Source organism: Nomascus leucogenys, chromosome 10, assembly GCF_006542625.1.
Source record: "Nomascus leucogenys isolate Asia chromosome 10, Asia_NLE_v1, whole genome shotgun sequence".
Taxonomy (NCBI): domain Eukaryota; kingdom Metazoa; phylum Chordata; class Mammalia; order Primates; family Hylobatidae; genus Nomascus; species Nomascus leucogenys.
This window is the reverse complement of record NC_044390.1, coordinates 20861534-20933622: the sequence shown is the minus strand read 5'-3', so window position 1 is coordinate 20933622 and position 72089 is coordinate 20861534.

The following is a 72089-nucleotide window of genomic DNA, read 5'->3' as shown; positions in this document are numbered from 1 at the left end:
TTCAGTTTTGGGGTGCTTTTTATATAGCATTGTCATGGTACTAGCTAACTAATACAAATTTAACTTTAGGAATGAATCAAAGGATGAGATATTTACATTATAATTTTTATAACATACACTTAAGTTGTTTTTCAAGATGACTTTGTCAATTTATTCTCCTCTTAGCATGACTGAGAAAATCAGGTATCTCACATTCTTACATGCTGACAGTGTCATATTTTTATTTTCCTACCAATCGACTGATTAGTTAGCTCCTGTTCAAATTGAGTATTCAGATTTCTAGTGATTTTCAGCACCTTCTATGAATTCAGTTCTCATATTTCCACATTTTAAAATAATTTGCCTTTTTGTTAACATGGAGTTTTGCTGTAATTATTAATTTTTACATAATCAAATTGCTATTACTTTATTGAGCAATGCAAATTCTATATGCTTTTCTGAGAATGCAGATTTTGTCATCAAGTGGTAAAACAATTGCTTTATGCAGAAGTATATAACTTTAATATAGGCAAGTTTATAGTTTATTATTTTAGATTTTGGGTCTTTTAAGAAAATTTTCGTGTACCATAATATCTAAAAGTATTTTTATAATTTCTTTCAAGCTATTTTTTTTTGTAATTTTGCCTTAGAAATGCACATATTTACTATGGGTTGAATTTCATCCCTCCAAAAATATGTTGGGATTCTAATGCCTGTTCTCTCAGAATTTGACTTAATTTGAAAAGTGTTATAAATGAAATCAGTTAAGTTAAAATGAGGTCATTCTGTAGTAGGGTAAGGTCTTAGTCCAATATCACTAGTATCCTTTATAAAAAAAAAGGGGGGGGGGGGTTGAATTTGAAAACAGAGACAGAGATGGACAGAGAGAATGCCATGTATGATACAGCTGGGATTCCAGGACAGCTAAGGATTAATAGTCACCCAGTGGACCCAGAAGACAAAGCATGGGGCCACAGAGGATGAGTCTAAGGGCTTGAAATCTGACAGAATTTGCTCTGTTGGTGTTTGAACTTGTTCAGGGACTGTAACCTCTTTATTTCTTCCAATTTCTTCCTTTTGGAATGTGGATATTTATTATATGCTTGTCTCACCATTTAACGTGGAAGTGAGAGGTGACAGCATGCTGGCAGTCCTCACAGCCCTGGCTCGCTCTCGGCGCCTCCTCTGCCTGGGCTCCCACTTTGGCCACACTTGAGGAGCCCTTCAGCCCACCACAGCACTGTGGGAGCCCGTTTCTGGGCTGGCCAAGGCCGGAGCCGGCTCCCTCAGCTCGCGGGGAGGTGTGGAGGGAGAGGCGCCAGTGGGAACCCAGGCTGCTCGTGGTGCTTGCGGGCCAGCACGAGTTCCGGGTGGGTGTGGGCTCCGCGGGGCAGGGCCCGGGGCAATGAGGGGCTTAGCACCTGGGCCAGAGGCCGCGGAGGGTGTGCTGGCTCCCCCAGCAGTGCCGGCCCACCAGCGTTGTGCTCGATTTCTCGCCAGGCCTTAGCTGCCTTCCCACGGGGCAGGGCTCGGGACCTGCAGCCTGCCATGCCTGAGCCTCCCCCGCTCTGCCTCCATGGGCTCCTGTGCACCCCGACCCTCCCCGACAAGCACCGCCCGCAGCTCCACGGCGCCCAGTCCCATTGACCACCCAAGGGCTGAGGAGTGTGGGCACAGGGCGAGGGAGTGGCAGGCAGCTCCACTTGCAGCCCCAGTGTGAGATCCACTGGGTGAAGCAAGCTGGGCTCCTGAGTCTAGTGGGAACTTGGAGAACCTTTATGTCTAGCTAAGGGATTGTAAATACACCAATTGGCACTCTGTATCTAGCTCAAGGATTGTAAACGCACCAATCAGCACCCTGTCAAAACAGACCACTTGGCTCTACCAATCAGCAGGATGTGGGTGGGGCCAGACAAGACAATAAAAGCAGGCTGCCCGAGCCAGCAGTGGCAACCCGCTCGGGTCCCCTTCCACTCTGTGGAAGCTTTGTTCTTTCGCTCTTTGCAATAAATCTTGCTGCTGCTCACTCTTTGGGTCCACACTGCCTTTGTGATCTGTAACACTCACCTCGAAGGTCTGCAGCTTCACTCCTGAAGCCAAGCCAGCGAGACCACGAACCCACGGGGAGGAACAAACAACTCCAGACAGGCTGCCTTAAGAGCTGTAACACTCACCGCGAAGGTCTGCAACTTCAATCCTGAGCCAGCGAGACCACGAACCCACCAGAAGGAAGAAACTCCGAACACATCTGAACCTCAGAAGGAACAGACTCTGGACACGCCGCCTTTAAGAACTGTGACACTCACTGTGAGGGTCCGCGGCTTCATTCTTGAAGTCAGTGAGACCAACAACCCACCAATTCCGGACACAGAGGGTGATAACTTGTCTGGTGTTGCAGGCTTACAGGTAAAGAGAGATTTTTGCTCCAGGGTGAATCATACTTCAAGTCTCACCCACACTGGTTTAAATGATTTAGATGATGATACTTTGAACTGATGATATTTAGATAAGACTTTAGACTTAGAATTAATGCAGGATCCTGGAGATACTGGGATTGATGGATATATTTTGCACAGGGGAAGGACACAAATTTTGGAGAGTCTGGAGGTAGACTTACTATTGGTGGGTGAGTCTGCAACTATCCGGAGAACTCCAGAGGGACATCTCTGCAGGAATCTCAGTCCTTTGTCTTGGACCTCAGCTTCACTTCACTTAAGTATAGTGTATCTGGATGGCAACCTCTGGTACTTTAATAGCTATGGGAGTAGATAATAGAACAGTGAAGGGGACCTTCCAGACCTTCCAGTTAGTTGAGATTTCAGGGTTCCATCCTTCCAACCTTTCATGAGAACTAGTGAGCCTGGAGGGTATAAAGTCTGAGCCTTTTCCTCTTTCGATTTTGGGTTTATTTGTAACCAGTATTCCCAGAGGCCTGTTGGAAGCCTACCATAGAACAGACATACTGGGTGACTTTGGTAGTTTCTTCATCTACCAATAAGTCAGAATATAGGAATGGTCTATCATATAGGGCCTACTAGGGGCTTAATTGTAAAGGAGCCTTAGGGGCAACATGGATTCAAAGGAGGGCTAGAGGTCAGAGGTCCGTCCATGACTTGCTGTTTCCTGACACAGTTTATTGAGGATGTGTTTGAGGGCTTGGTTATTTCCTTCCACCTTTCCTGAAGATTGTGGTCTCCAGGCAGACTAAAGGTATCATTTCATGCCAAGGGCATTACCAAAATGTTGAGTCATTTGGGGAATTAAGGATGGGCCATTGTCATTTTGCGATGACCTAGGAAGCCCAAATTGGGAGTGAGTTCCTTGAGGAGGAATTTAGCTACTTAACTGTGCCTTCTCAGTCTTTGTGCAACAGGTCTCTACCCATCATGTGAAATTATCTACATGGTTTAAGAGGTGATTATATCTATGGCATGTGGGGATCTGAGTGAAATCCATCCTCCCATCTCCAGGGTATTTACCTCTTCTTTGGATTGGACTTATTAATGGAGGAGGCTTCCCTCTCTGGGGATTATTTATGGCACACAAGGAGCAAGTCTGACAAGCCTTTTCAATAGCCTTGTTCAGTCCCCTCCTGCTAAACACCCACTTACAAATTTGCCCTAGACTGCCCTTTCCAAAGTAACAGGAGTCACGCAGACTCTGGATGACCTTCCACTGGGAGGCCTTTGGCAGATGGAAAAGTGCCCCCAGGCTATACCATCCATTGGTTTCTTTTTGATATCCCTGTTGGGTAGTCCAAATCTGTTCCTTCCTGGGTGTACTGGAGTGGGGGTAGTTCAGTGGGGAGAGAAGGGAACAAGGCTCCCAGGAATGTAACCTTTGGAACAGTTGCTTCTTTAGTTTTCTGGTCAGCCAAACTATTTTCTTGTGCGGTTTCATCATGGCCCTCTGGTGTCCCTTGCAGTGCACTACTGCCACCTCCTGGGGCAAATGAACAGCCTCTAGCAGCTCTAAGATTTGAGGCCTGTACTTAATAGGAATATTCCCTTTCCTTCCAGATAGCTGCCTGGGTGGGAAGGATCAAAGAAGCATGTTTGGAGTCTGCGTAAATGGTTATTCTTTTTCATTCCCCTAGTTTTAGGGCTCTGGTTAGCACAATGAGTTAAGCTCTAGTTAACTGAGGTCCCTGGGGATAAAGCTCTAGCTTTGGTCACTTGGTAAAGGCACACCAAAGCATTATCCTGCATATCTAGTTCCATTCCAGACAAAACTACTTCCATCTGAAAATCATATTTTGATTGGATTACCCAGGGGTTGGTCCTTTAAGTCAGCCTTGCTGGCATAAATTTGGCTAAGTACTTCACAGCATGAATGTGCCAGGTTATTGTCTCTTGGTAGGGGCAAGAGGGTGGCTGGGTTGAAGGTCAAGCACCACTCAACTGTTATCTGTAGGTTTTTTAATAACAAAACCGGGTACTTCAACAATCTGTTGTCAGTGAGCCACTGTGGCCCTTTTTTGTCCAGTAGGGGGCCAACTTGGTGGAACATTAGGAGCTGAGTTGACTGCCCCATGGTGATTTCGAAGGCTTCCTCAAGTAGGAGGACTGCTGCAGCCACTTCCTTGAGACTGTGTGACCGCCCCTATACAACTGGGTCTAGGTACGTTGAAAAATTACCTTCTGGACATTTGATTGGCCCAGTGGTTTGAGTTAGACCTCCTAGGGCCACACCTTGCCTTTCAGTGATAAAAAGTTCAAACGGTTTGCTTAGTATGGGTAGCCCAAAGGTTAGGGCTTGTGAGATGGCAGTTTTTAGCTGCTTAAAGGTTTGCTCTTGATCCTTCTCCCAGAGAAGTGGGTCCCTATCCATCCCTTTTGTTAGAGCCTGATATAAGGACTTAATTCCACCATAAACCAGTATCCAGTCTGTAATATCCCATGATTCCCAGAAAAGCCTGCAGTTGCTTTTGGGTGCTCCAGGTAGGTGTCTTAAGAATAACCTGTATCCATTCTTGGGAGAGCTTACGTTCTCCAGGGGTCATAATTATTCCCAGGTATTCGACCCCCTGTCTTACTAGCTGTGCCTTGGCCTCAGACACTTTGTATCCCTGGTCTGCAAGAAAATCCCTGTTTGGACTAAATGTTGGATTCCTAACTCTCTTGTCAGGAAGCAGATTAACGGTCATCCATGTACTGTAGGAGATGTGCCCCCTCCCCCCACAAGAGTTAGGTCCTGCAAATCTTTAGCCAAGACTTGCCCAAACAAATGGAACTATCTCTCAAACCTCATGGAAGCACTGTCCAAGTAAGATTCCAGGTAAGATGTTGACACCTACATTTTTCATTATCCCATTCAAATACAAAGAGAAATTGAGACAGTGACAGCAGGTCTAGGGGGACACAAAAGAAGGCATCCTTGAGGTCTAGGACTGAAAACCACTGAGCATCTGGAGGTAATTTCTCTAGAATTACATATGGGTTGGAGACCATAGGATGTACTGGGACTACTGCCTCATTTATTATTTATAAGTCCTGAACTAGTCTGTATTCACCATTGGTCTTTTTAATGGTAAGACTGGAATGGTTACAGGGTGAGCTGTATCACCACAGTCCATGTTTTTCTTTACCAAAGTCTTTCTTTGGCCTCTGGTAGAAGAGGAAACTGCTTTCTGCAAGGACAGCTAGAAGGGCTCTTGAGCTGAATTACTACTGGAATTGATGTTATAGCCCTTCCTTGGTAGTCTTGTGTCCCAAACTTCTGGGTTATTGGGAAGGTCTGTGGGCAGTTCATCCCTGTGTGTGGTCTCTTTGAGGCATAAGACTGCATTTGGAAAAGTAGGAGTTGGCCATGCAAAAAAAGTAATTGACCTTCTAGTCTGAACAATATATCTCTGCCTGAAAGAGATGTAGGGCATTCTGGCATCACTAAAAATGAATGAGAAAAGAGTTTCCCCCAACAGGCAGCACAAAGAAGTAAACCTCCAGGTTATGAATACCCCATTTATCCCCATTACCTGGCAGGACTCGGGATAATTGCCAGGAAAAGAGGTAAGCATCGAGTAGGCAGCACGCGATCCAAAAGGAAGGTTATTGTCCTACCTGCCACGTCCAAAGAAGGCCTTGGCTCCATCCCTTCAATAATGATGTTTGATCTGGGAGCCAGCTGGACCAGAGGGCCCCTTCAACTCAAGGCCATCAGGGGTTGGGATTCTCCCCCAAGGGCCCTTCAGCCCTCAGGGCAGTCTTGTCTCCAGTGGTCAAGCTTGTGGCAGAGGGGGCAAGCCATAGAGTGTTTGTTCCCATTTACTCCACTGGGGCAGTTTGCCTTCCAGTGGCCTGGCTTCCCACACCAATGGCAGTTACCCGGGAGAGTATTCCCAGGGCAACCTCCTGGGGCAAGTGAACTTGTGAGGCAGCCAATAGTTGAAGCTGCCACCTTTCCTTTTGCCTCTTTTTTTCCTGAGCCTTTCCCTCTTCCTTCCAGCCCCAGTTGTAAAAGACTGAGGAAGCTATTTTGAGGATGTCAGGCATAACGATGTTGGGGCCTAGTGATAGTTTTTGGAATTTCTTCTGAATATCTAGGGCTGCTTGCATTAGCAAGTAGTTCTTTAGGACAAGTTGCCCTTCTGGTGTTCCTGGGTTTAGGTTTCATGAGGGCATCTTGTAGCCTCTCTATGAATATTGTGGGGTTTTCAAGAGGACCTTGATTTATTAAGGACAATTTATTATAGTTCACTGGATTTTTTCTGCTAGCTCTGTCTCTCAATTAAACAAATGAACACATGGATTCTTGCCCAAATACCCGCCCTGGGTATTGCAATCCCTGTTGGGGTCAACCTGGGAACTGTGGTGGCCCCTACAGAGTAGCCACAAGGGTTAATCGTTTGCATTGCATTTGCAAATTGCTGGGCTGCCTCCATAATGGAGTCACATTCTCCCTTGGAAAGTGGCCCAGTATAACTGTGAGGTTCTTCCAAGTGAGTTCAAATGTTAGGCCCAGTTTATGGAACCCTTCAATGTGTTTGTCAGAGTCATCCATACACTTTCCTAGTTTGCTATAATCTGTCTCAGGTCTTGCATAGTGAATGGAGCCTGAACCCCAGTGGGCCAACTGGGGCTGCTAACCTCCTGAAGGGAACATAAGCCAAAGGGGAGGTGTTCTGAGAATAGCTCTGGTTAGGGAGGGAAAGACTCCAGGACTGAAAGACTTGGATGTAACGAGTTAGAAGGGGCCGTGGGGTTTAAGCTAGGTTCTGCCTTTTGCTCTTCTGGGGTTTGAGCTCTGGGAAAGCCTGATGAAGGGTCTCTTAGACTGACTAGAGGAGGTTGCTGAGTTTGGCTGATACTATAGCTGAATCAATTTTACAAGCCCAACAAAGGTCAGGGTTGTTTCCTAGGGCCACGAAAGCCTGCACACTGGGGATTTCTGTCCATTTCCTCTGCTAGCAGCAAAACAATTCCAATTGATACATCATATTAAAATTTATGCTTCCTTTTGCAGCCAAGATTTCTGGCCCCAGAGCTTGTATCGACCCCATGCTGTGTTACAGAAAAATATGAACCTTTTCTTCCTTAGAGTTTGAGGGTCAAACTTTTTCCAGTTCTTGACGATATATCTGAAAGGCATATCCTGTGGTATGGAGATGCAATTACCCATCCATAAAGAGAGAACAGAGGAGAGAAAGGGAAAAAAGCACCCCCTTTTATTTCCCTATTATCCTATTATCTTTATTATTTCCCTATTTCCCTATTATCCTTGAATAGGGCATTTGTCTTTCATCCCTGGGATTTCAGAATGAACCAGTCTCACCGGGTACCCTTAATCTTGGTCCCACCTTGTTTTAAGGAGGCACAATTATCCACTTGAGAACAGAGGGGATATGGGAATGAACAAGGGCCCTCTAATCATCCCTAGGGTTCCAGAATGAACGGGTATCACTGGGTACCCTGAACCTTACCTTTATCTCTGTTCTAATGGTCATCTGTACAGTGCCTGTAGCCTCACACCAGCCTTCATCTCTGTCCTATGGATAATTTGGTTTCCTGTGTTTTTGGCCTCAGGCAGGCCTATACGCTTGACTCTAGGACCTTGCATTGACCCTTGTCCAGAGAATCCTAGCAATGAAATAATTTCCCATCCTCTTGTGTTCCCATTCCTCAGGTCCTTTCAGGCAGATGAGGACCCTGTTTCCAGCCAAGAGCTGTAACGAGGCTGGGCTCCCTTTTACTCTGCATAGCCTTGCCTTGGCAATCTTTGTGGATGTTGAGAATGAGTTGGAGAAGGTCAGAAGAAAATAGGAAAATGTTACCCTTGATAGGCAATGTGCAAAAGAAGTGTTTAAAATAAGCAGGGCAATCCCTCTGTAATAGGCAGATAAGGAAGGAAGCATTGGGGATACTCATGGAAAGCTCTTGTGCTTTCACAGAAACACCAGCTTCTGGTCCCTAGAGAGAGTGCTTGTCAGCATTCTTGAAGTAAAGGAGAAAACTCTGAAGAACCAGAGAGTTTGGAATAAGAGGTCTCATCAGGCACAGAAAAAAAAATGTTTATTCCCTCCCAAAAAAAAAACTAGCCCCAGTATTGAGGTAGGGAATGTCCTTAGTGGACCACAAATAGAGGTTCTGTGAAAGTTGATAAACCTCCTTAAGAACCAGCAGAAAACTAAGTCCTGGAACATGATGGGGATAAAGAGTGAATAGTAAGTAACCAGGAGTTGACAAAACCAGGGCTCCCACCAGTGCTCGTTTTGACAGTGAGCCAAGAGGCAGGAGATGGGCTGGAGATCATCTGGACTGGGGGAGTAAAATCAAGTGCAGATCTCCGGGGACACCAGTAAAGGTTTCCGCCTCTTGGTTGCCAGGCAGACACAAGGGCTGCCAGCACACAAATGACAAACAGAGAGTGTATGTTTCAAGCAAGAAAAGAACTTGCAAGCACACAGTGAGAGCAGATAGGAGGATGATTTGCCCTTGAGGCCAATATTCCTGCCAATGTGCAAGGCCATTTCAGAGTACAGAGAAAAGAGCAGGTGCAGGTTTAGGGAAAGAGCAGATTTTAGTTGAAGGAGAATCAGGGAAGTTCCCCAGAAATTTCATAGTGCAGGCTTAGCTCCACCACCCTTGCACACTCCCTGTTTGGAGGGGCATAGTAGCTCAGGACCCTAAAGTCCTTCCACCTCTGTGAGTCACCCGTCAGGATGACCAGAGAAACCAGAGGGAACAGAATCACTGTGGCCAAGGGGAGTGCTTCTGGGGAACAGTTTGTAGGTAGGAGAAAGGCAAAGGGAAGTGAAAAAGGAAAAGAAAGAAATAGGCAGGAAGAAGAAAAAGGGGAAAGGAAGGGAAAGTAAAAGGTAGGAGACAAAAAAGAAAAAAAGAAAGGGGGAGAAACCACATACAAAGGTTTGAATGTCTCTAGTGGAAGAAGGTGAGGCATTGCAGGGCCTTACCACTAGATGATGGATCTGAGTCATGGCACCGAAGTACATTACCAGCTGGTGAGCTGTCCGAAGAAACTCCAGAGTGGCAACTCTGCAGCAAACTTGGTCGTTTGACTTCTCAAAGGAGAGAATTCAAATGAGAGACACAGGCAAGGTTTAAAGGAGAGAGAATTTCTTTTAAGCAAAGTGAGAATTTATTAGAGAAAGTAGGATACTCTGGGAAGAGGGCCAAGTGGATGACTTGAAAAATCGACTTCTCTGTTCTCTTTTTTGTTTAGACTCTAGAGATTTTATATCCCATAATGTTTCCCAGGCTCTCTGTCTCCTCCCTTTCTTCTTCCCCTGGGTGGGCTGTTGCTTAACTGTTGCATGTAAGGTGGCCTGACAGCACTTTGCAGGGGCCACATGTGCAGTGTGTTTACTGAGGCCCTGTACATGCTTATTAGTGGCAATTCACCTTTACTGGTCAAGTACCCCCGGAGGAAGGTCATATACTGGTCAAATTCTGCCATCTTCTACCCTTTTACTGGGCATGCTTGAAACCTTATCAGGAATTATGGCTTACTAACTCCAGGTTTTCTGTCTGTTGCAAGACTCCTCTCATTCCCAGTACCAATCATGGCCAGTTATTATCTCAGAGGGATAGTTTTATGCCCATCTGTCCTTCACTCAATGAGATACCAAGGAAAAAAGAGAAAGGAGTCCCTCCCTGGGGTACCTCCCTTTTTCCTGCCCATTATTTCAGAGGGACAATTTATAATTGCCTGACTGTGACTTGATAAATGCCCAACATTCCCAGGCACTGTCTTTCCTGCCCTGCTCATGTGTAGCTAGCTGCTCTAACAGACTGTTAGAGGTTGAATTGTGTATTCAAAAATATGTGTTGAAGTTCTAATCCCCACTCCTTAAGAATCTGATCTAATTTAGAAATAAGTCTCTTGTAGGTCTAATTAGTTAAGTTAAAATCAGGTCATACTAGAGTAGTGTAGAGCCTTAATCCCATATTACTGGTGTCCTTTTAAGAGGAAGGAAATTTGGTCACAGAGACAGAGACCAATATAAGTATAATGCCATATGATGAAAGAGGCATAGATTGCTGTGAGGTGCCTTTCAGCCAAGGGGTGCCAAGGATTAATGGTTATTAGAAGCCACAAACAGGAAGGTAGGATTCTACCCAGAGTCTCCAAAGGAGTATGAGCCTGCCGACATCTTGAATTTGGACTTCTAGCCTCCAGAACTGTGAAAGAATAAATTTCTGTTTTTTACCACCCAATTTGTGACACTTTGTTGGAGTAGCCCTAGAAGACTAATAATATTTAAAATATCAGACCATACTTTTAGTTATGGTGTGAAGTACAAATCTAAGTTTATTACTCTTATGTGGCTATTTTCCCAGCAATATTATTTAATAGTACATTTTTCACACATGCATACACATAAATTCTTCTAACTCTGAAATTGAGTCCTACAAATGTTACATATCATTTTATTTTGTCTACTTTTAATAATAATTTTATAGTAAGTGTAATTTTATAATGTGTCTTAATATTCTATCCCTCTTCTTTCTCCTATTTCAAATTTTCTATTTTGGGCTTTTTGCTTCTCTATATGAATATTTGGCTTAATTTATCAAATTATGTATTATGCTGATAATTATAGAATCTATAAAATTGAAAACATTAAAGAATTTGATTTAATTGTGAATTATATTGAAGAAATAAACATCTTTGCTATATTAAGTCTTACCATTTACAAATCAGATACATCTCCATTTTATATTTATTTCTTATTTTGTCTATTATTCATTAGAGTTTAATGTTTCTTCATTGAATATTTTGTATCTTTTGAAATGTTTATTCTCAATTACTTTACAGTTTCTCTTGCTACCATAAGTTGTATATCCTTAAATTATCGTTTTGAACTCTTAATTGCCATTGGAGAAGTAGTACATTTGAAGTAATATGTATAGGTATGTACTATGTGAACTTTCTTGTTAGTATGGTAGCGCTTTTCAGATTATTTTCAATTTCTTTGTAGAAAATGTTATGTTAATATAATAGTCTTCTTGAAGTCCTTTCCGATTATTATACTATGAATATATGGTAAATCATATGGGTCTAGTTCTTTGTCTTAATTTTATTTTCTGCATAGATTTGCAATTACTAATTTAATTTATCTTAGAGTCATATATCTATAACTACTTTCAAATTATGATTCAGATTTTATCATTATATGTGTCCAAGGAAAGTTTTCATTTTATACAAATTATCAAATGTGAGAATTATCTACTGTATCAAACATCATATCCCATTTTCTTACTATACCCTTTCCTAATAGACCTTCATATGTGTATATATATATATATATATATATATATATATATTATATATATGAGAGTGTATTAGACACATACAAGTCAAGCATGTTTACTTTTCTTGGTGAATATTCCTTTTATCGTTATTATAGGGATCTTTATTAATCCTATTATTTTCTGTTTACTTCAAGTATATGCGATTATTCTCATTTTCCAGCTATCTTTTGGTGACTAAGGGTCTGGGAAAACTTTTTATTTCTTTAATGGTCATATAATAATATTTCATTTATACCTTTTATACTGTGTATAGCTGGATATTGTTTAACATTCAATTTCGGAGTTTGTGTCCACTGCAAGTCTATAACTTTATACATACTGTGAAGAGATTTAGGTTCTATTATCCTCTGTTGCCTCTAATTGAATTTTAAAATTTCTCTCCTTTCTTCTTATTTTTTTTCTGTTGATAAAACTTACAAATTACATCTTGGGTTTTTGGTGGTTATTTAAAACCTTTAAAATGAATAATTGACGACCAACATACGAAGTTATTTATTATTTCTATTATCTGAAGCCATAAAAATAACTCAAATATCTTAAACAAAATAATCTCCCTCACATATCTTTCATATTATCTTTTAGGACAACAACTTTTAAAATAACAACAACAAATTAGCAATTATTATTATTGTTTTATGAACAATGTCTTCTTGGACTTCCATATATGTATATTGAGTTATTTACTCACTTTGCTTTATTATTTCTCTACATCTTTTTCTGTATTTAATATTTTGTTTTCTTATGTACGTTATTCTCAATTCATTCAGCATGGATGTGAATGTGCCCATCTGTCTTCTTATAAAAGATTTAGTTTCAACCTGAACCCAAGGAAAGAGAATGACAAATTTTCTGTGGTCTTTCCAAAAGTATAGATGCATTTTATTAGTCTATTTTTATTAAAATTGCAGCCCAATGAGGACCCATGTTTTCTAGTCATTTCTCCATTCTAATTCTTACTTTAAGGAAATATAAGATCCCATATTATTTCTTCACAGGATATTGGATTTGATCACCACAGTCCATTAAATCACCTGGACTCATACTCAGGTTTCCATCTAACTTTATGCAAGAGTCCAAGTGCCAGTTTTTATGCTTCCTCCAGTTTTTAATTTAATCTATTCTTATTATGACAACGCACTCACTTTTTATTTAAAACTAAAGTTGGTAATAAATAGTCAAATTTGTATGTAAGCAAGAAAATATCTATAATTATTCTCAAATGTAGCCTTGTCTCCTTTACATTGCTCTATTTTTCTTTTTATCCATGTCACTTATCATATGCAAACATACTAGACCATTAAGTCAGTTGTCTTATAAGACCATTTTCTTCATTTGGTATCCAATTTCATATTAAAAGGTGAGCTCCATGAGTATAGCGAACTTATCTGAATTGTTCATGATGCAACAAAAACCTTTGGATGCTGTTCAAATGTTGTTCAAGAAAAACAAATACTTTAATAAATGGATTTCAAGTAGTTGCTCAAGCATATAATAAGCCTTGGAAATACTTTTGAGGTTGTTGGTTTAGTTAAAACAAAATAAAATATGAATCATATTAATAACTTCAAATTGCTTAGTTATTATTTTAGGTTATATGTGTAAGTAGGTTTTTAAGATAAGCTTTTTAGTTTACAATGTTTTTAGATTTACAGTAAAAAAATGAAAAAGAGTTCCCATATCCTCCACACTCTGTTTCTTCTATTATGAATATCTGACATTCACAGTCAACATTCATCACAATTAATGACTCAATACTGACACATTACTATTTAATAAAGTCCATACTCTATTCAGATTTCGTTAGTTTTTCCCAAATGCCCTTTGTTTTCTCTAGGAAACCACATCGTATTTTAGGCTTCATGTCTCTTTAGACTTCTCTTGGCTATCACAGTTTCTCACATTCTGTGTTTTTGGTGGCCTTGATAGTTTTGAGTGTTGGGAAATTATTTTGGAAGATGTACTGTAACTCAAATTTGTCTGTTGTTTTTCTCATTAGACTAGATTTATGGGTTTTTAGGTGAAATAACTCAGAAACAAAGTGTTACTTTCATTATAACATATCAAGTGTTTATTCTATCTAGATGCTTTGTGACTGTGGATGTTTACTTTGATCACCTGGATGAAGTAGTGTTTGGGACATCTCTTCACTTTAGAGTAACTCTTTTCCCCCTTTCCATACTGTACTCCTGGAAAGAAAGTCAAAATGTGCAACCCACACTTAAGGAGTGGGGCAACATGTGTGAATTATTTATTTTTTAATTTAAATTTTATTTTTATTTTTTTCAGAGACGGCATTTTGTTCTGTCACTCAGATGGTGTTAAGTGTGGTCATCATAGCTCACTGCAGCCTTGAGCTCCTGAACTCCTGCCAAGTACACCACCATGCCACGGTATTTTTTTTCTATTATTTTTAGAGACAGAGTCCCACTACATTGCCCAGGCTGTTCGTGTACTCGTGGCCTCCAGCAATCCTACAGCCTCTAGGGATCCTCCTACCTCAAGCAATCCTCCTGCCTTAGCCTTCCTAGTAGCCATTAAAGTATTTCTAATTCTTCTGCAAAGGCATTTGATTGTTCTTCCTCACTCATTTGTTTATCTAACCCTTTATTTATATTGGTATGGTCTCAGGGGTGTTTATGGTTTGCATTATAATCCAATACTACTAAATTTGTTTCACTGCTCGTATCGAATCAGCTTTGGCCATTAGGAGTTCCTTTAATTGGCCATGTCCTTATAACACAATATCAGTGTGGAGTGTTTGTTTATTTATTTAGCACTTCCTTACTTTCTGTCTCTAAGTAGTGATCCAGGATCGTCTTGTATATGTCCTTCCCCAGTCCTAGAATCAGCCATTTCCCCAGGAAGCACTGGTTTCAGTATTTGTAGAATGGTATTAGAAATCAAGTGTTAGGTACCAGTTCTGCTCACACATACAGTTGTCAACAACAAGCAATGCTCCATATCCTGGAAGAATTAAGGTAAATTGCTAAAATATATATATTTTTTTCTTACAAATATTTTAAATATATGTTAATATTCAAATATTTAAGTTTGTGTTAAATATTTAAATTTGTATTTAATAGTGTATATGTAAATATATAATAATATATTATTAGTAATTTGTATGTATGTATACATATGTACACACACATACAAAAACACGCATAGATTGCTGAATTCCCAACCTATATTTGAATTGACACACTGATTAATGATAATACTTTAAAAATTGACAATAAAATGTAGTAATTTGGTATGTATGAGATATAGATTTGAGGGGAAAGGAGCAAATTTACATTGTCAAATAATTGAGGAAGAGGTAGTGAGTAGTACTCATAAGGAGAATAAATGTGAGAATTTTCCCACAATGAGTACTTAGCTAAAAAGAAAAAAATATGTTTATCTTCCTAGCTTTATACTTAGACTTATATTGAAACTATCTTCTGGGCAAGAGTCCCCACAATAGTCTTGATAATCTTTGAATGCATTAACTGTCCTCTATACTTACAAGTTTTAATTTCATCTACAATATTATATGACAAAAATGGACATATATTTCAAGTTTGTTGAATGGTTAAATAGTAAACCATAATATTAATGATCTTTGCCAGCATATACATAGTTTCCTACAAGTTAGATTGTTCATAAAATATTTTAACTGTGACAATCATACTTTCTCAATTAGACAAGAATAACTGAAGTTCATTGCAAGTTTCTGATTATATTTGAACTATGACAAAAATAATAAGTTTTCTATTAGCGTATATTATCTGATTGGGATAATACATATAATTTTTAAAATATGGTTAGATTAGTAAATACAGACCATATATACAGAGATAAATAAATTAATTAGAACCTTTTTCTGGCTGGGCACGGTGGCTCACGCCTGTAATCCCAGAATTTTGGGAGGCTGAGGTCGGTAGATCATCTGAGGTCATGGGTTCGAGACCATCCTGGCCAACATGGTGAAACCCGTCTCTACTAAAAATACAGAAATTACCCAGGCATGGTGGTGCATGCCTGTAATCCCAGCTACTGGGGGGCGGATGCAGAGACTTGCTTGAACCCAGGAGGCAGAGGTTGCAATGAGCCGAGATCTTCCACTGCACTCCAGCCTGGATGACAGAGTAAGACTCTGTCTGAAAAAAACAAACAAAAAACCGTTTTCTAATTTATAGTTGGTCAGCAAGTACTTCCAAAAACAAAAGCTATATAAATATTGAGGAATATTTTCCATTTGAAATATTATTATCTATCTGAAGCAAAACTTCTAAACATTGGAAATGAAAACTGTTATTTTTCTTTTCTATTTTCCTTTGAGGAATAAACATGTAGCTCTACAAAGGCTTGAAATATGATCTTATTAAGCTCTTCTTGCTTTATCATAATATATATTAAAATGGTAACCAATTAATGAGCAAACTATTATATATACAATAGTTATATATACTGTTTATTATATATAATAATTTATTACTGTTGTTTGTCTTTTTAAAATACAAAAGATTAAGTTGGAGATTTATACTTCTTGTAATGAGTGATTACCTTTTATCAGATTTAAAATTTTATGAAAAATTGTAAATGCTGAACAATTTTTAAAAGAAACCTGTTGAATACATTTGTTTTTAAAAATAGCAAGCAGAAACTGGTGAGATTTCAATCTTAGAAAGAAAGTAAATGTACAGAGTGATGTTCATATTTGTACAACTTTTCACATGAGGCTACTCTCTAGTATGCACTGACCCAAGCAAACAAACTCAGAGAAATCTGTTTCTTCTGATTTCTGAAATTAGAAGTCAGAGTACTGTGGCTACCGGAACTGCTAGAATTTGAGGGGAGGTGCTTGCCAAAAATCCCCCAAAAGGAGTTCCCAAAAATATGCTTCTAAACTCAACCCAATATTTTGCTGGCACCTGAATAAAAATAAATAAGTAAATAAAATAAAAACTGGATAAACTAAAGAACCAATGAGAGAGGCTTCTCATCAGCTAATCATAACCGGAGATAGCATTTGCCACTTGAAAATATCTAAATTAACTCTGCTAAAATAAAACAAACTACTCTTAAAAAGAGTCCTGAGTCTGTCACCCATGAATGTCTAGTATACAATACAAAATTAATGTATATGAAAGAAATATGAAAGTTTGACCCATAGTAAAGAACAAACGAAAATAGTCAAGAAATAACTACCCTAAATGTTGGAATTAGCAATCTGGGACTTCAAAGAATGTATTATAAATATAATTTTTAAAATTTAAAGAAAAAAAGGACCACAATTATTGACCAGATCGGCACTCTTAATAGGAAAATGTAAGTAGATATTATAGAATTTGAAAGTACAACATCAGAAATTAATGTGTCAAGAGATAGAATTAAGAACAGATTTCTTATGGCAAATAAAGCATACATGAACTTGAATATAGATTATTTAAATTATTCTAAATGAAAAACAGGGAGAAATAAAGCATGAAAATTATTAACAGCACTGTAGTGAGTTTTACTGCCATATTAAATGACCATATACATGTATAATCTGAGTCAAAGATAAAGAGAAAAGAGACAAATTAATGGGGCACAAAATACTTAATGAAAAATAATGTATGTTGCACACCTTTACAAAAACATGGACTTGCAGATAACTAAATTCTGCAAACTATAAGTGTAATAAATATAAGCAAACTACAATTAAGAACAACATTGTCAAATATATTAAAACTAAAAGTAAAGAGGCAATCTTGGAAGCAAGTCATGGAAAAAAATAACACATTAAGTAAAAGCGAAAATTTATATAAATTATATTTGATATTTAATTTAAAAATAGAGGTCAACAGACAAGAAAATGCATTAAAGTGATACTTATTCTGTATTCTACAAATAATTTATTAAACAAATAGAAACAAAGACATTTTCATATAAAGAAAAATTGAGAAAAATGTATCAATAGTATACCTGCACTCTTAGAAATGATGTTATTAAATGAAACAAAAGTGACACCAAATATAAGAAAAGATATGAAAGAAAGAAATGTCAATTAAATGAAAAGTTGTGAATATATGGTTAAAATTTTTAGATGTGTTTTTTCTTTCTTAAAAAAATGTGTGGTATGATACATATTAAAACATTGTCAGCTGAGATATTTAATGTGTGTGATATGGTTTGGCTTTGTCTCCCCATACAAATCTCATCTCAAATTCTAATCGCCACATGTAAAGGGAGGGATCTGTAATCACCATGTATACATAGAGTGAGGTGATTGGATCACAGAGTTGGTTTCCCCCATTCTGTTCTTATGATAGTGAGTGAGTTCTCACAAGATCTGAAGGTTTTATGTGTTTCACAGTTCCTCCTTCACATGCTCCTACTGTCTCCTGCCACCTTGTGAAGAAGGTGCCTACTTCCCCTTCTGCCATGATTGTAAGTTTCCTGAGGCCTCCCCAGCCATGCAAAACTGTGAGTCAATTAAACTTCCCTTGTTTATAAATTACCCAATCTTGGGTAATATCTTTATAACAGTGTGAGAATAGACTAAATATAGCGTGTAATTATAATATATGTTACAAAAATAATACAAAATATCATGGCGGAAAATAGAATTATACTATTTATATGAAGTTATCAGAAAAATCTGTACAGAGACTTTGATATGCTGAGGATGCCCATGCAATCCATAGATCAAATCCTAAAACAAAAGAGAAAAAGTTTAAAATTCAATAGAGGACTTTAATTGTTATACAAAACATGTTGATTAAACATAACACAAAGAGAGAAAAAAAGACAGAAAAGAGGGATAGGAATAGAAATATGGAGTGACTAATTAGTACCTTAAGTATAAAATTTATAAAAAGTAATTACAAGATATAAAGTAGGATATTTCATAATGATAAACAGTCAATTAGAAAGACATAATAACCATAAATGTTTATGCACTTGAATACAGAGCTTTAAAATAGGTGCAGTAAAAGTTGACAGAACTCAAAGGAGAAATAGACAAATGCATAAGTACAAATGGAGATGTCAATAGCCATCTTACAGTAATTGTTGGAACAAAGAAATATTTATAATGTAGAATATTAATAAATACTATCAATAACCTTGACCTATTTGACAGTCATTAAACCCTATAGGCAACAATTTCAAAATATACTTTATTTTCATTTGTACTTGAGTGATAGACTGGATTTATAAAATATTTACAAATACATTTTAAAGGATTTATATTTCACCAAATATATATCTTGACCACATTGGAATACAACTTGAAATATATATATATATATATATATATATATATATATATATATATCTTTGGAGAGGAAGACAAAAGTACAGAAAAATTAGAATTATGTCAAACAAGTATATGAAAATTTCTAATTAAAAGTGGTAGGAAGCAGCTAAAGCAAGGTTTAGATGAATATTTCTAACTTTCAATGTTCATATTGCAAGAAAAAATATTAAAATTAATTATCTAAATTTCCACTTCAAAGAGCTAATTATATATGAAGAAACTAAATCCAAATTAAGAAGAAAATAATTTGAAAAATATCAACTTCCATTTGTATAACAGCTTTATTGAGATATAATTTACATACCATACCAGGGAGTTGGGGGCAGTATCCTCTGATCTTACTGACTTACCTCACTCAGTGTGGAACGTCTACCCTAAGAGAGGACTAAGGAAAAGTTAATCAGGCCCCAGTATCCTCTACATGCTATATCTGGAGTCTCCATCCTATTGATTGGGGTTAGATGGCAGAAGCAGCCTCCAAAATCTCAGTCTAAAGTTATTATAAATATAAATATGGAAAATCCTACCATTTGTTTAGTTTTTTTATTTCTTTCATCAAAATTTTATATTTTTTTCACATATAGATCCTGTACGTATTTTGTCAGATTTATACCTAAATAGTTTTTCTTTTAAATAAATTTTATTGTGGTTATTCAAGGTTTACATAATGAGGTTCTGGGATACAAATAATAGTAAGATGGTTACTATTTTATAGTGAAGCAAATTAACATATCCTTCCTCTCACATAGTTACTTTCTTGTGTGACAAGAGCAAGTAAAAGGTACTTATTTAACACAAATTCCTAATACAATACAATTTTAGTAGCCATAGTCTTCATTTTATACGTTATATCTCTATACTTGTTCATCCTACATATTTGTTACTTTAATCCTAATTATTTATTTTATTTTTGAAGCTATGTTAAATTATGTTATTTGCATTCTTTTTAAATTTCAAGTTCCAACTGTTTATTGTTGATGTATTGAAAAAGCAATTAACTTTTGCATATTAACTTTGTATTCTACAACCTTACTATACTCACTTATTTCATATGATTTTGTCAATTCTTTGAGATTTGCTGCATAGACAATTATGCTATGTGCTACTAAAGACAGTTTCATGTTTTCCTTTCCCATCAGTCTACCTTTTATTTTAATTTCTTGTCTTATTGTACTTGCTAAGACTTCCGATACAACATTAAATAGGTTCAATGAGAAAGAACGTCTTTGCCTTGTTCTCAATCATAAAGGGAAAGTGTCTAATGTCTCATTAGTAAGTACGAAGTTACGTCTCAAGTTTTTCAGTAGGTGTTTCTTTTCAAGTTGAGAAAGTTTATGTGTTAAGTTTGCTGAGAGTTTTATCATGTATGGGTGCTGACTATTGCTGAATTTTTTCTGAATCATTATGATATATGATTTTTATTTTTTAGCCTCTTTATGTATTATATTAAACAGATTCATATTTGGATATTGAATAAATAATCCTTTCTTACCTAAGCAAGGCCTGAATATATAACTTTTGTTAAAATATTGTTAGATTTGATTTGCTAATATTTTGTTGAGGACTTTTGCATCTATGTTCATGAGAGATATCAGAATTTCTTTCTCGCAATGACTTTATTTTGTTTAAGGGTAATTCTGACCTCATTGAATAAGTTAACAATAATCATTGCTTCTATTTTCTGAAATAATTTGTGGAGAATTGGTAGTATTTCTTCATTAAATGCTTGATAGAATTTAAAAACCATCTGGGCCTGGTGTTTCCTTTTTATGAAGATGATTAATAATTGATTCAATTTACTTTATATATATATAGGCCCACTCATAGTATCTATTTTTCCTTGAATGAGTTTGGTACTACGTGTCTTTCAAAGAGTTTGTCAGTTTAGTCTGTTAGCAAATTTGTAGGTATAGACTTGTTTATATTGAGTATCTTCTTAATATCCATATATTTAGTAGTGATTTCCTGCCCCTCTTTCATTGTTTAACATGTTGGAAATTTGCATCTTTTCTCTTTTTTTCTTTGTTACCCTGTTTAGAGATTTGTAAATTTTATTGATCTTTCTAAAGAACCAGCTTTTATTTTTATTTTCTATATTGTTTTTCTGCTTTCGCTTTCACAGATATTTATTCAAATATTTATTAGGTTTTTGGTTCTGCTTGCTTTCGACTTACATTGCTCTTCTTCCAAAATATATTTCTAAATGTTCTTAACTTGAAATAACACTATATGAATTTACACATAGTGTAAATACTTTATGAGAAATTATTTCCTGTCCTTCCCATCTCTTACGATATTCCTGCCATTCATATCCCTTATCCATAGCCTATGATATCCTAATACATTGTTCTGTGTTTACTTTAATATTGCACAGTTACATTACTACCATTTATTTAAACAGTTATTCCTTTATACTAATTAAGATTAAGAAAAATAAATGATTTTATTTTACTTCCATTTATTACATATCTTTTCTTTTTGTTGTCTTGAACTTCTGTCTGGTGTTGTCTTCTGCCTAAGAACTTCTTTTAACAGTTTCTGCAAGGAAGGCCTCACAGTGATGAATTCCTGTGGTTTATGTCTTTCACAGAATGTCTATTTCTCTCTTATTTTTGAAGGATAATTTGTCCTCATATAGAATTTTAGGTTACTGGCTGTTATTGTTCTTTGAATACTTAAATTTCTTCCTCTATTGTCTTGATGTCCGTGTTCTTTAATATGATGGCCATTGTGCATTGTGGTTATTTTTCTTGCACTTGTACAGGTAAGGTGCTTATGCTTCTACTACTGCTTTTATGTTTTTTTCTCTTTATCTTAGGTTTTCTACATTTTAAATATGATATACCTATGTGTACTTTTTTGGTCTTGTTGTTGTTTTTTTTTAATTTATGTAATACTTATCCAGCATGATGTTTTCTGAGCTTTTTATAACTCTGGTTTGGTGTCTGCAGTTAATCTGTAAACTTCTCAGACATTAATATTTCAAGTGCTTCTACTTTCTTCTGTCTCTCTTTCTGGTATTCCAATTATGTATATTTTGAAACTTTGAAATTATCCCACATTTAGAACATTCTGTTATCTTTTATTAAATTTCTTTTCTCTTTGCATTTTATTTGGAAAGTTGCTGTTGACCTAATTTCAGTATCACTGGCTCTTTGTTCCGTTGTGTCCTATTTATTCTTGGGCATAACACAAAGATTCTTCATTCCTCTTTCAGTATTTTTGATTTCTAGATTTCCCTTCCAAATTGTTTTGAGAATTATTTTTCTTCTTATAATACATACCTGTTTTACATTGCCTATTTTTCGTTTATAGCCCTTCACATATTAGTCATAGTTATTTTAAATTTCCCATCTTACAATTCTAGCGTTTGTCTCATGTATGAGTCTGGTTGTGATGTTTGCTTTGTGTATTCACACAGTGTTTTTTCTTGCCTTTGACATGCATTGCCATGTTTTTTTGAACACCTGATATGATGTAATTGATAATGGGAACTGAGAGAAAAAGCCTCTAGTGTGAGGTTTTGTGTTCATTTGGCTAGGAGTTGGGCTAAGTTTAATGCTTGCTATAGCTATAAGTTCCAGAATCATCAAATGCCTGTGGTTTCCTTTTTTATATCCTCTCTTTAGTTTGGACTTCCCTATCTACTTTTCCTCAGACGGAATCTGCATCTTACAGCACTATCAGGTATAATCGACTGTTTTATTGTAGCTCTGTTGGTGTAGTGTAAGGTGTAGAAAAGAAGCATTCTACAATCTCATGATTACATCTTAAACATTTTGTAGGCCTGTATCTCTAGACTGTGATCTTCACAGCAGCTTCTTCATTGATATAGCTTCTTTTCTCCTTATGTGGGACAAAAAGCCTGAGGGTTAAGGGAGATTGTTGTTAGAGAGGGAGGAATACCCTTTCCTAATGGGATAAAATTCTAGTAAATTCTCTTCACCTAGGAAGTAGTCCTTTGTTTGGAATAATGCTCTGGATGTATTTTACAACAAATACTGTTACTCTCTGTTCGCTAGAGTTAAGAGGAGATCTTCCTGAGATGCAGAAGACCATGGTGGGGTCCTGGGAACTAAGATCCACAAAAGCTTGTTCCCTTCTAAGACTGCAGACCCCAAGAGTTTCTCACTCTTGAGCTTGGCCACACACATCTTTGATAATTAACCAAAATCAACATTGATATTCTATGCAGGGTTCAAGAAAAGTTGGTGTTCAGTTTGTTCAATTTTTTCTTGTAAAATGAGAGTATTTCTCCTTTCTTCACTTTGTGTGAGAACTGAAATCAGATACACACTAATGTTATTTTATGAAAAAAAATAACCAATTTCAAATAATATACACTGATTTAACATGCACTTCTTTATCTAGCCCTACTCCATCTTTGATCAACCTATTACACACTCAAGTGCATTAGTCTATTCTTGCATTGCTGTAAAGAAAGACCTGAGACTGGGTAACTTATACAGAAAAGAGGTTTAATAGGTTCATGGTTTTGCAGGCAACACAGGAAGCATGATGCTGGCATCTGCTCAGCTTTTTGGGAGGCCTCAGAAAACTTACAATTATGGCAAAAGGCAAAACAAGTGTGAGGTGTCTCACATGGCAGGGGTAGGAGCCAGAGAGAGAATAGAGGAGGAGCTACATACTTTTAAATGACCAGATCTCACGAGAACTCACTCACTGATGTGAAGACAGTACCAAGGGGTCAGGGGTATGCTGCTAAGCCATTAATGAAAACTCCAGCCCCGTGATCCAATCACCTCCCACTAGGCCCCTCCTCCAACATTGGGAATTGCAAGTTGACATGAAATTTGGGCAGGGACACACCTCCAAACCATATCATCAAGTATCTTGTGAGTTTGATGTGCTGTTTTATTTTGTTTTAGTTAAATAACTGGGTGAATTTTATGTTTTTGTCAATGTATCTCTGAAGAGATGACACATAGGGCACACACACTATAGGAGCTATAGGATGATATTCTGTGGAATTAGAAGCCCAGAATAGAAATGACACAAGTCTACTCCCATCCCCCAGCACTGCAGAAATTCTACAGAATACTCAGATCTCTGAATTAATATAATGGAAGTTTGAGCTGATTTTATCTAGGTCTCAAGAGATAGCTAGTTAATTCAGTTGACATAAGACATAAGGTATTATTCATTTATTCTGGTTCTGCTACTCCAAAAGATATTATGAATTTTTACAAGAATAAATTGAACCTACAGCTCTGGAGATTTAAAGAAAATAATTTGTTATTGTCAGATATCAAAGATTTTATAATTTTGAGAAGGAGAACCTTGGAAACAAATATGAACCAATCAGCAATATAATTTTGAGTTTTAAAGTTAGTTTCTTTTCAAATAAACTTTTTATGAAAGTAACATATTTATCTGGAAAGGTACTCAAATTTTAAGTATATAGATTGACAGATTTTAACAGCGAATATACCTTTGTAATTAGCATTGATGAATTTTCACCAGTTATGCACCTATGTGTAAATAAAAACTAGGTCATAAAACATACTGTTACTAACACCACAGAAACCCCCTTCACATCATCTCTCACCCACAGCAACATAAATTTCTAGAAAAGCAGTCATAGGGTATATTATAGGATGCCAGTGGAAAGGTTTAATTTACCTTTAAGAGCAACCACTGGAGAAACCACTGTAATTGTTATTTATGTTTGGAAATGTAGAACAAATCACTTTTTTAGAGTGAACTTTTCTTGGTTGCAGTATGCAGGGATATGCTGTAGTAAAAACAAACAAAACTCATCAATCTTAGTGGCTCAAAAAATGAAACTTTTGGTTTTCATACAAAGTATACTACAAGCCTGGTGACTCTCCAAGTAAACTATTTTCCATGTTGTTACTCAGTGGTCCAGACTATGCCAATCCTATTACTCCATCTCAGTAAATGCTGAAGTGGTTGTTCTGGCTAGGGAAGAGACCACTTCAGACTATCACATTGGTTCCATTTCTTCCCATGACACATTGGCCATAACCAGTCATATGGCCCTTCTTAAGTAAAGGAAAGTGAAACTGTGATGTACCTGTGTGTCCACAAGGAAAGAAAAGCTAAGAGTGAGTAGAAGCTTCTTCCTTGAGATATTTGAGTTTTTATCTCCAATATGCCACATTATTATTTTTAGCAACAAAAATATTTTTCCATGCTTATAGTAGTCAGAGTTGAGATGAATATATTTGCTTTTGAGAATTAATTTGTTTTTCTAAATCTTCACTTAGGCTGCTTTACGTAGCACCTTATTAGTTCTCATTGCATCTTTGTTTCTCGGTTATCTGTCAAGGAATGGCTTGCAGATAAACTGGACGTGTAGATTTAGACTTCATCATGACCTTAAGGAGTATATATGAAAAGTAACTGTACTAAACTGTTTGACTTACTTTAAATAGCTTAGATGCTGGATGGTTGTGCTCTAGTTTGGGGGAGAAGAGAGCAAAGGGAACCAGCACATTTGAAGACATAGGTGTTATGATTTGCCATAAACACAAAGAATAAACTTTTTGTAAATCTCCTTGTTAAAAAGTCAGTCTTCTGACAGAGGATAACGTTCATCTTGGATTGGAGAAAATATCTTCTTACGAAGCTAGGCCTGAATTGGTGGGGTGTTTTTTTTTTGGTGGGGGGTGGGCATTAAGATTCCTAAAGTATTCCTATTGGGATGTCTTAAGACCCTTGTCTTCATTAAACTTGAAAAGGATGCAACTGAAAATTGGCTCATCTACATCAAAATCACTGCAAAGGAGGAGGCCTAGAGAAACTAACATCCCAATAAAGACTAGCCAATGTTGATCTATATTAAAAAAAAAACACTTTTTCTGATCCCTTAACTAGGTATACACACATACAACACGCACACACGCACACACACACACTCACGTGGAGTCAAAAACTTCAAAAATTTGTGTCTATCTTTGAAAAATCCATAATTTTATAAAAGATTTAACATTTTGTCACATTAGCCATAAAGACCGGTGACAGTACTCAGTATATTAAACCTTCAGTATTCTACATGCAATGTCAAAATATAAATGATGTGGGGAAATTGTCAAAGTCTATAATTTGCAAAAATATGAGTTTTAGATTAGACCTCTCATTAATCAGACGCAATGCCTCAAAAATGTCATTGAACCAGTCTGGATACATGTTGTCATTTCCTCATTGATTTCTTTACTGATTCCCAGACTCAGTGGATCAGAATCACTTATGAAAATTTCTTTTTAAATAATAAACAAGTTTCCAGGTCCCTCTTTGTAATTCTGTTTTAAAGAGGCCGTGTGTAGAGAGGCTCTGGATAATGAGAGGCCATTTGAACAGTCCAGCTCCAGCCATGCTTCTACTTCATTACTGTCAATGAGAAACCAACTGCCAGTACGACTAGTAGGGGAACAAACAACAACAACAACAACAACAACAAACAAACAAACAACAAAAAAACCTTTCTCAGTCCCAGCCAACCAATAAGATTTTGCAAATTAAAAATTTGAAGTTATTTTAAGCCTCTGAATTTGGAATTTTTTTTGCAACAACACCAAATAACAGAAATACAAAAATAGTTTATTTGCAGCATACCCCCAGGATCTCTAAACATTTCTCTAAGTTCTTTGGATACTCAGTCAAACTTGGAAATAGAAAAATTAGATTATCTTTGATGTACTTTTAGGTTCCAGTAGTCTAGGAAAATAGTGTGTTCCAGAATGAATCAGAATCTTACTGTAACTCAAAACTCTCCACATCACCTTTTTTCCAATGATCCAGTACTTAAAGATAGTCCTAATGGTACTGGCACAAATTCAAACTCATTACCTGATATGACAATGCTAAATGACAGAAATGCCGTAAATACCAAGCCTTCTGCCACACCCATTATGTGTTCCAATTGGCAGTTACGTGTTCTTAGATATCATGGGAAATTTTGAATATTAGACTGCAATTCAGTAAATGTATCCTACCATTATATGATTCCCATTTAACACTAATCCATGCTCGAATATTGACTTCATCACTCAAACCTAAACAAAATATTATTGCAAAGTTATTTTGTCTATGGTGAATCTAAACCAATGTGGCCAGTGTATGCATGTGCATCAGTCTCAATGTTTTTAGAGACTTACAGCTAATCCAGAGTTAGGGAACTGGGCCAGAACACATCGGCTTATGATCTGGGGAGGAAACACTGGGAAGGAGATGTTCCAATGTGTGTCATGGTTAGACTACTGGCAACAATCAGTGCTATGAACAATATTATTTAGGCCAAAGAGAAATCAGTTATTTATTTATTTATGCACTCTCTTAGAGAAGTTAAGAAAATATTTTCTTCCTTACCTTTCCACTAAAAATATTTCCATATATTTATCCAAAGCCTAAAAAGAGGGGAGCTTTCTATGTTTTAAAAGTTTTTACAATAAACTTTGCATCCAGACCCATTTTCACTATTTAAGCTGCTGGCCAGACTTTTGGCTTCTTGAATGAAGAAACTCATCTTTATACAACAATTCAAGGTGCAGTACTATGTGAGGTACTTTTTTTTAATGTGAAAAAAATGTGATAAACTATCTCATAAATTATTTCAGCTATTTGTTGAGTCTTTATGAAAACTATAAGTAGAGCACATGCCCTGAACTCAGATGCTGTGAAACTGAACTATGGGTCTGTTTTCCACCATTCCACAACATGTTCTGCTCTAACTTCTGTTTGTAATTAGTTGCTTTGCAAAGAACTAAACAGATGTGTTATAGTTTCTTTGAATTATCAGCATATATTTAAGACAAATTGCATCTTCTGAAGAAATTGTGTCCTCGGGGGAATTATTTGTCTTGTGCTAACTGACTTTTATTTCAGATGTGGAGTTACTTTTAGGTTTCAAGTATACTGGCCTGAAATTAATATCTCATAAATTTTTAAACATGCAAGATCATCACACTTGGTTCCAACCCTTTGGTTTCTAAGGTAGAATAGATTCTCAGGAATTAATAGCTGAGAGGCATATCTATATAAGGATCTGCAGCAATAAGGATTGACGCAATAAAGTAGAAGAGTTAAGGATAACTGAAATAAAATTTTAAGATAAATATAAAGGGTTCTCTATAATGCATTATAGGCAAATCCTATATATTTTGGTCTTTATAGTGAAGAAAAAGGACAGACATACATATTACATGAAGAAAACAATTTTCAAGAGATAACTTTCAAAGTAATAGTACTTTTTATTTTTTAGAGGAAGAAAATGTAATTATAGGAAATAAAGAAGTTGTTTAAACTTATCAATTATATTTTGATACATGAGATTGTTTTGTGAATTTTTATGTTTGTAAATGAGAATATATAAAGTGATCAAATTTTATATTTCTATATTTCAATCATTGTAATAAGTATATATTACTTGACTCACCAAAAAGGATAAAGAAAAACTAGTATTTTGAATTTTTACCAAGTATGTATCTATTTTTTATCTGAGTCAGGCTAATATAAAATTACTGTGTTTTTCATAGCACAGATTATGTCAAAGAAAGGATAGCCGTTTTAAGGTTTGATTAATACACAGTCTGCAGTCTAGAAAATATTGTTCTCAGAATTGGTTCATTAAATATTTCTTGAGCCTGAATCTATTAATTATTATTTGTTTACATTTTTTTTTCCTTTTGTAGATCTACCTTTTGAGCACAAGTTAACCTCTAAATCTATTCAAAGATTACTGGGTTTGTTCATTCTTTTTTTATTTCTATACATTCTTCAATTATTATATAGCCTTGCTGCTGAATTATCTGTGCCCTAAGTGTTAGAGAATGTTAGGAATTTTTCATTCAAATTGAGATATTTCCAACATCAAATGATACTAGAAGACATTGAAAGTTAAAATTAGCCAAGTAAATTAAATTTTCAAAGATTAGAGAGTTACTTTGCTCCTGCCAAAATGTGCATTATGGATAAACATTTGTAATCTTCCTCTAAAAATAGTTTTTAAAATGTTTATACATTTTATCATAGTTTATACTACTATGTAGGCATGAATAGTTATTAAAAATATTGTCGTTGGCTTCATCATTAAAAAAAGTAAAATATACATGTTAATTTATCTTTAATACTTTAAAATAAATACAAAAATGTTTTCTAAGAAACATTAATATATGTGAAAAATGGTGTAAAACTTTGTATTTTGGTTTTCTGATAAAATTGGTTTTAACAATTTTATCAGGTATAAAAGTATGTTTAGCAATGAAAACTACTCATTTTATTATAAAACTAATGCATCTAGAAATTGAAACAAAGTTGTAATAAAACAAAAAATCATAATCCCACAGGCTTAACTCAATGTTGTTATAAATTTGTCAGTCATAAGCATAATAACTTAATATGAAAAAATTCAAGGGAATGTAGCACCTTTTATTTTTTATTTGCATATATCTCCAATCTATCTAAGAAATTGTTACTCTTTCAGTTATGTTGTTAATTTTTAATCATTTCTCTACTTTTTTCTTTGTTTAGTTGCTTTAAAATCATATAATCTTCTCAATAATGTCTTTATTTCTTTCAGTTAACCTAGTCCCCAGAATTAATGTTATGCCATTTCTATCTTATAAATATCTTATAAATGACTCCTCACCATTAAACAAATAAAACATCTTTTATTTTGCAAATGTACTTAAGAGTTGCTTACTAATGAAGTTGCATACTAGTTTGCTGTAACATAGTATTTCATGTTTCGCTTTTTCTAAACAAATTTTCTTCATCTATATTATTCACATATAACCATCTATTTTAAAGTAACAGACTAAGCCAAATATTATTGAAGTTGAAGAAATAATTAATATTCATCATTTTAACAAATGAAGATATCATAATAGTGTCATTATACCATGCTTAAATTTTCTGAGAGCCTTTGCTTTTAAAAATTATTAATAAGAAGATTTTCACTTTTAAAATTTTGCTGTAGATTTTTTATATATATATATATATTTGGCCTCCTGACTTATGACAAAGATGTTGACCTCCCTTCAAAAAAAAACCATGTTTTATCAAATCGCAAAAAGAACACTTGGAATTGTTAACTCAAGCTTCAAAAATTTAAACATTAACAGAATACATTTAAAATATAATACAATACTAATTTATATTAAAAATGTTAATTTAATTAAGTGTTGTGTGTCATGGTATAAAATAGGTTTTATGTGCTGTCCTCTTAAATAAAATGCCGGATTCAACAAGGCCACTAATTTCACTTACAATAGCCTCAGAAAATAAAAACGAGAAAATTTTTCACCTAACGAATATATCTTACCCGGGTATTCCTCTAAGAAAACTATGATCAATCTTCACATGATGTATGCTGTTTCCTCATGACATATTGAAAACACATGGGTTAAAGCTATGAGGACACAAAGCAAGCCCCTCCCCTCACTGCTAACCTGTATAGAGTAGAATTTTGTTTTAAAAAATAATTTTTTATTAATTTTAAAATAATTTTAAATAATTTTTTCGTTTTCAAAAATTTGTCTTATTTTGTTTTAAAAAATAAGACCAGGGTTCTAATTTGGGAGACCATCAGAGCCGTGAAAATGAATAATGACTCTGCTTTACTTCCAATCTTCAATCTGTGCATTCACATAACTCCCACTGAAACTAATTATTTTGTTCTTCAATTATGTTAGTAGGAGTTGGGTATTCAGAAGTTTCAATTAAATTGACCATATTGAAGTCAATGGGAGTTCACTGATGGTGGTGGGGGTTACATACATGAAGTAGATATAATATAGAATGATAGAACTTGTTCAGGCTAGCCCCTTTATCAAAGAAATATGTTTCCTAAAATTAAAAGAGATTTGTTTGTCTTCTAAGTTGGAGTTCCAGTTTTGTGTGTGCTAAATTATCAAATTTTTTAAATGATTAAGAATATTTAAATGAAGCATATACAAATATCTTAATTCTCTGTATTTATCATGTAAAATATATCTTATTCACATTGGTGATAATTCCATTTTTTTCCTTTTGGGTTCCTATTAATGAGTACTGCATCCTTGTTTGACTAAAACTTAACTAAGAACTTTTTTGCAAAGCTGATTAAAAGGGAGAGGAGGTGATCATTGAATATACATACATCCTATCCATTTATATATAAGGATTTGGCTGGGTATGGATGCCATGCCTATTAGGAAGGAGAACAATCAATGGAACAAGCTCTGAAAATCCTAGTAAAAGAAATGAGAGATGACAGATGGATGGATAGATAGGTAGGTAGATAGATAGGTAGATAGATAGATAGATAGATAGATAGATAGATAGATAGATAGAGACATAAATAGAGACATAGAGACGTAGAGACACAGAATTAATAAAAAAAAGACTTCTGGAGTGTTACATTAAGTTTTAACACACAAAAGTTCCAGAGTTATGCTGTTTCATTTGAAGAGAATTTCAAATATGCTTGCCACATATGACATTATTTATGCATTTCAATTTATTTTACTAAATTAATGTTAATTAATGTTTAGAACAATCCCGTAGACCACAAAGCAATATCACTATTATATAGATGAGAAAACTGAAGTTTAGAATGTTAGAAGTCATGGTTCAAACCTTATTTTTGACTCTTGTTTCAATCTTCTTTATACTGTGCCACACTTGCTCATGAATCACCTCCAGAAGTATTGTACAGATGCAAATCCAGTGATAAATTATTTGATGAACATGTCATTCTCCATCTTATTGGACTTCAGTTGACTCTAAGTACCTGAAGTGCTCTCATATTTTGAATCCCAAATCCCAGTTAAAATTTTATAAAAACTTAGGAGAGGTATGTGAGTCACAAATGTCCACAGAATTCAAAATGTTTATACCAATATTTTGCTAAGATGTGTGTAATCATTACCATATGTTTTAAATTTTATTTACCAAGATAAAGCAATGAGAAATGCTGCTTGACAAAATATTTTGCCTAGACCAAGCCACTCAAAATGACTTGATGCCTTGTCAAATCAAACCCTGAAAGTCCATTCTTCCATAGATTTTTTTCCCATGTTTTATTATTGTCACATTTTTTTTCCTTAGCCAAAAGTGGTAATAAGAATTGGATACATGACAATCTCTGACATTGAACCTTAATGCTATTCCCAACACAACAGTGATTAATTAAACAAAAACCTAGAGTCTGTGTAATAAATCTCTTTAGAAGATTGAGGTACTCACATTATATTGCATAATATAAATCCACATAAAATAAAGCATAAATCATATAATTTTAATAAATGAATGACATCAATTTCAGTTTAAATAAAAATACTATAATATTTAGCCTTTCATTTCCAAATGAAATGAATACTTTTCTACAAAATAAGCAAAGACAATTGTCAAGACCTTCCCTTTTCTAGCTTTTGATGAGATTCCATATATGGCCTATGTTTGTGGAGATTTAATAGTTAAGCTACTATCATAGATGATAACCACAACCTTTATGCATCACATGATGTGGTTTGAATTTGTGTCCCCACCCAAATCTCATTTCAAATTGTAATCACCAGTGTTAGAGAAGGGGCCTGGAGGGAGGTGATTGGATCATGGGGGAGATTCCCTTCTTACTGTTCTTGTGATAGTGAGTGAGTTCTCAGGAGATCTGGTTGTTTAAAAGTGTGTAACACCTCCCCCTTCTCTCTCTTCCTCCTGCTCTGGCCATGTAAGCTATGTCTGCTTTCCCTTTCACCATGATTGAAAGATTCCTGAGGCCTCCCCAGCCATGCTACCTGTACAGCCTTCAGAAACATATGCCAACTAAACCTCTTTTATTTTTATAAATTACCCAGTCTCAGGTATTTCTTTATAGCAGTGTGAGACTAGACGTATGCAGAAAATTGGTACCTAGGAGTGGAACATTGCTGTAAAGATAACTGAAAACATGGAAGCAACTTTGGAACTGGGTAATGGGCAGGGGTTGGAACAGTTTGGAGGGCTCAAAAGAGAGAAAGATGAGAGAAAGTTTGGAACTTCCTAGAGACTTGTTAAATTGTTGTGACTAAAATGCTGATAGGTAAATGGTAAATGGACAATGAAGTCCAGGCCGAGGTGGTCTCAGATGGAAATGAAGAGCTTGTTGGGAACTGTAGTAAAGGTCACCCTTGCTATGCTTTAGCAGAGAAACTGATGGCATTGTACCCCTGCTCTGGAGATCTGTGGAACTTTGAACTTGAGAGAGACAATTTAGGGTATCTGGAAGAAGAAATTTCTAAGCAGCAACGAATTCTGGATGTGGTGTGGGTGCTATAAATGGTGTATGCTCACATGCATGGGCAAATAGATGACTTGAAACTGGAATTTTTATTTAAAAGGGAAGCAGAGCATAAAATTTTGGAAAATTTGCAGCATGATCATGTGTTAGAAAAGAAAAAACTGTTTTCTGGGGAGGAACTCAAGCCTATACAGAAACTTGCATAAGTAAAGAGAAGTCAAATGGTAATAGCCAAGACAATGGGGAAAATGCCTCAAAGGCATTTTAGAGACCATCATAGCAGCCTTTCCCATCACAGGCCTCAAGGCCTAGGTGGGAAGGATTGTTTCATGGGCCAGACCCAGGGCCCCACTTCCATGCATTTTCCTTCCCCTCAGGACACTGCTCCCTGCGTCTCAGCTGCTCCAGCTCCAGTTGTGGCTAAACAGACCCTGGATATGTCTCAGGTTGCTGCTCCAGAGGGTGAAAACCATAAGCATTGGTGGCCTCCACACGGTGTTAAGCCTGTGGGTGTGCAGAGGGCAGGAAGAAAGGCTTGGGAGGCTCCACCTAGATTTCAGAGGACATGTGGAAACACCTGGATTTCCAGGCAGAAGTCTGCTGCAGGGGCAGAGCCCTCATGGAGAACCTCTACTAGGGCAGTGTGGAGGGGAAATATGAGGTTACAGCTCCACAGAATCCCCACTGGGATACTGCCTAGTGGAGCTATGAGAATAGGGCTACAGTTCTCCAGGCCCCAGAATGGTAGATCCACCGACAGCTTGCACAGTGCACATGGAAAAGCTGCAGGCACTCAATGCAAGCCCTTGGAGCAGTCATGGGAGGTGAGCCCTGCAGAGCCACAGGGGTGGAGCTACCTGTCTTGGGAGCCCACGCTTTGCAACAATGTGGCCTCAATGTGAAACAGGGAGTCAAAGGAGATCATTTTGGAGCTTTGAAATTGAATGACTGCCTCTGGGTTTCGGACTTGCACAGGGTCTGTACACCCTCTTTATTGGCTGATTTTTCCTTTTTAGAGTGGGAATATTTACCCAGTGCCTGTTTCCCCATTTTATCTTGGAAGTAATTAACATATTTTTTTATTTTAAAAGCACATAAGGCGTAAAGGACTTGCCTTGTCTCAGATGAGACTTTGGACTGTAGACTTTTGAGTTAATGCAGGGATGAGTTAAGACTTAGGGGACTCTCAAGAAGGGATTATTGTATTTTCCAATGTGACAAGGACATGAGATTTGGGAAGGGCCAGGAGTGTAATTATATGGTTTATAATTGCGTCCTCACCCCACCCCCCCAAAAAAAAAACTCTGGAGAAGGGGCCTGATGGGAGGTGATTGGAACATGGGGCAGATTTCCCTCTTGCTGTTCTTGTGATAGTGAGTGGGTTCTCATGAAATCTGCTTAAAAGTGTGTAGCTCCTCCAACTTTTCTCTCTTCCTCCTGCTCCAGCCATGTAAGATATACTTGCTTCCCCTTTACTTTCAGCCACCATTGAAAGTTTCCTGAGGCCTCCCAGCCATGCTACCTATAAAGCCTGAAGAACTACGAGCCAGTTAAACCCTGTTTTCTTTATAAATTACCCAGTCCCAGGTATTTCTTTATTGTGGGGTAAGAATGGACTAATATGTCACACTATCTGCAGATTTGAAGAAAAAGAATTATACACACACACACACACACACACAAATAACCACAGATACATCCATCTGTCCATGATCTTCTGCCTAATGTTTTGCTGTTTTTCTCAGTTTATAAATCCTCTAATGACGTAGTCAGGTTGGATACTTTACCATCATGCTCTTATTTTACCTTTTACATAAGTCATCAGCATAACACTTGACCATGTTGCATCAAAATTATACTTGAGATTACGAATAGCTCCAAATCTTGCTTATCTTTGTATTCTCTTTATCTAACACAATGTACTCCACATAAGAAGAGCTAAAAAATAATTGATTGAATTAAATTGCCCAATTTACATGCTGCGGCCCTGAATAATTCTACCTATGAACTAACTCTAAATTCACTGCATATTCCTTGGTGAATTTCTGATGAATTTCATTAATTATTATAATAATGGTAATTAAATAACAATAATTGTCATTTTAGCACTTGCTGTATATTAGCATTATGTTACAACCCATAAATTACTATGTTTTATGTGTTTTTATAGATCATCATATTTAACTTTTATAATCATTCCATGAGACAATGAATTAGTAGCATATTTTTCAGAGATGGAAACTGAGTTTTAGAGATGTTGAATAAATTTCTCAAAGACTCACAAAGTTAATAAAAGACATAAGTATTTATACTTTTTTGATTGTTGCTTTTGATTGTCCAGATTTTTCAACATTCTGCTAAAGTGTAATTTAAAAACACTGTGCTAACTCTAAATTCCTTATTTTTTTCTGAGAAATCACTTTGTTTTCTTTACAAATATATACATAGAAGACACTGATGATTGTCTTTTGTTATATAATTATGATATTGTCTTATGTCATATGATTATGCATACCTGTCCTCTTGAATTCAGTCTTGGCTAAAGTATTTTCTTTGGCTAAGAAACATCAGTGATGTGATGTGTCACGTTTACGCACAATCCCCTATCTGATACAACATATGGCAATGACCTAGATAGTGGAGCACTGGATTTTGAAGAAGCAGTGGGGGACAAACTTCTACTGCCCTCAAGTGAAAATATTTTCTTTGTAAGCCACTGATATTTGGGGGATTATTTCTTACTGCTGCAAAACCTACCAAGTTCAAAGAGTTCACACGTAGTAAATACTTGGCTTTAGACACATTTTAGCCTTAGTTAATTATAATTCCAATGGCATAGTGAGATATTAACCAAGAAAATGTGAAGGATAAAGACATAATTCTTTCACTAACAGCTACATTTAGGTATAATTTATGTGAAAAGAACTGCCCATATTTACTGTATACAATTTGATGGGTTTGGACAGAGATACCTATGATGACATCACCATAGTCAAGATAATAGGCATGATGAACTCTTTCCAAAGTTTCTCTGTGTCCCTTTGTTTTTGTATTGTTTTTATTGTAAGAACACTTAACATGAGATCTACCCTCTTAACAAATTTTGAAGTACATAATATCATATTGTTAACTACAGGCATTATATTACATTGCAGATCTCTGTAACTTATTTCTCTATCATAACTGAATTTTGTACTCATTGAACAACAGAAAAATAATACATTATTAATTCAAGTGCAAAGCATTTATTTACTAATAAAAGTTTATCATTGGCATTAAAGAGTAATGAAAAGTAGACAGAAAGCTAGAAATAAAAAATGGAAATTTAATGAGTAAAGTTCTAAAAACAACTATTTTCAAAATGTGATGGAAAGTCTTATGTTAATCTACAGAGAAATAAGCCTTATTTCAATCATAATATAAATAAAAGTTTTCTATATTTTCAAGAGTGTGTGTTCATGTATGTGATTTGTATTATACCCTTGGGGGCCATTCCTGTAGGAGTCTTCTGAAATTATAACAGTGTAATGAAATAAACACACCGCAGACAGATTCATTTGCTGATGAGAGATTTGGGGCTCCATTTGATATTGTACTAATATTTCATGTGACAAAATATTACTTTGAAAAATATTTGTCCACCAATCCTTTAGTGTTTCATTTTAAATAGATTTAGAAATTGTAAAATATGCAACAAGGTAATTTAGTTTAAAACTTTAAGACGGAAATCTGAGAACGTCAATCTGACAAAGAATCAAAGCTTAAGTCAGTGTAGAATTATACAAATGCATTTACATAAATGTTCATAAAAGTCAAATTCTTGAATATTTCAAGACCCAAGTGCTATTCTAACCACTTTGACTTAAGAAGTAACTTCAAATGTTTATTCACATATATAAAAATAATCAAACCATGATGTTACATCTGTAAATGGTAAAATATTGTCTGAAAATCTAGTCATTTGACCATGTCTTTTGACCACATGACACAAATTAATGTTTGCTTTTTATAATTAATTATATGTTGTGTTATTGTCCTGAGTAAAAGAAGTCTTCACTAATATTATATGTAATATTGTTTTGAGATATGAATTGCTAATATGTCTCATGAAACAAATCAGAAAATACGCATCCTTATCTTTACAGATTTTTCAAAGAAGACTCTACTTAACTGTGGTTGCTATTCTAGCATATTTTTCTTCTTCCCATTCAGTGTCTTCTTTTACATAAAATTATATACAGTTCCCTCTAATCAATTAAGAACCTGAAAGAAGATATAATACTACTGCAAACAATTAAAATGTCTTGCAACACAGTTATTAAAATAAAGTTACAATTCAGCCTTGCATAAGACAAGATACACAAAAACAATAACAAGTTCATTCTCTAAAATGATAGTGACTTGTCTTCCTTTTTCTGTTTTTATGTCTTCCATATTTAAAAGACGTTGAATATACAAACTCAGAAACATGTAAACAAAGGAAAAATATTTAAGTTAAACAAGAGATAAATTACTCTTTGAAATAAAATGAAAGTCAATATCTAAGCATTCCATTCCATTCAGTGAACTTCAAAATAAGCTGAGATTGTGTCAAAATTTAATCTTTTCCTATAACAAGGATACATACAGGTAGAATAATAAGACAATTACATTGTGAATATTATTAAGATTTCGCCATTGGTTTTTGGTTGCTTTATTTTGGTTTCTAATAAAGTGGGAAAAAATAAGTTCCAATAAAAATATTAAAATATCACCAAACTTTATAATTGTGGTATATTACAAAGATTATTAGACCAGGACATACAAAGTTTTTTGACAAATCACTAAGAATGTTTGTTTCAATGTCTTTACTTGTAAAATAGAATTTGAGATTGGATGAGCTCTAAAGATTGGTTTCAGTTCAAAATTTGCCTGTGAAATGTTAAAATTACAAGCTAATAGTCAGAGATTGAATTTTAGAGGCATTTGTATGTGTTCTGGAATGATATCTTTAGTAAATAAAATAGTATTAGCCATCCTAAAGACTAACTATATCAAAAAAGCAGTTTTGAAACTCTAAACAGTATGTTCTCTTTATAGTCTTTCATTCCCTTGCCTGAATAAGAGAAATCAGAGACTGTCAGCAGACACTAAAATTATTTAGTGTTTGACACTTCAAATATCTGCTGGCAACATCCCCAAGATGATGTCAACTTCTTGTAGAGTATAGAACATTTAATACTCCCCCAGAGCATCTCACTTTCAGAGTTGGTGCACTTTTAAATATCAAGTGCACTAATGCCTTTCCTCCAAATGGTGACTAAAATCTTAAAAAGTTATGCTCTGATCTAAACAATGAATAATATTGTGCTATGGAACATAAACTACATATTAAATATCTATAAAAATACTTATAAAATAACAGATGATGTTTAAAAAATTATAGAAACAGCTAAACTCAGTTATAATATTTTTAAGTAAAATTATAATTTTTATAAGGCTGAATAATATTTATTTAGAGTATGTCTATTCATCCTACTTCTTAACTCCATGTTTCCCAGAGGCTTTATTATAAAATAACAACACTATTTAATAACCATAGACAAAATAAGTTGTCCATATACATCAATATCTCTATTAATAAATATTTTAAACAGCAACTTGGCCTAATAGTTTTATAAAAGAAGATATTTTTTCTGCTGTCTTACAAAAATAATTCCAAACATGATTGATATTTTTCTTAGCAACTGCAGTGCACTATTACAATTATCAAGTATTATAATATATTGAAATATCTTAGAAATTCCCACTTGTATATGGAAAGACAAATGCTTCAACAATAAAGAACACCAATAGCAATGACCTTTGCTCTATTTTTTTGATTATAGAATATAACATAAACTCATCAAGAAAATACTGTGAATTATAAGAATGAAAGAAGCTGAGAAAAAGTAATCCATAAGTCACTACCTATCACCATATTTCCTTTCTGACTTTTTTCTATGTTTTTCATATGCTTAGAGTATTATTTCCATAAAACTAAACATCCTGTATTTTTTCACTTAACACACAATTATGAGCACATTTCTATTATTTCAAAAACTTGATTTTAATGAAATAGTATTCATTTTTGTTGTGTTAAAGCATATATTGCTGGATAATTAGGTGGTCTCTAGGTTTTTCCTTCACCTCATAATGTATGTTTTATTCTTAAGACAATAAATGTATACATATTTTATAATCTTATATAAAAAGTCATCTAAAGGAAGGCAGCCTAGTGACTTAGTAAAGTTAGGCCTGTGTTATGTTCTCAATAATTCTCTTCATTTCCCTTCCTAGCTCACATTTATTTTATTTTTTAAATTGTCAAAAACATTTGTATTTATCATGTGCAACATAATGTTTTAAAATCTGTATGCATTGTGGAATGGCTAAATCTAGTTAACATATACATTATTTCATGTGCATTTTTTGGGGGGGATGACAACACTCAGAAGTCTCAGCAATTTTCTTAATTTTTATTGATATATAATTTTAATACACATTTATACGTTACATGTGATACTTGATTATGTACGTAGACTATATAATTATCAAATCAGGGTATTTTAGGAGTCCATCATCTCGAGTACTTATCATTTTTTTATGTATTAGCAACATTTCAAGTCTTCTCTTCTGGATATTTTAAAATATACATGTTATTTTTAACTTTAGTCATGCTACTTTGCATTCAGACATTGAAACTTATTTCTTCTATCTAACGTGTACCTATTAACCAACCTCTTTCTTCATTTGCTGCTCCCACCCACACATCCTTCCCAGCCTCTGGTATCTATCATTCTACTCTCTACCTCCTTGAGATTAAAGCTTTTAGCTCCCACATATGAGTGAGAATATGAAATGTTTATCTTTCCATGATTGGCTTATTTTACTTAGTATAATGATCTCCAGTTTCATCCATGTTGTTGCAAATTCCATGATTTCATTTTTTGTTATGATTAAATGGTATTTCATACTGTGTACATATGCCATATTTTCTTCACCTATTTGTCTGTTGACAGACACTTCAATTGATTCCATATCTTTGCTATTGTGACTAGTGCTATAATGAACATGGGAGTATAGTTATATCTTTGACATACTGATTTCTTTTCCTTTGGTAAAACACCCAGTATGAGATGTTGGATCATATTCTATTTCTGACTTACTGAAAAATCTCCATACTGCTTTCCATAGTGGCTTTAACAATTAAGATTCTCATCAATAGTGTATAAAACTTCCCTTTTCTCTGCATTCTCGCAAGCATCTGTTATTTTTTGTCTTTTTATTAACAGCCATTCTAACTGAGGTAAGATGATATTTCGTTATGGTTTTAATTTGCATTTCCCTGATGATTAGTGATATTGAGCATTTTTCATATACCCATTGGCCATGTGTGTGTCTTCTTTTGATAATTTTCTATTCATTTATTTGTTTCTTTTACTGTTGAGTCATTTGAGTTCCTTTTATATTCTGGATATCAGTTCCTTGTTGGATGAATAGTTTAAAAATATTTTCTGTCATTCATCATGTTGTCTTTTCACTTTTGCTTGTTTCCTTTGCTGTGCAGAAGCTATTTAGGTTAAGTTCCCCTTGTCTATTTTTGTTTTTGTTGCCTGTACTTTTGAGGTCTTAACTATAAAATATTTGCATAGACCAATGTCCTTGAGCGTTTTCTCTCTTTTCTTCTAGTAGTTTTATAGTTTCAGATTTTATACTTAAGCCTTTAATCAATATTGTGTGAATTTTTGGATATGGTGAGAGATAAAGATCAGTTTTATTCTTCTGCATATTTATATCTAATTTTCCCAGAACCATTTATTGCAAAACGTATCCTATCCCCAATGTATGTTCTTGGCGCCTTTGTCTAAAACCAGTTGGCTATAAATATGTGAATTTATTTCTGGGTTCTCTATTACATTCCATCAGTCTGTGTGTCTGTTTTGTACCAATATTACATTATTTTGTTACTATGGCCTTGTACTATTCTTTGAAGTTAGGTAGTATAATGCCTACAGCTTGATTACATTTGCTGAGGATTGTTTTGGCTATTTGGGCTCTTTTGTGGTTCCATCTGAATTTTAGAATAGGTTTTTCTAAATATGTTTAGAATGTCTTTGGTAGTTTGACAGGAATAGCATTGAACCTATAAATTGCTTTGGGCAGCATGGACATTTTAGCAATATTGACTTTTCCAATACATGAGCATGGAGTGTTTTCCATTTGTTTGTGTCATTTTTTATTTCTTTCACCAGTGTTTTGTAATTCTCATTGTAGAGATCTTTAACCTCTCTTGATTAGCTATATTCCTAGATATTTTATTATTTTGGGGGGCTATTGTGAAGGAGATTGCATTCTTGATTTGGCCCTTGACTTGGGCATTGTTGGTGGTATTAGAAATGCTACTGACTTTTGTATATTGATTTTGTGCCCTAAAACTTTGCTGAAGTTTTTTGTGAGTTCTAGAAGCCTTTGACCAGAGACTATTGGGTTTTTAGGTATATATAGAACTTTCGGGCTGTTTCTTCTATTTCAGTGAAAAATTACATTGGTATTTTGATAGGGATTGCATTAAATCTGTGGATTGCTTTGGGCAGTATGGACATTTTAATGATGTTTATTCCTCCAGTTCATGAACATGGGATGTCTTCCCATTTATTTGTGTCCTCATCAATTTCTTTCATTAGTGTTTTGTAGTTTTCATTGTAGAAGCCTTTTACCTCTTTGGTTAAATTTATTTCTATGTATTTAAATTTTTCATAACTATTGTAACTGGGATTGTCTTTATGACTCCTTTCTCAGGTCCTCTGTTACTTCTGTATATAAATGCTACTGCTGTTTTATGTTGATTTTGCATCCTGTTACTTTATTGAATTTATTTATGTGACCTAAGCATTTTTTGGTGGAGGCTATAGGTTTTTCCAGATTGCAGATCGTATCATTTGCAGAAAGGGACAGTTAGACTTGCTTTTTTCCAATCTGGATGAATTTTATTGTTTTCCTATTAACTGATTGCTTGGACTAGGACTGCCAGTACCATGTTAAATACGAGTAGTGAAAATAGGCATTCTTGTCTTGTTCTAGTTCTTAGAAGAAAGACTTTCAACTTTTCCCCATTCAGTATAATATTATCTGTTTATTTGTCATATATGGTCTTTATTATGTCGAGATATGTTCTCTTTATGCCTCATTTTTGAGAGTTTTTTTAATCATGAAGGGGTGTAGAATTTTATTGAATGCTTTTTCTGCATCTAGTGAGATCATCATATACATTTTGTCCTTCATTCTGTTGAGGTGATGCATCACATCTATTTATTGGCATATGTTCAGCTATCGCTGCATCCCTGAAATAAATCCTGGTTGATTGTGGTGTATTTTCTTTTTTATGTGTTGTTGGATTAGTTTTACTATTATTTCGTTGAGGACTTTTGTGTCTATTTTTTTCAAGGATATTAACCTGTAGTTTTGTTGTCATTGTTGTTATTGTTTTTGTTGTTGCATCCTTGCTGATTTTGCTATCAGAGTAACCCTGGCCTCACATAATGAGTTAGGGAGTATTTTTTCTTCTTCAACTTTTCAGAATATTCTTAGAAAAGCTGACATTAGTTTTTCTTTGAAAGTTTGGTAGAATCCAGGAGTGGAGATATCTGATCCCGAACTTTTCTATATTGAAAAACCTTTTATTACTGATTCACTGTTATTATTCATTATTGGTCTCTCCAGGTTTTCTATTTCTTCCTGATTAAATCTTGATAGGTTTTATGTGTCCAGGAATTTATCCATTTCCTCTAGGGTTTCCTGTTTGTTAGCATAGAGTTGTTCATAATAGTTTCTGATAGTTATTGACATTTCTGTGGCATCAGTTGTAATTTCTTTTTCATTTCGAATTTAGTTTCTTTGAATCTCTTTTTTCCTTGGTTAGTCTAACAGTTTCTTGATTTTCTTTATCTCTGAAAAACCAACTTTTTGTTTCATTGATCCCTTATGTTACTTTTTAGTCTCTATTTCATTTAGGTCTGCTCTGATCTTTGTTTCTTTCATTCCACCAATTTTATATTTGTTTTTTTCCCTGCTATTCTAGTTTTTTGATGTGCATCATTACATTGTTTATTTGAAATCTTTCTACTTTTTTAGTAAAGAAAAGCAGGATTCAATAATTTTATTCTAACAAAACTATTTGTAATATGTGGAGGGAGGATAAAGGTATTCTTATATATGGGCAAGAAAAACACAATTTTTATGGAAAAAAATACATGAGCATATGTTATATTCAACCAAGCAATAATAAATTTAAAATACAAAACTCATGAAATCGTATCTAAGCCATTTGTGGGTCCTTTCTTGGTGGATTTAGATCCCAATCATAGTTCTTTGATGTAGTCATTTACTGCTGTGAACTACCTCTTTAGCGCTGCTTTCGTTGTATTCCCTATATTTTGATATGTTGTATTGCAATTTTCATGTTTCAATAAATTGTTTTATTTTTTCCTTATTTTTTGATCCAATGGTTATTAAGGAGCATGTGGTTTGATTTCCACGTATTTGTACAGTTTCCAAAGTTTCCTTTGTTATTGATTTCTAGTTTTATTCTATTGTGGTCTGAGAAAATACTTTATATGATTTTGATTTTCTTAAATTTGTTGAGACTTGTTTTGTTTCCTAAAATATGGTCTATTCTGGAGAATGTTTCATATGCTTATGAGAAGAATGTGTGCTCTGTAGCTCTTGGTTGAAATGTTCTGTAAATATCTGTTAGATCCTTTTGATCCAATGTAAAGTTTAAATTCATTTTTTCTTTGTGAATTTTCTATCAAGATAATCTGTCTAATGCTGACAGTGGGGTGTTGAAATCCCAACTATTATTGTACTAGAATCTATCTCTCCTTTTAGATGTAAATATATATATGTATATATATATTTGTATATATATGTATATGTATATATATGTATATATATATTTACATCTAAAAGGAGAGATAGACTCTAGTACAATAATAGTATATATACATATATATTATGTATAATATATATTATACATATATAATATATATGTATATGTGGGTGCTTTGGTGTTGGGTGAATATATGTTTAGAATTGTTATATCCTCTTGCTGAATTGATCCCTTTGTCAATATATAATGGCTTTTTTTCTTTATACTGTTTCTGAGTTAAATTATGTTTTATATGATATACATATAGTTACTCCTGTTTGCATTTGGTTTGTGTTTGTATGGAATACCTTTTTCCATCCCTTTCCTTTCAGTCCATGTGTATTTTACTGGTGAGATAAGTTTACTATAGGAAGCTTATAGTTGGGCCATTTTTAAAAATCAATTCAGCCCAGTCTATAGAGTCTATATATTTTGAAAGTTTAATTCATTTGCATTTAAGATTATTATTGATATGTGAGGGCTTATTTCTATCATTATATGAATTAATTTCTGGGTTTTTTTTTGGTATATCTTTTCTTTGATTTATTCTCCCTTATTGTTTATCATTGTGGTTTGGTGGTTTTCTGTAGTCATAACATTTGAGTTATTTCTCTTCCTCAATTGTGTGTATGTACTCTACCAAAGGGTTCTGCACTTTTGTGCTTTTATGATGATAGATGTGTTTTTTCACTTCTAGGTATAAAAGTTGCTGAGGTATTTCTTGTCGTGCCAGTCTAGTAATGATGAATTCCCTCAGCTTTCTACTTCATTAATGAAGGATAACTTTGCTGGTATTAGTACCCATGAGGGGCAGGTTTTTTTTTCTTTCAGCAGTTTGAATATATCATTCCATTCTTTCTTGGCCTGTAAGATTTCTGCTGACCCATCTACTGTTAGTCCGATGTAGGTTTCCTTATAAGTGACTAGAGGCTTTCTCTTGCTGTTTTTAGAATTCTCTCTTTGTCTTTGACTTTGGACAGTTTTCTTGTTTTTTATTTGTTTGTTTGTTTTCTGTTTGTTTGTTTGTTCTGAGACAGAGTCTCGCTCTGACGCCCAGGCTGGAGTGCAGTGGTGTGATCTCGGCCCACTGCAAGCTCCGCCTCCCGTGTTCACGCCATTCTGCCTCAGCCTCTCGAGTAGCTGGGACTACAGGTGCCCGCCAACACGCCCGGCTAATTTTTTGTATTTTGTTTAGTAGAGACGGGGTTTCACCGTGTTAAGCCAGGATGGTCTTGATCTCCCGACCTTGTGATCCACCTGCCTCAGCCTCACAAAGTGCTGGGATTACAGGAGTGAGCCACCACGACCGTGTCTGACTTTGGACAGTTTGACTATAATGTGGCATGGAGAAGGCATTTTTGCATTGGAACTGTTTGGGGATCTCTGAGCTTCCCATATCTGGATGTCTACACCTCTTGCTAGATTTGAGATATTTTTAGTTATTATTTTGTTAATAGGTTTTCTATTCCTTTTCTTTTCCCTTTACCTTCTGGGATGCCAAAAATTTGAATATTTTGTCACTTTTTGGTGTCCCATATGTAATATAGGTTTATTATTTTTTGTTCTATATTAAAATTGTTATCTGACTGTGTTTATTTCAAGAGACCTGTCTTCTAGTTGTGAATATTTTTTTCTGCTTGATCTTATCTACTGTTAAAACTTTAGCATTTTAGTTAATTGTATTAAATTGATTAATAATAAGTAAATAATGTTATTGATTAATTTATAATGTTAACTAATTATTTTGAATTTTAGTTAATGAATTCTCCAGCTCCAGAATTTCTGCTTAAGTTTTGTATTTATCTCTTTTGGTAAATATCCTCAGTTGTTTTTCTGATGTAACAGTCTGGTATAACAGTCACTTCTTCCAATTTTTTGAATTTATTTTATATAAGAAGACTTTTTCTGAAGAGGTATGTTGTTTGGATAGAGCACTTTGGTTTTGATTCTTGGTGCATGCAACAGCATAGTCTCTGTGTGATTTCTTTGTCTGTGAACAGTGTCATTTGTGGCTGTCATTTCCTAAGTGTTTTATGGTACAGTTGTTAGTGGAGGCTATAGTGAAATTTTGCTTGGAATGAGGGCACAAGATGTGTTTGTTCTAAGGCCCCAGTGATAGCAACAGTGAGCTGCGTGTGCCTAACCTTGGGTTTCAGGGTGGTGTATGCTGTCACGGGAGTTAGTAGGTCCAGATGGACCTATTCTTAAGCCTCAGGGAGCTTGGTCAGTGCTGGTAGTATCAGTGGTAGCTGGGCAGATAAGCAGTTTTTCAGGCTTCTGGGCAGGAAGCATGGCATGATTGATGGCAATAGCAGCAGTGAGACAAACCTCTGACTCTCAAGCAGTTCATGCTGGTGTTCACAATGGCTGTGACTGACTGAATGGGCTAGTTTGCAGGCCCATGTTTGGCATGTGCAGGTAGGTGCCAGCTGTGACAGTAGCAGCAGATTGCATGGGTCTAACCTCAAGCCATGGGAGGAGTGTTTAGGTACCAACAGTGGTGGACTGGATTGGGTGGTCCCAACACACTCTCATGGCTGTTTAGGCACTATAGGAGATGGTGAAGCTGGGTTGGGCAGACTCATACTCATTCTTTGACTGTGGTAGGCAAGTGTGGAGTAATCCCAAAGCTCACAGTAGAATGCTTGGATAGTGTTAGCAGCAGCTATGCTGCAAGCCTGGTACTGCAGAGGGTGGGGTTGTGTTTAGTGAGAGCAGCCCTATGCAGGCAGCTGGGGATTGTGCACTTTGCTAATAGTTTGGCCCCTTGGCCAGTGGTGGCTTCCGCAGGAAAAGCTTGTCTTTGGAACAAGTGAAACTGTGTGGCAGCTTTGATGATCAGGGTAGTGGAATCTTTGAAAATAGCTCATGGTACAGCCCTAGCGGCAGCAGCTACCAGTGGCAAGTGTCTGAGGGCAGCAAATTTCCATTGGGGTCCAGAGATGTGGAGATGCAGGGCTATTGGGCCCCCAGGCAAGATGCGGTCTGGTGGGGATTGGGCTTTCAATATGACATCATTGCTGTAACTGCTTAAGGCTTGCAGGGGATATGTGGGACCGAGCACGAGCTCCTTCTCTGGAACGATGCCTTTGCACATTCTCCAGACAGATCTCCATGTTAGTCTTTGGGCCTGCCAAGGGTCTAAGGGCTTTTCTGTAGCTGAGATGCAGGAGTCTGTAGTGGGAATATGGGCCACTGGCAGTCACTCTCTTAACCTTTTCTCACTTTGGGGAGTTTCTCTAGGCCCTTAAGCTGCTTTACTTCTCTCTCTTTCCATGTTTAAAAGGTTGAATTCCACTTCTCTGTTGAATTCCAGTGTTCTCTCTTAAACAATCTATTCTGAGCGTGATTATCTACTTGCTACTTTGATTCTCTTTTCAGAGGAGGCAATGTCTCTAGTTAACCATTTTGTAGCCCCTGTCTCTTGGTAATTTTCAATAACAACATTGTTGTTCATTATAGTAACTGTGTTGCATAATATATCTCTTGAACGTATCTCTCCTAACTGATGTCTTTCATCTTTTGACCAATATCTTCCCCAACCCTACCCTAAGCCCCTGATAACCATCATTCTACTCTCTACTTCTACTCTCTTCTTCTATGATTCAACACAATGAGCTATCACCTCACATTTCTTAGAATGCCTATTATTAAAAAGGTGAATGATAACAAGTGCTGGTGAGGACGTGGAGAGAATTCTTGCACATTGTGGAGCTATAGTATAGCCATATGGAAAACAGTAGGGAGATTCCTCAAAAAAATCAAAAGTAGAACTAGCATAAGGTCTGGAAGCCCCACTATTGGATATATATTTAAAAAATTAAATTAGTATTTTAAAAAGCTATTTTCACTCTCATGTTTATTGCTGCAATATTTACAATAGCCAAGATATGGAATCCACCTGTTGTTCATCAATTAATGACTGGATAAAGAAAATATTATATATAATATATATATACACACACACAAATAATGAAATACTATTCAGCCTTAAAATGAAATTATTTTATTTGCAGCAACATGGATGAACCCAGAGGATATTACATTAAGTGAAATAAACCCAACACAGAAAGATAATTCTCTACCCATTCTCTTAAACATTCCCTGGCTGCAAAATCCCCAGGTTTTATTTCTTTACACAACTCCTATTCAAAGACAGAAGGTACAAAGCATAACCAGGTGAAAGTGACTTCTTAATATGTCTTTTTCCTTTGGCCAGAGAGGAAATATCTTTCCAGAAGACCACTAGTACATTCTTATTACTTATTTGCCAGAACTGAATCATATGACCAAAGGACTAGAAAATCTAATCCAATCAGAATTGGGCTAGACCACTTATGCTTTATACCTTTTGTCTGGCACATTGATGTGCAAATAAAACCATATTTTTAGTAACAAAGTAGAAAAGTGCATCCCTGCTCATTGGGCAAATAGTTATAGATGAAGATAATGTCTGAATGACAGGTTAATTTCAAAAATATGTTAATTCTTTTGTGGCTGAATAGTAATTCAAAGAAATTTTCAATGTTGTAAATTAATTGTGATACTGTGTACTTTTAATGTTAAAATGCCTTATTTTCTCTTTTGAGATTTGCTTTGTTATAGACATTTGAATTACTTTTTGGTGACCCAATGCTTCTTACAAATTTGAGCATGGTATATTTTTAGAATATTAATAATTACATTATGATACATTCAGTAAAAATGTGACAATTATTTCTAGTTTTCTATTAGCTGAGATTTCAGTTGCTTTGGTGAAACTCTCTCTAGTGGAGTTTCCTTTGTTCATTATTAGTTATGGATTCTAAAACATTAAATACTGGAAATCAACAAAATTAACTTGTTAAATTGTGTCTATTAATCACACTATAATCACTTTATGATTTTATAATCTTTGTACTTTTAGTTTCTGAATTTTTAATGCTTTTCAGATTTTTAAATTTTGTTTTTTTTCCTGCCTACTTGCATATTTTCTATAGTTTTAAGTTTGTTGGGTAGATAGTATTTACTTACGTAAGATGTTATCTAAACATTCCGTTTTCTAGAAGCAAAAGAGAATAAGGAAAACCGTAGTATGCAGTTTACAGTCCAGGGCCAGGAAATTTTAAAATGTTAATAAAATGGGGCCAAAAGTGATTAGTGCATCAGATCCCATGAACTCATGAAAACTCTCTGGGGTTCCTTTCATTTAAGAAGAAGTAATTCATCAAAAGAGTCAGAGAACAAATGCTTATAAAACTTTGAGATTTAATTCATAACCTTAATGGAACGAATTTTGGCATGATTGGAGAAAAATTCCTCTCTTCAATAACCATAGAGCCCAGAGGATAGATAAAGTAAGCCAAGCAGGTCTAAAATGTTCATGATATGGCATGTAAGGGTATAATATAAACTTGAACAAATATATTGGTCCTATCAACTTATCTTAAATATTCAGTTAACCAGAGGCCTACATTTCTGTTTGTGCTGTTGGCCTTTTCTTCCCAACTCTATTGACACTTAATCATAGCCAATAACCATGTTATCTGAACCATTTATGACCTATCTTCCTTTGACTAACTTGTGGTTATGTTTATACTCACATTGATCTTATAAATTTACATTTATTAAGGCAAAATATAAAGATTATTTCTGACACAATAAAAGTACCTTTTAAGAATTCCTAGTATTTTTTTGAATAATCCTGAAATATATTGTCAGTAGGTGGGTACAAATCAATAATAATAAAGACAATAATGAAGATTATAGCCACAAACCAAATGACGAATAATATTAAAACAGACATATAGACATAATGTTAATCTATAATTGGAGCAAACCAATGATGACATTATTAATTAATAATAACAGTGTTATTGGTGATATGTTGATGATGACCATGTTCATATGCATACTACGTGCCTTGTTCTTTTAGTGAGATTTTTATCTATCATCTCATTTGAATAAATGAGCAAATAGGCTATGGGATTTTAAGCAATTTTACTGAGACCCCTACCTGGTAGGTCAAAAGGGATTGTATTCAAACACAGTACTTTGACTCCAAAATCTACTGGTTATACGCTGGAGTGAGAAAGGAAGTATCAAGTCAAAAGTAACCAAATCCAAAAGTAATAAATAAAAAGGAGGAAAAAATGACCTAGAATATAGAGTTTTAAAATTTTACAGCAAGCTTGCTTTTACTGAGACTATATCCTCACCTTTAAATAAATGCAAAATGCCAGCTTAAAACTACACTAACTATAGAAACAATTCCCTTTATAAGTATTCAACAACATATGTAGCTAATGAACTTTTTTGTAACACTACAATAATAAATACATTCAAAATAACTAATATTGTTATTGAAATATGATACCACAGACTACAGTCTAGTTTAATTAGACCAAAATATTGTAGTGCCTTTGTATTAAATTCAAGACAAATAATAATATTATCAGCTTTATAAAGATATTTTGTTTATGATTAACTATATTCCCTAAATTTTATCAGAAACTATATATTTAATCATATGCACATAAAGTACATATACATACATACAGGCACGCACACACACACACACATATAGAGAGAGAAGAGTAATAAGAGATTCTTTAAAAAAAAATTCTGCCTATCAGTACCTAGTGATAATCACTGACTTCAGTATCAACATTGAGTCATGAGTAGTTAATGGGCTTTGGAAACACTCCCAAGAGATCCAATTTTTGTTGGTTTTATTTACTAATTCTGAGGCCCCATTAGTAAACCTGACATTAGACTCTAAAAAATAATGTCCTCATTTTCACTCCTTTGGCTTAAGATTTTAATTATATTAAAAATTGGACTTTTACTGGAAAAGGCTTAAGAACCCTGCAAAGAGGAAAACTAAGCATGGCATGTACTGAAAAATGAAACCATGAGCTGAAAACAAATGCACTTAGCCTTCATCTTGCTTTGGAATAAGAAAGAAATTCAAGTTTCACAATAGATGTGTATCTAGTCACTTCAAAACAACAATGTAATATAGTACTTTAATTGCTCTCATTAATATAAATATTAAATTAAATAATACTTTTGAAGGATATCTCTTTTCCAAACTGCTTTCCAGTTTTCAATTAACTAATTGCCTCTGCTGACAAAATTAATTTCAGATGTGCACAAGCTGGTGATTACATTTTTCAGTTTAAGGAAGTCAAAACCATAACGGCAAATGAAATTAAATCACAAATTAAATTATTAGATATAGAAATGTAATTTAGTTTACAGTGGTCACTTTAGGTAGCTCTTAAAAAAGATCCACAGGGTATAAATTTGGCCTAACCCTCAATTCCAATTTCTTATGTTTTGAGCCATTCCCTCAATTTCTACACATTGCTTATTCTATCTGCCCTTGCCTTCCTTGTCTTGATCTCTCTGCCTTTCTTCTCTGGTCTGCATTTGCTCTCCTTTTTTTGGTCCAGATGCTTCCTCAGATCACAAAATTTAGTTCTTTCATAGGCTTCCACATGAACACATTCATGAAATATTTCTTGAACTTAATAATTTTACTGAAGAACTGCACATTCAGAAAGAGTAACAAAACAGGCAATTGTACTCTGCTGTCTTTTTATTCAACCTCCATTTTTTCTCTCCACACACAACCCTCTCAATATTTTTATTATTTTGTCCCACAGAAAAAAATTACTTAACCTTCAGGCCTACGGGAATCTGAGGTCTTCCTCAATGCAATATATCAAGTAGTTCCTCCTCATAAATCCAGTGCTATTTTTCAAGGATACATTGGTTAATATATAATATTGCTCATTTTGTCATAGAAACACAGTATACAAATTCATGAGCTTGTAATAGCTTTCTCTGGGTTTGAATCCAAGGTGTGCTCACACAGAAGATGACACTAGTGCTTTTGGGCTTGATTGTGCCTCTCCTGGTGGTTGTGTTCATTTGTTACATGATTCTTGTACAAAGCAATAGAAGCTGTCAGTCATTAAAATGGAAGGCATACAGCTTTGTGTCTGTCTGAGGATAAAATTGGATTTCTCTGTCTGGGTTCTGCTGATTCGTTTTTATTCCACAAAGCAAATTGCTTTTCTAAGGTGTCAGTATTAACCAGAAAAGCTTCTGCTTCGACAGGTAGTACTAAAAGCTTATTAGGAGCAATACTTTTTATTCTCTACTGAATATCGTATCATTGGAGAATAGATTTTTGTAATACAAAACTCATTTTCAAAGTTTTGTGCAATTTCACGTGTCTCACTTTTTTTCCTTTCATTTCCATTTCCTTCTCATTTTCTTTGTGTCTAACACATCACATTTTTCACATTTATTTACAGTGCAATATGTCATTTTGGAAGCAATAGACAGCTTTAGCAAATGGCTATATTCGTGATGAAAAACAAGACAAAACTTTTGGCATCAAGTATAAGATATAATTTTATAGCCTTAATTGAGAAACTTCAAACACTGCTTCAAGCATTCACATTTTTTTGTTTAACATGTTTTATATAATTGATTGCTTTGAGTGTAAACCAGCAGTAATTCCCTATGGAATTTCTCTAAATTTCTATCATAACATTTGTTCAAACAAGCAAAATTGTAACATAGTACATATTATTTTAGCACATATAATTAAATCAAATTTTATTTAAACAAAAGTTTTGAGTATACATTATGTAACTTGATATCTTTTATTATTCATAAGTACCACAGTAATTTGAAAGGTTTGATGTAAATACAGCAGTCAAGTGAGGTTATTTGGACTTTTAAAACTATTTTAATTAATTCTTAATACCACTCAAAGATACATAATGATTTGCCACTAAGGTGAATGGGAATGAAAGTGTCCAATGATATTAATGAATACTACCAAGACATAACTGAAGAAAAGTATTTCATTGTTCCTCTATTTCTCTGGTTAGTCTGATTGAAGGAAATTATAAAATTATACTATCAGAAGCCTAAACTGGATAGCCACTTGAATTTTAAGTTTTGTAATCATTTAAATTTCATTTGCAATGTCATTTAAAGATAAAATATTACATGCCCTGTTAAGATGAATGGAAGCACAATTGCATTTATAGTCATAAAAATTTCATTGCATAAAGTAATATTTAAAGCAATTTAAAGATTAGTATTGGTTTAGTAAATATTAGAAAATGTTTTTCAAGTATTTCTTTGTAACATTAGAACATTTTAGCAATTTATTAAATATAAAAAATAAATGAAAAACAGAAGTTATTACTAGTTCATCTTTTGTTGCTGACACAATTGAAAAAAATAATGACAATATCTTAAATAGTATTGAATATTTCAAAGGAGTTTTCACATAATCATTAATGACATGCCAAAACAATAAATGGTTTGTTTACAAATGTAAAAAAAAAATTGTGCGACAAAATGGCATTTTCAGTCATCATTGCAATATTTTTTACTTATTTCTTCATAACCTCTGTATGGTTATAATACGAAATTTGAGTTAATTCACACATTCACTTCTTCTTGGTGTCTGCAACACTCATCACTTATCAAGACCTTCTTCCCTGTTATTTCATTCTAACAAATTTCAACATAATGATCTATTCGTGATTATCTCCATTATATAAAACATCTGGAAAAACCTGGAAAGGTCAGTTATGGAACACTTTCTAACACTTCCAAATTCTGTTTACACAGCATTTAGAGAGGTGTTTTGGTATACTGAATGTTGTGTCTCTATTCAGATAATCATAATCAGTTGCACTAGATATTTGCATGCTTATGATTTTTGTTTTATATTAGTTTATTTTGTATTTTACAGCTTTATTGAAATTTAATTGAAACATTAAAAACTGCATATTTAATATGTGCACCTTGAAAGTTTTGACATACATGAAACAATAGAACCATGATCACAATCAAGATAATGAACACATTTATTGTCCTCCCCCAAATTTATTCATATCCCTTTTTGTTCCCTCCCTCCTTTTCCTCCTTGCCCAACACCCATCCCAGTCCCTACACAGCCACAAAACTGAGTTCTTCCATTTGAGTTTCTAGAATATTTATAAATAGGATCATATGAAATGTATCTTTTATCTGACTTATTTCACTCATTATAGTTATTTTGATATCTATCCATGTTTCTGTGTGTTTTCATAGTTAAAATATTTTTATTGCTGAGTATACTTCCATTGTATGGATATACCACAATTTGTTTATTCCTTCATTCTTTGATGGACATGTAGATTGTTTACCTTTGTAAACAAAATTGCTGTGAACACTCAAATACAAGTATTTGCATGGACATATGTTTCTCTGGAGTAAATGCTTAGGAGTGGAATAGCTGGTTTATGTGGTTTATTTTATTTTATTTTATAGTATAGTTTAGTTTAGTTTAGTTTAGTTTAGTTTAGTTTAGACAGAGTCTCGCTCTGTTGCCCAAGCTGGGGTGCAGTAGTCCCATCTCTGCTCACTGCAAGCTCCGTCTCCCGGGTTCACGCCATTCTCCTGCCTCAGCCTCCCGAGTAGCTGGGACTACAGGCGCCCTACAGACGCCCGCCACCACACTCGACTAATTTATTTTTTTGTATTTTAGTAGAGTCTGGGTTTCATGGTATTAGCCAGGATGGTCTCGATCTCCTGACCTCGTGATCCGCCAGCCTCAGCCTCCCAAAGTGCTGGGATTACAGGCGTGGGCCACCGCCTGCGGCCTTTATTTTATTTTATTTTATTTTATTTTATTTTATTTTATTTTATTTTATTTTAATTTTTTTTAGAAAAGGTCTCACTATTGCCCAGGCTGGGCTTGACCTGGCGAGATTCTCGCACCTCAGCCTGCCAAGTAGCTGGAACTACAGATAATTGAGAAAACTTTTCAGAAATTTCCCAACCGATTTCTAAAATGATTGCACCATTTCACATTTCCACTATGAGAATTTCAGTTGCTCTAGATCATTGCAAAAGTGGATGTTGTTAGTTTTGTTTTATTGGTTTTTGGCTTTTGTTTTCTAACGGATGTACAATAGTAGTATCTCATTGTAGTTTTAATTTGTCTTAGACCTAATACCTACTGATGTTGAGCATCAACATCAACAAAAAGATTTTTTCTGTGCTTATTTGCAATCTTTTTGTCTTCTTTGAGGAAGTGAGTGTAGAAATCTTTCAGCCATTTTCATTCTTCCTTATTATTAGGTAGTGAGACTTGTTTACATATTATGGATATAAGCCATTTATTAGATTTACGATTGGCTAGTATTTTATTTTTCTTACCTGAATGTACTGTATAACACCTCTACAATTATACTGAATAGAAGTGGTGAAAATGAACATTGCTGTATTTTTCCTGTATTTTAGTGGTAGACACATTCAACATTTCACGCTTAAATATGATGTTAGTCATAGATTTTTTTTGTTTTTTGTTTTTTTTCTCCCCCCAGGCACATATATTTAGAGAAAGTTATCCTCGTTTTACTCTTCTTAAAGTTTTTCTGAAGAGTGGATGCTGAATTCAGTCATTTGCTTTTTCTGCATCTACTGAAATTATTATATGGTTTTCATCCTTTAGTTTATTAATATAGAGGACTAGATTTTGAATGTTAAATCAGCCTTACATTTGTGAGATAAATTGTGGGATAAACCCCGCTCAATCATGAAGCATTACTCTTTGTTTTGTATTGTTGAATTTAATTTGCTAAAATTTTATACCTATATTTTTACTTATATATATGAAGAGGATATTAATCTGTAGTTTTCTTTTTTTGCATTATGTGTATGTCTGGTTTTGGAATCAGGATCATGGTATCTTCATAGAGTGATTTGGGATATATTTCCTTCTTTTAAATATTTGTAAAGATTTGAGTAAATATTTTTGCAATATTTAATAGGATTCATTAGAGGACACCAAGGCCTGCAGTTTTCTCTGTGGCACTAAGTGTAAGTAAAGCAAATTAACTAAAGTTAAATTGCTTTAATAAATACAGAGTGTATTAATCTGTTCTTACATTGCTATAAAGAAACACCTGAGACTTGGTAATTTATGAGGAAAATAGTTTTAATTAGTTCATGATTCTGCACGCTGTACAGGAATCATGGCAGCATCTGCTTCCATGAGGGAGATTTCAGGGATCTTTTACTCATGGTGGAAGGCAAATTGGAGCAGGCATCTTATGTGGCAGAACCTGAGCCAAGAGGCAGTGGGGAGTTGCAACACACATTTTAATAACTCTTTTGTTGGACAGCATCAAGTGGATGGTGTTAAACCATTCATAAAGGATCCACCCCCATGATCCAATCACCTCCACCAGACCCCACCTCCAACATTGGGGATTAAAATTCAACCTGAGATTTGTGGCCTCAGGGGGGACCCAGATCCAGAGCATATCACAAGATTATTCAAATTATCTATTTCTTTTTTTTCTTCTTCTTCTTTTTTTTATTATTATTATACTTTAGGTTTTATGGTACATGTGCACAACGTGCAGGTTTGTTACATATGTATCCATGTGCCATGTTGTTTTGCTGCACCCATTAGCTCGTCATTTAGCATTAGGTATATCTCCTAATGCTGTCCCTCCCCCTGCCCCCACCCCACAACAGTCCCCGGAGTGTGATGGTCCCCTTCCTGTGTCCATGAGTTCTCATTGTTCAATTCCCAACTATGAGTGAGAACATGCGGTGTTTGGTTTTTTGTCCTTGCGATAGTTTACTAAGAATGATGTTTTCCAGTTTCATCCATGTCCCTACAAAGGATATGAACTCATCATTTTTTATGGCTGCATAGTATTCCATGGTGTATATGTGCCACATTTTCTTAATCCAGTCTATCGTTGTTGGACATTTGGGTTGGTTCCAATTCTTTGCTATTGTGAATAGTGCCGCAATAAACATACGTGTGCATGTGTCTTTATAGCAGCATGATTTATAGTCCTTTGGGTATATACCCAGTAATGGGATGGCTGGGTCAAATGGTATTTCTAGTTCTAGATCCCTGAGGAATCGCCACACTGACTTATTTTTGGTCAAAATATAGTATATCTAAACAAATATTCCATGTGTACTTGAAAATAATGTATATTTTGCTATTGTTCCACAGAACGTTTAAAAATCTAAATTTCATCTTATGGTTTATAGTTTTGTTCAAATCTCCCATGTACTTATTGGCTTTTATTTTCCTTGTTCTACTCTATTATTGGAAGAGAAATATAGAAATATCTGCCTAAAATTTTAGATATGCTTTTTTCTTTTTACAGTTGTATCAGGTTGTTTGTCATATATTTGAGAGCTTTGTTGTTAGGTATATAACATTTTAGAACTGTTAAGTCCTCTTAATGAATTGACCCTTTTGTCATTATGAAATTCCATTTTTATGTCTAATGATATTCTTTACTCTGAAATATACTTTGTCTGATGTTAATAACCATTCATAATTTGTTTTATTAGTGCTATCATGGTATATATATTACTACTAATTTAATTGTAATTAACGTGTAACTTTATTGTTGAAGTGCCTTTCTTGTCAGCAGCATATATTAGTTTCTTCATCTTAAATCATTAGTAGGTTTTTCTTCATCTCAAATGAATCATTAGTAAGTACGTTATTGAGGCCATTTAGACCATTTACACTTAAGGTGTTTATTTATATGGTTATGATTAAATATATCATTTTGCTGCATGTTTTCTATTTGTTCCCTGTGTTCTTTATTCCTTTTTACTTTTTTTTGCATGTTTTATTATTTGATAATTTTATTATTTCATTTTATCTCCTTTGAAGTGTTATTTAGCATAATCATATGTTTTGTTATTTTAGTGGTTGTTTTAGGAATATATTACATACTTTTAACTTAGAATCTAGCCTATGTATAGTATAGGAAGTTTGAATCTGGTTATATATTTTTATAATAATTATTTTTATAATAAAGTAATAAAATATCTAGTGCTGTCTTTTCTCTCTGATTTTTTGTCTTTTCTCTCTGATTTTTTGTCTTTTATGTGTGTCATTATTACTGTGTGAAAAAGTGAAACACCCTTTTACTTCTATTAGCTCTCAGAGTTTATACTTGAAGTGTGTCTCTTATACAGTATATGGTTAAGCATTGCTTTCTCATCCAGTCTGAAAATCCCTACATTTTAATTGGGATGTTTACATTTATATGTGATAAAAGTATTTATATGGCAGGTTTAAGTCTACTATCTTTTTATTTATTTTCAATTCGTCTTATATGTTCTTTTTTGTTTCTTCTTTTTCTACCTTTATTTATTTCAATATATATTTCTTAATATGTCATCTTATTTCCTCTATTGCTATGGCTTCATATGATTTACTAGTTGCTCTAGAATTTAGAGTATATACTTTGTCATACCTTATCTGGGATTAATTATATACCACCTAACATTTAATGTGAGAATCACAGAGTAGCATATTTATTTAGCCCTTCCCATGCTAATGACATTTTGTCATATATTACACTTCTACATATGATGTAACTTTCTCCTAATAAAATATAATTTTGTATAAGTAGCCAATCTTGTTTTAAGTAAATTAAGGAAAGTAAAAATAACTTTATATTGATCCACATATTCACCAATTCCAGTGCTCCTTATTCATCAATGTAGATCCAAATTTCCGTAAGAATTTTCCTTCAGCTTAAAAACTTCCTTTAATACTTTTTGGAAGTTTGGATCTGTTGGTAATACATTTTCTAAGCTTTCTTTTATACGTGTGTGTGTGTGTGTGTGTGTGTAACTTTGTGTATATAGGTGTATAAATACATATATACTTATTATATTTATATTTATATTATATATAATAATAATAACTTCAGCTCTATTTTTGAAAGAGATTTTAAATGAATATAAAATTTTGGTTGACATTTTGCTTTTTTTCCTGCCAGTATACTGATTCATTGACTTCTGGAATACACATTTAATGAGAAGTATGCTGCCATTTTTGAATTTTTTTAAATAATTTTTCCTTTTATTTGCTTGTAATTACTTTTCTTAACTTTGAGGTTTACCATTTTAGCTATGTTGTGCCTAAATGTGGTTTAATTAACATGGTTTTTCTTAAATTTAATTTTATGTTGAGCTTATGTTTTTAATTTTAGAAAAAATTAGTTATTGATTTATGAATATTTGTTTCTGTTTAACCTTATTACTCCTCTCCTTCTTTATCTCCAGGTATACAAATGGCAAAGCATTTGATATTGCCATACATGTCTTTGAGGCTCTTTTAAATTTAAATCTTTCTTTTCTTTGAGTTTCAGCTTGGAAAAAATTTACTTGATCTCATATTTACTGTCTCTCTCATTTGTAATATGTAATTTTGCTATATAATACCATCTGGTGGCACTAAAAATTTTAATTTCAAATGTTGTATTTTTCATCCTATAATTTCTACTTTTTTCTATTAGAATTGTCATGCTTCTACCACATATGCCAAGTCTTCACTTATCATATCCACCTTTTTCTATAAATTCTAAACACGTCAAAAGAGGTATTTAGGAGTCTTTATTCGGTAATTTCAATGTCTAAGTTATATATAGGTCTGATTCTATCGATCATTTTTATCTCTAAATTATGTGTTTGCATGGCTAGAAGTTTCCTTTTATAAACTAGTTATGGTGGATAGCACATTAAAAAGACTCTCAATTCTCTATCTTCCTTTAAAGAATGTTAAGTAGAGAACCAGAAGATAGTTAATTATGGAGTCTACCTTAACGAGCTCTTACTCCTAGGGAATCTGTTTTAGTAGTCTTGACTAACTTTTTTGTTGGACCCTTGGCTCCCTTTCTAGTCATCAAAGTTTCATCATCTGTTAAAAGCTCTGCTTTTTAGCTCCTCAGCATCTCCATTCCATTTTAAGAGTCAGAGTTTCTGTAATCCCAGCACTTTGGGAGGCTGAGGCAGGGGGATCACGAGGTCAGGAAATCGAGACCATTCAGGCTAACACGGTGAAACCCCGTTTCTACCAAAAATACAAAAAATTTAGCCAGGCGTGGTGGCGGGCACCTGTAGTCCCAGCTACTTAGGAGGCTGAGGCAAGAGAATGGCGTGAACCCGGGAGGCGGAGCTTGCAGTGAGCCGAGCACTCCAGCCTGGGTGACAGAGGAAGATTCCGTCTCAAGTTGGCAAATTGCTCAGAATTTTGACCATTATTTCAGACTCTTTCTGCATTGTTAGCCCTAAAATTCCATCTTCCTCTCAAAACCGACTGGGAGTACCACAAAGTCTGCAGTTTCTTATATATCATGCAGGCAATCATAAAATTTCCCAAAATGGAGAAAAGTGGCTAACGTTTGTATCATCTTAATGGATTTTCTTGTCTTGTGGCTTTTGCCTCCTCAAATCTGATCTCCCTTGGTTGCTCTCCAATGCATCAAATTGCTAAATTTATATATTTCTTTTTCAGAGTTTTTCTATAGTTTCAGTGGGAGGCAAGTCTATCAGCTGTTCCATCATTTCAGAAATAGGAAGTCTTCCCTTCTTTTTATGTTTATTAGTGTATTGCTATGTAGTAGAAAATTTTTTTAATTTTCAATAATTCACTTATATAGTTATCTATTCATTCAGAAAATATGCATTGTATAGCAGGTATTGTGTTAATTATTGAGAGAACTGTTTTAGCTAGACAACATTATTATATAACTCTTTATTGAACTCAAATTTGTGTGTTTATGTTATCTATTATTTATAAAGCACCTAAGCACTTATTATGTGTATTATATAGACACACATACACATCACTTTATCGAACTTTTAAAATATTATTATTACATTTTGAATTATAAGTAAATGGAGACTTGATGTTCATATATTTAATAATATATCTGGATTTTTCACCCAACTGTAGGTAACTTTTTATAGCATAGGTCTTTGTAAGACTTTAAGCATAATAACAATAGTAAAAACAGTAACTGTCTTGTTTTAAGATATTATCATAATATCTGGTTCAAAATAGGCGTGCTGGAAATTATTGCTTCATTTACAAATGATTGAATCCCTAAAACAAAACCTTCTGCCTTTACAGAGACTGAATCCCAAATCTTGACATTATTTATATCAGCATTCTCACAAGTTAACCAGTTGGCTATGTCATGCTCATCTCTTTGCCTAAAAAGCTCCTACTTTCATCTTCTATGTGCACACACCATACTTAAATAGGCTATATCATAACTATAGGGACTAAATTCAAACTGCTCAAAAACATCCGTCAAGATTTATAGACAGAGCTTCTTGTTTGCATTTTATCTGTGCTCTGTGACTCTCTTATACTAAAATTTATGACCCAGGTTGTAGGTATCTTTATGTGCCTTTTACATAGATTAAATAGAGAATTATGTAAACCAACCACATGTTAAATAATTAGCTACTAATTTTCAACCAAAACTGGAGTTGGTAGGCTGTAAGAATATAGATATGAATAAGAAGTATGCTTTACCTAAAGAGGAATCTAGGAAAAGAGTCCAATTACAATTTTGGAATACATTTTGTTTAATTAGAAGCAAATATTTTTTGTAATATTTGGTTTTCCTAAGTTTCATGGGACACTGACACCTGTACAAATCTATGGCATTAAAATTATTGCCTTAAATTTCAAATTCTCAAACATTATATTGAACACATCAGCATGTCTGTAATTTTTATTGGGTCATATAACTCATGATACTTTACTATTAAAGCCTTCTGCTAGGAGTTTTATCAGTATGTAAATTATTTGCCTTTTGAGGCTGTTGAATTACTCATCTGAATTTTTAACAAGAGGAACCTCCATTAACCAAAGCATTAGTTTCTGAATTTGTACTTCTTTATGATGTATAATTATATATTTGTGCTTATACATTTTAATAAAGAGTGTGTTTTGATGTAAATAGTGCTGATGTATTTGGTTATCTATATTGAAGGAATGACACTAGTACCCGAACAGGCAAATGTGGTATCACCTCCATATGTTAACAGAGAACTGAATTTTTGGCAGAGCCTCAAAGAGAAGCTAATGAACTTCCAAATAGAATGAACCTTTTTTGCCTTTTAACTAATATAAAGTATGAAAGACCTGATCTGAAGATTTACAAAGTTCATCAAAACTTTCAAGGATGCATCTGTTTTATTTGGTTGTAGTAAGATTTCACAACAGTCAAAGAGCATGGGACACAGCTGTTTTCCAGCTGGTGCTTTGTAAGATTTCACTGGAGTGGAATGTTTGTTACACTAGGCTTCATTAGAATTAAATTCTACCTTCATCCTACTTACCATGGAAATTAATAATTTTATAAGTCATAGCTCATGCTTCTACAAGGTTTAGCATAAGAATAAATAAAATGGAATAAGTTAGAACATCTGTAATTTCACAAAATAAAGGAAAGGTATTTTGAAGACATTTTGAAAGAAATATTTAACGGAAAGTCAACATTTAAACAGATCAATAATATCCAAGTTTGAGGAAATTAATATTCTCGATGCTGAGCATCTCTTAATTATTCAGTCTGTTTGAGGATTAGCCTTGAGATCAAACTGAAGAAGTAACTGATCTTAATCATAATTAATGTTTTTAAAGGACAGAAAAATATCTGAAAAGGAGAAAGTTTATATAATAATAATGAAGTAAATTGATGCAAGTAATGCAAATATTATCTTAAGATCTGAAATCAGGAAAAGAGAAGATGTAACAGACAAACAGTAAGCGGGGATAAAAAGTATGAAATGGTTTAAAATTTGCTCCCAGAATAACTGGCTTTAAATCTGTAGCCATTATAAGGCTTCACTATAAGTTAAATAATACCACTGTAATAATGACTTAAACAATTCAGACATTCATTACATAAATTAACAAGAATGCTGGAGGTGGGCCATTTCATAGTTCAGTGACTTAATGATGTTATTAAGAATGCAGGTTTTTCTCATCATTTTGCTCTGTCATCTTCAGAATAAGAATACTATTCACATGATAATGCAGCAGACCTAGGCATCAATTACTGTGCAACACTGCACAATGAAAAGAGAAGATGGGGAAAAAACAAAACAAAACAAAGCCAGCTGTATCCTTTCTCTACTCTTCTTTCCATAAGGGAATAAAATTTTCTTCTAAAAACAAATAGCAAACATCCCTTTGAGGATCAATGGTCAGGACAGGGCACTATGTGCATCAAAAGGGAAACCAATAACAATGAAGACAGGTTTTCTATGGTTGGATTATGTCAGTGGATTTTATAGCTTTTGATTGTGTCTCATGGTAAGAAGTCATTTTATACAATAAAGAAATAATTTTGTATTAAGCAAAATATGAAATGATGCAATTTCAATACTAAAAGACGTATGCACTTTTTAATGGCAGTTTTACAAACATGGAAAATGCAATTATTCTTATAACATAGGAATATATTTTAATATGACATAACATAAAACTTTATTTATGTTCTTCCTAAATAGGAGATAAAAGAAAGTAGTGCTTGATAATTTTGCTTACTTGAATCATCAGATTTTCCCAGTTCCACAATGTGTAGGTGGATCACTATGCTTTTAAATAGTAGAGGGGAAATGAAGACAGGCAGACTAGGAGTAGGATGATCATATAATTTATTTCCCAAACTAAAAAACTTCTTAAAACCTTATTTATTAACTACTACTAGTTATGTAACAATAAGTGGTGTAAACCATACACAGCAGTGGCCATAAAGGATATTACAGAAGTAATTCTAAGATTCTCTTGACTGGGAAAAATTATTGTATTCATTAAAAACAAAGTTCTTTATTATTATTCTGCCATTATTGCCTGCTTATTATGTGCTTGTCCTTTCCTGTGCATTTTACAAGTATCACTTCATTATTCTTTTAAAGAGCATGTGAGATAGATATTATTTTATTTTGCTTATGGAAAAAAAAAAGATGAAATCCAAACACTTTATTATGATGCTTTAGTATCTTACACTGCTTTGAGCTATATTGTATGCTTTCCTAACAAGGCCACTAAAGTAGCAGAATAAATGAAAAACAGCTATAAATCTTCTTTCCATGGGGACTTTATAGAGCACTTGAATCTCAACATCTGTGGGAACATTGTATCAAAGAAACTACAAACCTGTTTTCAAACAGAGACGATAAGGAATTAAGACACTTTAGATGATGTGGACAAAAATCACTCATGTGTATAGCAAACGGTTTTTGAACAACCACCAATTATGAGACACTGCAGTAAATAAGATGAAAGAAATCAAGTTCTTAGCTTCAAGAAATGAACACATAGCCTCAAGATGAAATAGGTAAAACTGGCTCCACCACATGGCATTATTAGATCAGGATCCCAGCTGCCATGGGTTTCCATGGGTGGAGAATGATAGAGAAGAGTTTTCCAAGTACAGGAAATGAACTGACTGAAGGAAGAAATGTCCACTTCATCTTCAGAAAAGAGCAAGTTGATTTTATCAGAGAGGAAATACACATACACACACATACTTACATACACATGGATGAGCTCATGTCCTTACACATTCGCCTACATACATGCATATGCAATAAGTACACACACATTCACATACATCTTTACAGAAAAAAGAAAACGGGACAATGAGGACTCTGTGACTTTCTTTTAATTCTGAAAAAGCATATAAATCTAACATATATATAGCATTTGTAATTGTAAAACTCACTTTAAATCTCAGATACAAAATTCTTTTCACCCAGTAAAATTAATCATCGAAAATCATTTCTTTTGGAAATCATATGTATGTTATTTGTGTAAAATAAACATGAGATTTCCTTGACATGCTCCTAAATATTTATTGGGAAAATGTTATATCTGTCATCACATTTTTAGGGTACTTTACAAAGAAGAATAAAGCTGTAAATTATAGGACTTAGTCAAAATATAATAGACTAAGTCCTATAATACATGCTTTTTTTGAAATAATGAAAGACCCATTCAGGAAGCTTCATCTGTAAAGAATGTTTTTCACAAAGTGATATAAAAGCTGAAAATCAAAAAGGGGAAAAGAGAACAAGGCGGGTAAATGTGTGTGTTATTCTATTTAAAACGACATTTAAAAGCAGAATAGAAAAGAAGAAAGAGATCTGGTTTCAGATACAGTCCTCAGTACTGGAAAATAAAACAAACAGTGTGAGTCTGTTTTGCTTAAATTTGACATTTCTTGTTAGAACTTTAAGATCTAACCTCAGTGGAGTGAAAAAGACTACAAGGTCTACTATTACACAACTTAATTTATGTTTCTCTCGCCTTTTACTTTCTATAGATACCTCTGTTCTTATCCTTTATGATTTTTGAGCAGTCCCTAGTACATTGGAGAAAATTTCTACTTATTGAATATTTTATGCTTATTTACCTTAAAAACTCCTGGGTACAAACTTTATTCACAACACACAGAGCTAAATGTTATGTTTCTTCTTTTCCTTTTAGTTTATGTTACCGTTGTAAGCATTAAGAACTTCCTTTCACAACCAGTTACTTTTCTTTAGATTTAGAGGATTATTTACTTGAGTACATTTTTTTTCAAAGAAATACTGCAACATGTAGTATAAATTGTGAGAAGCCAGGAAATTAAAATCACAAACAAATTGTAAGAAATTGTAAGTCCAATGCATAAAATAATCAACATATACATTTCTTTGTGTTTCTTCTCTTTCCTCTGTTTTCAACTTGGTATAATTGTTACTTTTGACAATTTATAAGAAGGAATTATACTAAGAACAAGAAGTTTCTATAAGGCATTATTTTCTGTCCCACACTAATAACATTACACCCTGTATTTTGCATAGACTGCTCTTGTCTGCAAAATAGATGATAGACAGATAGATAAATAGATAGATGATAGATAGATAGATGATAGATAGATAGATAGATAGATAGATAGATAGATAGATAGATAGACAGACAGACAGATAGATTCCAACAAAAGGGATAGATGGAATTTCAAAAACAGAAATTAGAAAAAAGATTTTAAGAATAGAATATATAAAAAGCAAGTCATAAAATGACAGACTTCTCTATCAGTAATCATAAGCCATGTATAATGTTCATAGCTGCATCATAGAAGTAGGCTGCTATAACAGCTGCCCCAGATCCACACCACCACCACCACCACCATTGCCAGTATTAGGCAACCACAAACATCTGAAAGCCACCATGATCAATAAGCTACTTATACTACTGCTTAATTCTGTGTCATGTGTGTGCTTGTTGTGATCTTCATGGGAAACATACATACCCTGAGCCCTGTTTCTCAGCAACCACTCATGAACTATCCTCTGTGCTCATGGTGTCTCAGAGGAAAAATAAAAATTTAAATTCCTTATTTCAGGAGGAATTGCGAAAGCAACATAGAAAGTACAGTTTCTATCTACCCTCTGCCCTTAAATCTACATGATCTATAATATCTCAGCTGCAATGTTGTCTAGGAAATGAAACATTTAAATTGCTATTATTCATAGCATAGAAACACAAAATATAATAAGGATGAAAAGGATTATTCCAGTCAATCTATCACAAAAATCACTAGCTAGCACTGGTCTACTTGTAATCTATTCTTTTGATGTTAAAACTTCAAAACAATTAAAATAGTAATAAAAATTCCCTCCTATCTGCTGTAAAGAAACGTATAAATGTCACAATATTATTCTATAAGGCTAGAAGATTCAGGATTGTGGAATACAGAGTAAGAGAACAGTGAATCTCATGAGAAATAGTCAATTGCCTTACATCATTTTCTTTAAAATTTATTTATAGTTCATCATTATTGTGTAAAATACTATGATAAGAATAAGGCATGTGGTATGACAAGTAAAGAAGAAATATTATTTTCTAGCATAAATATGTATTCTGGTGTATGAGTTCTGTATAGATGCTGTAACAAATGGTTGCAAACTTAAAACAACAGAAATGTATTCTCATACAGTCTGGAGGTCAGAAGTCCTAAATCAGTATTATTGGCCAGAAGTCAATGTGTCAGCAAGGCAGTACTTCCTGTTGAAGTCCTAGTGAACAGTCTCTTTCATGCCTCTTTCACCTCTGATGGCTGCTAAGATTCCTTGGCTTGTGGCCACATCTCTCCAATTTTCAAGGCCAGAATATTTAAATCTCTCTCTTAACATTGTCTTTCCTGTGTATATGAAATCTCCCTTTGTCTCTCTTACAAGGATACATGTAATTGAATTGAAGACCCACTTGGATAATCTATGATAATCTCTTCATTTCAAGATCTTTAATTTAATCACATCTACAAAGTACACTTTTGCCACATAAGGTAACACTTACAGGTTATGAAGACTATGAGGTGGACATTCTTTAAGAATATATAACCAGCCTATCACATCTAATGTTTTTTTCTGTCTTCCACAATCAAATTGAAGATAACTTGTTACCAGATGATTAGTCATCCCACAGCAAGATACTTGTAGTTTAGCATTAGTCTCTACTACCAGAAGATGCAGTTACCATCAACCTTTTTTTAACAATGTGGAATTTCCATTTCTACTACTATGATCATTTGGTTCTTGAGTCCATTCAGCAAGTGCTGAAAAAACTAGGAAAAGGTTATGGCTGAAATCTATTGACTAGGTCGTCTTTTCCACCAAATTATTAAAAGTTATCATTCCTCTGGATGTCTTTTTGTGAATATCCAGATGAGTCTCAGATATTTTCACATCATGGAAAATATCCCATCCTGAAGCCCATCCTCCTATATTTTCTCCACTCCCCTAGTCACCATTTCTATAATCTTTTTCCTCTCAAATTCCTAACTGGGCAAATGATAGACACTGTTCGTAAATCAGCACAGATTCATAACCCTGAACATCTCACCTTTCAAGCAAAGTGGACATCCATATGTAACACCTGAAGTTCGTCCTACTGAAGAGATTTTCTTTTTCCGTTATACTTCAGGGTCAGTATTGAGTAGAGCCCTAATGTTACAGCAGTCCTCTTCTGACTGGTATTTATTTGTAGAAAACAAAAACTAAAAAGGAGGCTGGATTTGTTTATTTACTTAACAATATTTTCACCAAGAATCCCCCATGAAACCATTGTTTTGGATTGAAACACTGCTGCTGGCATAGTTCTCCTACAAATGTGAAACTTCTGCTCATAAAATGTATGTATGCCCTCATCTATTTGATTATGCAGTGCTACTGAATAGGCCAACCCTATGGCTTAATAGATGAAATAACACCCAGTGAATGATAGTCAACTCAGGATGCATGTTGGATGTTTACATGATGTGTGATGGTTAGTAGTTTAATCAACGCTGATGTAGTTAGGCTTTGTGTCCCCACCCAAATCTCATCTTGAATTGTAATCCCCATAATCCCCAGGTGTCAAGGGAAAAACCAGATGGAGGTAAGTGAATCATGGGGGCAGTTTACATCATGCTGTTTTCTTTTTTTTTTTTTTTTTTTTTTTTTGAGACAGAGTCTTGCTCTGTCACCCAGGCTGGAGTGCAGTGGCGCGATCTTGGCTCATTGCAAGCTCCGCCTCCCAGGTTCACGCCATTCTCCTGCCTCAGCCTCCCGAGTAGCTGGGACTACAGGCACCCGCCACCACGCCCGGCTAATTTTTTTTGTATTTTTAGTAGAGACGGGGTTTCACCGTGGTCTCAATCTCCTGACCTTGTGATCTGCCTGCCTCAGCCTCCCAAAGTGCTGGGATTACAAGCGTGAGCCACCGCGCCCAGCCCATGCTGTTTTCTTGATGGTGAGGGAGTTCTCATGGGATCTGATGGTTTTATAAGGGGCTCTTACCCCTTCACTCAGCACTTCTCCTCTCTGCTGCCTCGTGAAGAGGGTTCTTTGCTTCCACTTCATTTTCCACCATTGTGGATTGTGTGATTGTAAGTTTCCTGAGGACTCCCCAGCATGCTGAACTGTGAGTCAATTAAACCTCTTTCCTTTATAAATTACCTAGCCTTGGTAAGTTCCTTATAGCAGTATGAGAACAGACTAATACAAAGGACAAACATGATTAGTAATAATAATTATAGTAATAGCTAACAGTTTTATTATATTTACAGGCATTGCATTAAGCACTTGGTATATCTTCATTTGTTTGATGACTTATCATTGAATTATCATTTAGAGTGGCTATTTTATATACCAGACACTATTTAGAAACTGGAATTTTATCAATGTAGACAAAATAACTTTCCATATAGGGCACACATCTTAGTGGGATTTGAAAAATGCAATAATTTAGTTAGTAAGAATATTATGCATTAGGTTAAAAGGTGTTGAGTGATTAAAAAAAATGAGCAGAGAAAAATGTCTAAAAAGTGCCAATTGTAGGGGGAAAGAGCAGCTCCTACTTTAAATATGATGGTTTATGCTATTCTGTCATTGTAAAGATGATAACTGAGCAAAGAAAATAAGTTCCAGGAAGTAACACAGGAACTGATTGTGTGGAGCCTTGTAGATACTTGTTATACATTGATTTTAATTGTGCACAGAGTGGGTACAACCAGATGATTTTAGCAGAGATTTGACATGATCTAATTTAAATTTTAACAAGATTATTCTGATTATTGTGATCAGAATATGCTGTAGATCATCAAAGATAAAACAGAAACTCCTTGTCAGGAATTATTATTATTATTATTTGAGAGAAGGTCTCATTCTATTCCACAGGCTGGCTGGAGTGCAGTGGTGTGAACATGGCTCACTACAGCCTTGACTTCCTGAGCTCAAGCAATCTTCCCACATTAACCTCCCAAGTGGCTGGGACTATGAACACACCCCCAAGCCTAGCTAAAGTTTTCTTTTTTAAAAATATATTTTGTAAACACAGAGTCTTGCCATGTTTCCCAGGCTGGTCTCAAACTCCTGATCTCAAACGATCCTCCTGCCTCAGGCTCCCAAAGTTCTGGGATTGCAGATGTGAGCCACCACAACTGGCCCCTTATAGGCTAAAATAGCAATGCAAGCTGGAGGTGATAATTATAGAAATTATATCAATAGAAATAGTAAGAAGTTAGTTGCAGATATAAAGACAGATAAAAACATAAATTTTATATGGATTTACCATACAGTACAAAAGAGAGAGTAACATGAAGAACAAACCTAAGGAAAAAAACAAAGAAGAACAAACCTATGCGTTTGCCCATTATCTGAGATTAGGAAAAGCACAGCAGAAAAGATTGTAGGGAAATCTGAAGTTTTATATTAATTTGTCTAGTCCTCACAAAAACTTTATTGGATAGGTACTATTATTACTCTCAGTTTAGAGATGCTCAGTTGGGGTACAAAAATGTTAAATAACTTGCTTATAGTTATAAACTAATGAGAGAATGAGCCATTTTTTTGAAAACAGTAAATTTAGCTCCAGAATCAATGCTTTTAATAGTAATGTTTACTGCTGCTAGGAAGCCAGGAGCTATCTCTCAAGATTAAAATAGATAACCAAAGAAAGCATGCTTCCCTTCTTTCCTAAACACTAGGGAACTTTGCAATGGTTCTCCTATCAGTGTTTATCACAAATTTCATGTAGATATTTGAGTAACATTGGATCTGTGGGCCATAAAGATCAAGTGGCAGAGTTGCTTCGCCATGGCTTAAATCAAGGGAATCCACTCTCTTGATCTGGAGCACATGCAAAGAGAATAGTATTGTTTCTGGCATTACAACCTCATTTAGGGTGGGGATTTTTTGAGTTCACATTTCAGTCAACCAGGTAAGAAAATGGTAAGACAATTTCCAGGTACTCAACTGAAATACCTATTTGAAACTACTCATAGGCCGGGCGCGGTGGCTCACGCCTGTAATCCCAGCACTTTGAGAGGCCGAGGTGGGCGGATCACGAGGTCAGGAGATCGAGACCATCCTGGCTAACACGTGAAACCCCGTCTCTACTAAAAATACAAAAAAATTAGTCGGGCGTGATGGCGGGCGCCTGTAGTCCCAGCTACGTGGGAGGCTGAGGCAGGAGAATGGCGTGAACCCGGGAGGCGGAGCTTGCAGTGAGCCAAGATTGCCCCACTGCACGCCTGCCTGGGCGACAGAGCGAGACTCCAACTCAAAAAAAAAAAAAAAGAAACTACTCATAATAAAGCTACCCATATCAATCACTTTCTCTAACACTGAATTTCTTACAATTCTATCTCATTTTGAGAACCATTTTTTGCATATATTCTTCAGATTTGAGTTGCTGTAAGTTAGCAAAGTTTACAATTCTTTGATGTATAAGCCTTCTCTTCATGTATTACATTGTCTTCTCTTCATTCTCTTCCTATTTATCTATTGGATACACAGCCCATATGCCCTGCTGGTGCAGGATGTGATGTGATTTAATTATGTGTCTTCTGACACTGAGAAATTGTCACGGTAGATAATGAAGATGATTGACAGCTTCCTAATAGGTAACTGTCTCAGATGTGGTCATTACAGTATTTCCAAACAAGGCAGAATCCATCCAATTGACAAAAGATGAGGACTACTGCTTCAATTCTTTAACATTCAGGGGAAACTGGGGCTTTGGGATATTTGGAGTTATCCAAATATACCCTAAAGCCATTATGCAAATTCTCTCTTTCTCAAACAAAGCCCTACTTCTTACATAAAAGACAAGGCACATCTGTGTTAGTTAGGCTGCTCACATGATCAAAGGTAAGAATAAGGACAGTCAAGGGAGTTCCCACAGACCTTGGACTTGTTCTTTTGACAAGTCCTGGACTTGGCTATTCCCTGGACTTGTTCTTTTTATGTTTAAGTTCTCCCTCACAGTTGTCAGCTTATTGTAGTATCTGTATATATTTTTATTTTTGCCATGGTAAGCTATTGTAGAACAACTTCAGTCTACCAAAACCTTACATTTGATAGGTATTTTATTTCAGCACTTCAGACTAAAATAATTGTTTTGCCATAATTTTCTGTAGAAATATCAGCCTCCATTTTCTAATGTTCATGTATACACCAGTGACTTCA